Source organism: Acomys minous (assembly GCF_964271855.1).
Source record: "Acomys minous genome assembly, chromosome: 2".
NCBI lineage: Eukaryota > Metazoa > Chordata > Mammalia > Rodentia > Muridae > Acomys > Acomys minous.
The window spans coordinates 17,321,380-17,382,327 of NC_140484.1; the positions used below are offsets into that span (position 1 = coordinate 17,321,380).

At 46.3% G+C, this 60,948-nt stretch overlaps 1 protein-coding gene across 1 annotated transcript; it reads left to right on the forward strand.

The window, feature by feature from the left end:
- The first annotated feature begins 36,702 nt into the window (after positions 1-36,702).
- On the forward strand, positions 36,703-60,420 carry GOT1 (glutamic-oxaloacetic transaminase 1). Its single transcript, XM_084754728.1, has 9 exons — positions 36,703-36,917; positions 44,962-45,143; positions 53,611-53,734; positions 54,187-54,299; positions 54,569-54,673; positions 56,429-56,579; positions 56,669-56,834; positions 57,889-58,031; positions 59,636-60,420. Exons 1-9 carry the CDS (start codon positions 36,800-36,802, stop codon positions 59,773-59,775), a joined length of 1,242 nt encoding a protein of 413 aa, XP_084610854.1. The 5' UTR covers positions 36,703-36,799; the 3' UTR covers positions 59,776-60,420.
- The last annotated feature ends 528 nt before the right edge of the window (positions 60,421-60,948 follow it).

The following is a 60,948-nucleotide window of genomic DNA, read 5'->3' on the forward strand; positions in this document are numbered from 1 at the left end:
TTTCAAATGTGTTTCTGCGGTCAGTCACTTATCTTGGGTTGCCATTCCGTGTTCCTGTCTACAGTTCTCAATTCAATGGGCATGCTGGAACTGTCAGGCTGATCAATTACATTCCAGACATTTCTGTGATGTCAGCAAATGTAAATCATAGTGACTGGTCTGATACACCCAGGGTCGGTGAATGGGGCTGATACTATTCTATTCAAAAGGAAAGAGACTTGGCATTCAGTTAACCCAGCCAACCCAGCCACAGATAGGCAGTTTGGGCCTTCGTCCATGCTATCAAAAGTAAGACACAAGCCATTATTTTAACTGACTTGGAGCTTCGGCATTTGAGATTTTTCTGAATACTTTCCAGGTCTTGATAACCATTGGAACTTTCAGAATCAATCAATCTTGGATCTTTACACTGCACAGTGAATGGTAGCATGCAAGCTTCTGCTCTCCCTCTGTGTGCCTGTGGCAGACATCTCTAATCCATCACTGCATTCTTTTCCATGAGCAGTGTTTACGTCTTAAGACAGCACTCCAAGCAACCAATGAATCAGATGCTAAAAACAAAATCAGCTTCCCTTTCCTTCTTGGCTCTATTTTGTTGGTGATGTGTCCACAAGGCCGAGGGACAGAATCAGAGTCCCCTGAGACAACAGATGTAAGCAGCTCTTGCCTATAATTTTTAAAAATAAGAAGGCCAAATCTTTAAAAAAAAAAATGACTTCTCTCCCATCCTCCATGACATGACACAGCTGATTGCCAATACAAATCTTCATTTTTGGGTGACCTTTTCTGAAGCACAGGGACAGAAGGGCTCAGAATGATGAGAAAAGTGCAGAACAAGAACAGGGCAAATAGTCAAAGTGATCTTGGGATATTATGACATCATCCCTACATGGCCACGGGGTTGGAAGATTCTGCTCTCATATATATTCCTTGGAGCTTAACTGCTTAGTGGAAAAGGCAGTGGAGGCATCCTTCTGTATTCAAGACCATAGAGAGTTAACGAAGGTAATTGAGCAGGAGGTGGCAAAAAGCTTGTAAGCCTGGTACTCAGGTTGCTGAGGCAGGAGGATAGCAAGATCAAGGTCAGCCATGGTGAGATCTGTCTCAGAAAAGAAAGAAAAGTTTGTGTGTCCAGGAAACAACAGACCAGGAAGATGAAAGCTGGGTTGAGACACACCCACTCCTACCTCCGGTCCGGAGTTCTTTCTGATGTGTGCTTCTTGTGTAGAGATGCAAACATTGTCAGGCAGTCAGTGTGAGGCCAGAACATTCTTTCAAATATTTGGGAGAAAATGGACCTTCTTGATGATCTTTAAGGAAACATTTTTTTAACTAAAAAACAATTTATTTGAAAAAAAAAAGAGATAAATGACATCTTAGGTATGAATAGAAGTTCATAATAACACAAGCATTTGGCATACATCTGGAATCAGTACTCAGGATGAAGGATGATTGTCATTGGAACCTGAGGGTAAGGAAACATTTTTATTTACTGAAAAAAAAAGTGTTACATTATGAAGGAGAATGCCTAATTTACATGACTTTTCACAAAAGCATTCCAGATTTCAAAGACACCGATGCCAGTGGCTGGCCCTCCTGGCCAACTGACTCTGATGCGATACTTCACGTTCTGATACTTCACGTTCCGGGTTGTTCCTACGGGTGTGGAGAGGAGGTTTCCTCACTAGATTCACCCTCTTTTCTTTTCCTACCCCTCTTCCTTCTCCTTGTTCTTTTATTATTGTCCCTTCTTTGGGTGGTGGTGCCACCGGTGTCCCAGCACCCAAAGGCCACTTGCTTCTGAGATTATTTCAGAAGCGTGAGGTCGCAGTCGGGACTGCAGTTATGGGAGGAGCCAGCTTTGCCAGGGTGAAGTGGAGAGAATCCTAGTCCCAGCCAATGAAATGCGTTCACCTCCCAAAACCCCTTCCCACTGCCCAAAGTCTGTAAAGTCCCTGCTCACGTGGAATAAAACACTGTTTCACTGAAGATCATTTAAGACTGGCTGTTTCTGCTGAGCTGTAACGCGTGGGAAAGAAGGGCTCCTCTTCTCCCTGAAGAATTCGTTGCTGGACCTCTGGACTCACCTTTCCATCAGGCTCTGGTCCTGACCACTGTAGATTAGCTGCCTCGCAATGAACTTCTGCCATTTCTTGGAACGAGCTGCCACCACCTTCTGTGCCACTCACCTCAGTGCTCATCTGCGGACTGCCAGCCCTTCTGGAAGTCGCTACCCTACTCACCTGAGTCAGGTTCGGCTCCCGCTGTTGCCCGGCTCAGTTTGTGAGCCCCTAGCTCCCAGTGTCACCTGGTCTGGTGCCAGCAGCCCAGCTGTAACAGCAGCCCAGCTGTAAAAGAGCTGTGACACTATGTTGTATTGCAGAAAGAGTCTCTCCCTGGTTCAGAGAGTTATCAGAGAGCTGTAACACTTTGCTGTGGAGAGGATCTTCTCCCTCAGCCCCAGCACTGACCGCCTCTGCGTTCCTTCATTACCCAGATGTTCCAGGGAGAAGTGCGCCCTTCCTCCCTCCGCCCTGGTGCCTGTGGCTCCAGGTACCCCCATGCAGAAGCAGGACCACAATAGTCAGGTTCCGGTGAGAGATCTCTTCCCAGGGTATAGACTGCTCCCTTCTTGCTGTGTCCTTATAGGAAAGAGGAAGGTTCTACCGTCTCTTCCTACAAGGATACTAAGCATCTCATGATAGTCCCACCCTCATGATCTCATGTGAACCCAAATATTTCCTGAAGGCTCAGCCTTCAAATGTCCTCACTCTGGGACATGGGGCTTCAGCATAAGATCTTGGAGTGGGGGGTGGGGAGCTACAATTTAGAGCACAGCAAAAAGTCAGGACAATTAGAGTTTTGAGTAACAGAAGAGCCAACTCAATGAGGCTTAAGCAACAAACGGAGTCTGTTGACCCTGATAGCTGCAGGCAAACTAGGGTGGGCCTTACAAATAGCTGAGTCTATAGCATGCCACTGAAGACTCTGACATTCCTAGCATGGGTTTCATTTGAAGACTGACCATTCTGTTATTATTTTTAAAAAATTAGTTGTAGAAGAATTTGGATCCAGCAACACGGCTGCTCTGGGATCACATCTGGCAAGGGATCACATCTAAAGACCTTCTAGGTCTATGTGATCCAGCTGGAATGCTGACACCCTCTGGATTACAGTACGATCTGGCTGGCATACAGACAGGTCCCACACACCTTTACACACCCAAACAATGAAGGTAAGGCTAGTTGATAGGAGGAAGCAGCCATGTTTGAAAAGGACCTCTAACTGAGGGGCAGACAAAATGACAAACTAGTGAAAGGTTTGACAGAACGAGTCAGAGGTAGGAAACATTCGACATCCATGAGAACAGCACAGAAAAGAGAGGCTGCGTAAGAGCAGCGCGGGGAGAGAGGGAGAGTCTTTCACCAAGAGCTTCTTGCTGGGACAGCCTTACAGAAACAGGTTGCAGAGAGAACAAGCAAGAACCAGTGAAGACAGAATGAGCCAGAGAATGAGAAGGAGCCAGAAGATGAAAACATATTTCCAGAATTAGTTTGAGTCCAGGGAGAGCAGTTCAGTTTAGAAGCCAATTAAGGCAGTTTAAGTCAGTCAGCTTGGAGAGGAGTTGAGGACAGAACAGCTGAGTTGAACCAGCCAGCCAGAGTTCAGAAAGAGCTAGAAGGGCTTTGGGATGGCTCATATCCCATCCCCTCAAGAGAAAATAAAAACATTTACAATATTTTTTTTCAAAATTTCATACACCAGTACACTGTGTTTATAGTCTTTGCACACTTCCCCCTCACCTCCAGCTCCTCCCATGACCCTCACAACTTTGCAGAATTAATGATCTATTTTGTTATTATTGTTACACACACACAAAGGCGCGCGCGCGCGCACACACACACACACACACACACACACACACACACACACACACACACACACCCTACTGGATCCATTTAATGTTTCTCCTATGTACAAGCATTTAAGACGACCACTGGGACCAGGTAGCTCATCAGGGGCTCATCCTCTGAGAGAATCAATCTCCTTTCTCCGCTCAGCAGCCTGGAGTTCTTCATCTCAGGCTTGGGCCTAGCCACATTGGCAAGCTGACAGTCGAGGTCCTTGTGTAGGTCTTGTTTAGACAACCACACTGTTGTGATGCCACTGCAGCAGCAGGCATGTTGTGTCTAGAAGATAGCATCTCATAGCAGGGGCTCTGATATGGTCAGTGTTTTAAGACCTTCCCACCTCCTCTCTCGGTGTGCTTCAAGGTTTGGGCGTCAGCGTTGTGTTGTAGCTGTACCAGCGGGGGCTCGGCACCCAAAGTCACTTATTCTCTGGGGTTTGACCCATTGTGGATTGCTGTAGTGGCCTCTGTCTGCTATCAAAAGAAACTTCTTTAATGAGGGGCGAGAGCTACATTTATCTTTGGCAAAAGGACAGGAATTTAGACTACAGCTAGAAATTACATTGGTTCAGGAAAATGTCAATGGGACTTAGCATTTAGAATATTCTAGGCTTCCTGCTTCTTGGTTCAACAAATGGACACATCTCATTTGTCAGAATTATGTCATGAGCTCATTACCAAAATAAGCCAGCGAGGAGGCTAGGATTGTGGGCTCCACCCACTTAGTTAAATCCTGAGAGCTCAAGGGCCAACCATCCAAATTATATAACTGCTTCATAATCTGGGAAAGGGAAGAACAGAGGTTATGGGAGGTAACTTTGTTGTTCACTACAATTTTCTCCTTAAAACTGCTCACTTTAACCGTTGGCTACGTCTGGAGTATAGCGAGCTCTCAGTAAATATGAGTTGTCTAACTGCGTGTCTGGCCATGTATTAAAGCGATAGCAAGCCTTCTGGGAAGGGGTAATGATGAGGCAGGCACCACAGAAAGCCTAAATGGAGGTGCTGTCAATCTTAAGGTCAAGCCTTCTCTGAACTCATGTTGTGGCAACACAGAGGAATTCAAGACAGGGCAGGAGGGCCTAGCTCCAAAGCTGCATTTGGGGCTAATGGGACCGTATCGCCTCTGCCCTGACACCCTTCCCTCAGATCTAGGCTGCCTCACCCCGTCGTCTTCTTCTTCTTCTTCTTCTTCTTCTTCTTCTTCTTCTTCTTCTTCTTCTTCTTCTTCTTCATGCAACCCGGGTACTTGTTTTAAACATCCACTGTGACATATACCCAAGTCGCTTTGCAAATGACTTTGGAATAGAGCTAGTTTTAAAAATGGGGTGTCTTTATTCCAAGCAAAATGTTGTCACAGAAAGGCAAATGCCGCGTGGTTCCACCTGTGTGACATTCCTGGAGTAGTCATTTCTGTAGAGAAAGAAACCAGCCCAATGGTTTGGGGTTGCTGGAGGGCGAGGTGAACTGGAGTTGGTGTGTTACAGATCCGGAGTTTCAGTTTCACAAGAGAAGAAGCCCCTGAGATGGGTGGTGCTGATGGTTGCACAACAAGTGAATGGGATTAATGCTGCTGCATTGTGTACTTAGAAGTAGGCAAGATGGTAATTTGTTTGATGTGTGTATTTCACCACACAAGAACTAGGAGCCATGTGCGGTTTCTTTCTTTCTTTTCTTTCTTTGTTTTGTTTTTTTGAGACAAGGTTTCTCTGTATAACCTTGGCTATCCTGAATTAACTTTTTCATAGACCAGGCTGGCCTCAAACTCACAGAGATCCGCCTGCCTCTGCCTCCTGAGCGCTGGGATTAAAGACATGTGCCACCACCGCCCGGCTCTTTCTTTCTTTTTTAAAACTTGAGGTAAAGTCACAAATAGGCATTTAGCAAAATGTTAGCTGGCATCCCAGGAATTGGAGGCCTGTGGTGAGGACACAGCTCCCCCAAAGGAGAAAAGGTGTGAGCGGAGCTGTTCATTGGCCTCCTGGGTAACTACTGTATGCCTAGCTCAGCACCAGGGAGGGCGTCCAAGAAGAAGCTCCCTGATGGAGTCTCGGCTTCCCACAGCCATTTGTGCTGCTCCCGGTGGTTCTTCCTAGGCTGAGGCCCCAAGTCTTCATAAGATTGACGGGGAAGAAGTGGGCATCAGTGGTGCCCATGTGTTCAAGCCGTGTGTCACAGCAGCCCTTCATACCTAAGTCCAGTGTGTAAAGTCCGTCTTGGTGAGTTTTCAGGGACATGACATCAGGAAGGTGTGCAGAGTGGTCCCTGAAGCCCCACCCGTTCCCCTGGAGCCCTTTACTGCTCTTTTCTGCAAAACCAAGCAAGTGGTGTTTCCTGGCCTGAGGGCACAGAAGAAGAGGCCATCTCTGGTCCTTAGCACCGTTGACTCCACACACCTGCCCTTTTCAGAAAGGTCTCAGCTAACCAAGCAGGCCGGTGGGGACAGTGTGGTGAGCTGTGCTGCTCCTGTCTTGAGGCTACAATACACAGACAAGCCCGTTACTTGAGGAGTGATGGACAGGAGACACTGGAGGCTGCCCACTTGCTTCCTCCAAATTGGTGACTTCAATGGTAACTCAAAACCATAGAAACTGGCAACAGTGAGAAGCGTAGTCCCACTGCCTCTGTGAGAGCTGACCACTGGGCTTTCCAGTCAGGTACCCTGAGTTTCTAGTAGCTCTGCTGGCCAGAGGCAGTTAATGGTAGACTAACGTTAGTTGCTGGGGCTTCTGAGGGAGCTTCCTGAGGCAATAGACACCTGTGACACGTCTCTGAGCTCTGACCCTGCTCTGCACATCACAACTTACCAGAAGTCCCAGCGAGGCAGAGGCTGGCCTCATTGGCCTGTGAGATGGCAGACTGTCATCTCTTGCATGGCTCTTTGGCGTCTCTGTTGTGTACTGACAAAATGTGGTTTCTTTCTTTCTTTCTTTCTTTTCTTTTCCGTTTTTGGTTTTGGATTTTTGAGACACGGATTCTCTGTGTAGCCTTGGCTGCCCTGGAACTCAATCTGTAGACCAGGCTGGCCTCACAGAGATCCACCTGCCTCTGCCTCCCTGAGTGCTACAACCACTGCCTAGCTTGTGTGGTTTCTTTTTAACCTCACTTCTGCCATTATTATTAGAAGCTCTCTCTTGTTCCTTTCTTTCTTTCTCTTTTTTGTTTTTGTTTTTTTTTCATCTTGTTTTTCAAGAGAGGTTTTCTTGGGGCTGGAGAGATGGGTCAGAGGTTAAGGGCACTGACTGCTCCTCCAGAGGTCCTGAGTTCAATTCCCAGAAACCACATGGTGGCTCACAACCATCTATAATATGATCTGATGCCCTCTTTTGGCCTGCAGATATATGTGCAGGCAGAACCCACTGTATACATAATAACAAATAAATCTTAAGAAAAGAAAAGAAAAAAAAGGAGTTTTTCTTTGTAACAGCCCTGGTTGTTTTGGAACTTGTTTTGTAGACCAGGCTGGCCTTGAACTCACAGAGATGTGACTGCCTATGCCTCCAGAGTACTGAGATTAAAAGATTATGCCACCACACCTAGCTTCCTGTTTCTTTTCTAAACATCTCTCTTTGACAGCCAGCAAACAAGATGACTCGGTGCCCACCCCACACCAAGATTATTTTTTAAAGATTACATTTAGACACAGCATTGAGGCTCTCCATAGCCTACTCTAGATTTACTTGTGTTTTTCTTCTAAAACCCTTCTTCCCATTTGTACCTGCCCAGCTGAGGGAAATTCTTTTTGCAACTCTATTTTTCCTCCCCAAACAGACTGATTTTAGTGCTTTTTTTTTTTTCCTACCCAGCATTGCAGTAATTTCCTTGGAAGATCAGAGCTGTCAGGGGCAACTTTGGGTCAGAGTCAGCCATTCAAATGCTAATACTTAGTGGGGCCGCAGCTGGAGTGTCGCATGCTTCACCAGGTGTTTGAGACACTTAATCTTCCGGGGCCCCTTAGGATCACCTGGCCACAGTTTCCCTTGAGCACGGTGTAGCATGACCACCAGGGTACTCAGAGATGTTCTGATCTCAGAGGAACTCGTCAAAGCTCTCGGCACACTCCCTGCCTGCACGCAGCTGGTTCTAAGTCATGGCGTGTTTCCGTCTCTGGTCTCTGGCCTCTTGGGGTTTGGGCTACTTTTGATGGGAGCCAAACAAGGGCCGCTGGGAAGAGCTGCGGGGGTGTGGTGTAGTGAGGACTCTTCTGCGTCAGGAGATGAGTCACCACAACGCCCTCATCTGCATCTTCTGCCTGCCCTCTGCACCATGCTAGCTTCCTTGCGTTGCTTCTGGGTTCTCCAGCTGGTATCACCGCGCCTAACCCAAAGTTGCTTGGGTTCTTAAGCCAGACCCCTTTCCTTTGTTCAGCAGAAACAAAGATTGCACTTTTCAAAATTAAAGGATGTTTATTACAAAGGTAAGATAAAGCCAAACTAAATTTCTACCAGAAAGCAACGCCCCCTCCCCACAGATGTCCTGTGGACGTAGGACCCTCTGCATCATTAGCCATGGTCCTCTCTCATACCCTCAAATCCACGCATGAGCAGAAGGATGCAAAATTCTTACTTTGTCTTTCCTGGCTTCTAGCAGGTCTGAGGGGTTGGACAGATTACAGATCTCAGATTTCTCCAGGACTAAAGTGGCAACAGCCCATTTCCATACCCTGGCCCTAGTGCTCTTTCCTTCTATGGAGGGGCAGAGAAGAACATGTGTTGAACCCTTAGTGAGGAACTTGACAGGAGTTTAACCTCAAGGCTGCCCCATAAACAATGCATCCTTAGAGTTGAGAATGTGTTCAAATTCCAGAATGCTCGCCACTGGCTGTGAGATCTCACAGTACACAGGGGAGACTGAGGTCAGAGGGCACAGTGGTCCATGGAACCCTAAAGCCGTGGTTCTCAACCTGTGGGTTGCAACCCCCCTTCGGGGGCAGGGTCACATATCAAATATCCTGAATCTCAGATACTTACATTACAAGTTTTTAACAGTAACAAAATTACAATTGTAAGCTAGCAACAAAATAATTTTATGGTTTGGGGGTGTCTCCACAACATGAAGAACTGTAAAGGACCAAAGCATTAGGAAGGTTGAGAACCCGCTGCCCTAAGGTGTTCGTTGTGGTTAGTGCTCCCAGAGGATTGTGGCAGTGCCTCCATTTTACCCACAGGGAGGGCTTTGAACCTATCTCTGTCAGCGTCTGTGGATCGCTGCAACCCTTGCCTGAGCATGTGTTCTCCTGTCGTTCTGCACTTAGCAGACTGTGCGTTTGCAAAGGGAGCCCTTAGAGCCATAAGCAAACTGCTGTTTGAGTTGAATGCATGGATGCCAACGTTAGGAAAAGGAAAGGAAATGATTTGCATTGCAAGACAGCAAAAGCACAATACCAGAGGCTATTGACTCATGTAGTCACTTGGTTAATATTTACCGAGCGTACAGCGTATCTGCCCCAATTAATGCTGAATCTACCGCTCTGTACACTGAGAGGGAGAGGGAGAGAGGGAGAGTGATGAGAAGAATGGGAAAATCGTTCTTTAAAAAGTCAGAATTATAATTTTTTAATATTAGTTCATTTTTTTTTGGTCAGGTAATTTTAATCCTTAAACTGGAGAAAAAGTATTGTTAAAGTGGAAGCCAGCCTGCCTATGGCAGTTGGAAGAGAGCCCAGGGATTCCTGTCTGGAAGGGCTATGTCCCTTGCCTGGGCATTCACTTGGATTAAGAGGGAACGGGAAGAACAGGTAGACATCACAAGGATCGGGAGTTGTCAAGGGTTGGTACCACCATGCCTGGGAAGGCTTGATGCAGTCGGGGCTGTGGATAGATGAGTGGGTGATGAGGGAAGAAGGGGAGGACCCTGGGGTGAGAATCCCTCAGTGTGGGCATCTGCAGGTCAAGACAGGTAAGAGAACAGACAGGTTAAAGCAGGTTGGCTCTCGGATGACAGTGCGGGGAGAGAGGACACATAGGAGCAGCCCCTGCAATGAATCCTCAGAATCACTGTTAGAGTCGGGGAGAAGTGGATCTGGGGACCTCAAGCCTCTTAAGAGTCAAGCTTGAGTCATTTGATGGATTCTGGTTGATACAGAGGGGACCCATGAAAGGAGTTAGTCAAGTGCCTTCCTACATATTTGAGTCCCAGGCTGTCACAAGCTGAGTGATTTTGGTAAAGGGACTTCCAGTGCCTCATGCGTAAATCAAGGATGGCAGTGACAGTGCTCCTCTCTCTGGAATCTTCTGAGGATGACTTCACATGCCTCATGTGATGTACAGCACCTAGGCGGTGCTGAGCACCATCCAGGAGTGGAGATTATTTCTCCACACTTAGGGTCTAGAGCTGCCTCCGTTGGTTTGTGAGCTGAAGGCAGCTTCTGCTGCTTTGACTTTAAGGACGCAATAAGTAGCTTGCTCTTTCACCATCTGTTGTTGCTAATAAATTACTGTGCAGCTATTTGGAAATAGGACCTCTGCTTGCAGTGATGACTAACATCTGATGCCAAGCAACCTCTTTGTGGACCTGGAACCAATTTTTCCAGGCTTTTTTTCCACCAGCCTCTCACATGAGTTGCCTGAACTTCAGATCTTAATAAGTAAGGGAGGCAGCAGAGGAGGCAAGGAAAAGAATTACCTAAGAGGTGAAGAGCTTGTGACTCAGAGAGTAGGAAAGAGCCTTAAAGGTTCTTTAGACCACCCACCCCACCCCAAATGGACAAGGACAGTAATGTCAAGAAGGGCACGGAGGCAAAGGAGGAAAGGAGGGAGCTGGTGCCACTAGGAGAGGAAGGGGTTAAAGCTTCAATAGCAGCTTAGCTGGTGTTAGACAGACTGTGTGTTCTCCCAGGCTGGCCTTCAACTCCCTGTGTAGCCAAGGATGACCTGGCTTCTCTGGCCTCCCCTGCCTTTCACCACCCAAATGCTAGGATTAGCAGCACATGCTGCTACATCTAGTTAATTAATTTAATTTAATTATATTAGGATGGCCAAGGTCCCTAGGGAAGAGCTGAGAAGTTCTTCCCCAGATACCGAGGTCTCTGGCTGAAGCTCTCTCCTCCCCCACAAGATGTGGATCTTTTCATCACATGACTAGTTAATTATAATTACCATTTCCTCCCTAATTAGTCTTTTGCATACTTCTCAGAGCTCTATCCTTTCTTTCTTTGTCACTCATTCCTCTAGTTTAGTGTTCTGTCTCTACATCTTGCACTCAGAGTGTAATTTTTTTTCTTAAAATCCCCCTTTGTTTCCATATTTCCATTGTTTATCTTCTGCATTTTTGCTCTGCTTTTCAAAGGCAGAAATTTAGGGTCCCTTATTTGTGTGGACCTGCCAGTCCTCTAATATTGTCAGTTCTGTGCCTCAGAGTCAAGACATTTGCCACCAATCACCTTTCCACTGGAGGCTTAGAAGACACAGCCTCGCCATTTACGGTGCAAGGTCTGGGTTGGACAGACCCCACTGGCACGGCAGGTGGACATGATGTTCCTGTGGGCCTTCATGCTACGGCCACAGCCCATGCTCTGCTACTCCTGTAGCATAAGCCTTGGGAATGCTTTGTCATAATGGGTAGTATTTCCTTTGGAATCAGAGACTTCTGGAGCAAAATTCTTTCATGTCACATAGCCCACCTTGCCACCTGATGCTTGAACCCCCAAATCCAGGAAGGGGAAACTAACTACTTAGAGAGACAGTGTAGTCTATCCTATGGTCAGATAACAGATTAAAATTTCAAATGAAGCATTCTTGCATTTGGTCATGGCAGCTGCTTGCTTAGCAAACTCTCCTGTGTAGGGTGGTTATTCTGAATTGAAAGAGCCACAGTTTATTCCTTTTCTATCAGGGTCTAAAGAGAAAGGCTTTAAAATTGTCCACATAGATTCTTTCTTTAAAAAAATATATATCATGTGTGTCCCTGTGTGTGTATCTCAGCAGGTGTGTGTGCCCATGGCATGTACAGAGGCTAGAGGAAGATGCTGGAAGCTCCCTCAGTTTCCTTGAGACAGGATCAGAACCTGTAGCTGTGGCTGGCCCTTTTTTGTTTGTTTCTTTGGGGGGGGGGGTTGGGCTAACCATCAAGCTCCAGAGCTCCACCTGTTTTTACCTTCCCCCACCTACCACCCCCCCCCCCACCAGCCAGAGCTATGCTTTTTTTTTTTTTTTTTTGAGACAGGGTTTCTCTGTGTAGACTTGGCTGTCTCGGACTCACTTTGTAGACCAGGCTGGCCTCGAACTCACAGCGATCTGCCTGCCTCTGCCTCCCGAGTGCTGGGATTAAAGGCGTGCGCCACCACTGCCTGGCTGCTATGCTTTCTTTTTATGTGGGCACAGGTGATCCAGACTTAGGTTCTCAGGCTTATGCACCAAGCACTTTTACACACTGAGTCATCTCCCCAGTCCTGGATTGTTTTTTACGAAACTTCCAGAGGAGTGTGTCTAAAAATATTTGTGGTATCTGAGTCTCTTGACAATAGTAGTAGTTTATGTGCCAGACATTATTCTGAGTATTTTATGCATACTAAATCAAGAAAAATGTCCTATTTCTAAATTAGCTGTCCTATGTGCAGGTCTGTAAGAGCACAGAATATGATAGCACATCAGAAAAGAAGGATTTTTTTTTTCCAAGACACAGTTTCTCTATGTTATCTTGGCTGTCCTGGACTCTCTTTGTAGACCAGGCTGGACTCGAACTCACAGCAATCTGCCTGCTGCTGCCTCCCGAGTGCTGGGATTAAAGGTGTGCGCCACCACACCCGGCCGGAAAGAAGGATTTTAATTCATCTAATTCAATCCCCAGCTTTCCAGATAAGTAAAAAAGAGGGTCTCCTACACTCTGCTCCAGAAAACATTCCGGGCATCTCAGCCATCACAGCAGGAACAGCTAACCACTCATGGCCAGTATCAGCCAAGGCATTTTAGGAAACCAAAATTTATTTTGCTGTAGTGAGGACCAAAAACATGTGCTCTAAAACTCTCATGCTTTAAAAACAACAATAACAACAGCAGCAGCAGCAAAAACAAAAACAAAAACAAAAACAAAAAAACCAGAAACAAAAACCCTGGGTTGACAGGAAGATGGGCCGTCAGTGCTCTTGACATATTTGAGAACTGCAGGATTGGCTCCGCTGTGGTGTGTTGGAAGCAGGAGGATAAAGTCTAGGACAGGGGACCCAGGAAGGAGCTGTAGACGGCTGCTTGGCTGGCCAGAGAAGGAAGGAACACTTTCCAGCACAGAGCAGAGCAGCTCCATGGCTGTTGCCGTTCATGGACACCTACCCTCTCAAATTCTGCTCCCTAGAAAGCTCAGAAGCACCGTATAGAAACTCCCTGCTCAGGTCTGGTTCTGAACATTTCTTCTCAGGAGGCTCTCTATCCTAGCAACACAAACGTGAGACCTCAGAACACATGGCTAGTCTAAGTCGGGGTAGCTTCTCAACAGGCCTTTTGCGAATCAGAGTGAACTACATAGAACATTTGAAAAATCATATTTGCTTCCCGTGGCGACAGATTTTTAAACAGTATAGACATGGACAAATGAGTCACATTTATTTAACACTAACACTAACAACATAGCAAAAACTATTTTGTTGTATAAAATATTGCCTGGAATTTGTTTATTGCATTTGAACGCTTTCAAATTTCATGAAGAAGTCAGTATAGTTGCATTTGTTGGGGGGAACTACACAGATTGATTGATTGAATTTAGTTTTGGGCAAAAGCATATTTTTCTCTAACTGTCCAAATGTTTCTTCATGTAAGCAACTAGAGAGACAGGATTGTGTGGGTTTTAAAATCAAATACGTACACAGCAGGGCTTGGCCTTCATTCTACCACTAACAGTTGTGGGAACTTGTTTATGTCACTTCTCCCTGAGTCTCAGCTTCCATCCACGAGACGGGACTTACCTCACAAGCCATGGTGGCCTCCTAGTAAGATTTTACATGTGGAGTTAGTTTTTGCCGTTCTGTAGATGGTCAGTAAATCAGTAAACGTAGTGTGTGTGTGTGTGTGTGTGTGTGTGTGTGTGTGTGTGTGTACGTACATTTTAAGAACCAAACAAAACCAGAAAAGAATTGGTGTGCTTGTAATATTAGCATTCAGGAGGATGAAGCAGGAATATTAAGAGTTGGAAGAGGCTAGCCTGGGCTACATAATGAAACTTGTCCAAGTGTACCACCACCACTGCCGCCGCCGCCGCCGCCGCCATCACCACCACCACCACCACCACCACCCCGCCACCTCACCATCACCACCACCACCACCCCGCCACCTCACCATCACCATCACCACCACCACCACCACCACCACCACCAATGACAACAAAGTCAGAAAGAAACAAGCGGGAGTGACATCACTAAGAAGCACTTACAATGCAGACCTATCTGTGCCTTTGGCATCCTCTGCCAAGGAACCAGCGTGTAGAACTCGCCTTTCCTGAAGGAGCCTATAACACACTGGAGACAAGACTTACTCATTTGTAAATCAGGTAGTTAGGATTAAAAGGCATTCGTAGTTTTTTAAACTGGGGAGTGAGGGATCGAATCTGTCTGTTTTTAACTTTGGAGACTAGACAGAAGTTCCAGAGGTGTAAAGGCAGGTAGGAGGAAAGGTTAGGTGGCAATATATTGACATTGAGACAACCAGCCAAAACTGTCTTAACATTTTTGGAAACAACAGAAAACTCCCAAACACTACACAGGACCAGGAGTCTTGCTGTGCAACTCCATGTGTGTGTGCCAGGGGGAGAAAAGGTGAACAAGGTGGGTGAAGTCCTCAAGTGCAAGCTCCTGGTTCCTTGTCATGGAATCTCTTAACCGGCTCCCCCTGAGTCTCCTCCTTTCCTCCCTCAGCAGATCTCCAGAGAGATGACCTTTCACCCCCCCCTCCCCATCTCAGGCTGAATGCCTGTTGGATCCCAGCGGAAGCGCCATCCGAACTGTTGAATTTATTTAGCCTATGAGATGGCCAGAAAGAATTCCAGGCAAACGTTTCAGGTTGGTGGAGACGACAGCTCCTCTCAGAGGTATCCCTAAGACAAAGCAGAGCCCTCCATCCCGCTCCGGGTTAATATCCTCCCTACTTTGCGCACCCCCCACCCCCAACTTGCTGCCAGAGATCAGCTAATCTGATAATTACGACAACAAACACAGTTTAGACAAACAAGACCTGACCCTGAGGGTTTGGAATGAAAACATTTACTCTCTCTCTCCCCAGAGAGACGGGTGCCTGGAGCTCTCACACAGAGAGGCGCTGGGGAAATTACCCTTGTGCTGGAGCAGCGGGGCGAAAACATCTGTGTGCCCATGCTGTGTAGAAAGACAGTTCGCAGAAGAGGGGAGAGGCGGGAGGGGGCCCGCGGTGGTGAGGTCCAAGGGTGTGCACCTTTGGAGCAGATGGAAAAATCGCTGGAGATGTAAGCAGAGTATAGTTTATTTTTGCAAAAGACAGAGCAAAAGGAAAGGTACGAAGGATGCAAGTTTCAAGGGAAGGACTTGGGGGGTACCTGATGGAAGAACATTGCTTTGAGTGTTTGGAAAAGGCTATTTATATTTCTAGAGAAGTTAACGCCTGCCCTTCAGGGGAGCTCTACGCTCTAATAGAAATTACTAGGTCGTCTTTTCTGATTCCATTTTTGCTAAGAACAATAATGTGCCCTTTCCCCGCCTCACTTGCTTCAAATTGCATCCTCCACCACTTTTTTTTTTTTTTAACTTCTGAAACGTGGCTTCCTTGGTAAATCCTTCTTTATACAGGAAGTCCCAACTTTGGTTTCCTCCAACCTAGAATTGGACAGGTTTTCCATTCCCATTCAGACCTTCACATTTTGCCCCACGTATCGAAGCTGAGTTCCACGCACAGCTGATGCTGCGTCAGTTGGTGAGCACTCCTCCATTAGGACTTCTCAGTTTTCTTTAGCCGTTCAAATCCTCGGGGGATGTTGGGGGGGGGGCATTTGCAGATCATCTGTCTGTATGGAGCGCACCAGTAGAAAAGGAGTCACTGCTGTGATTGATGGTAGGATCAAGGCTCCGAGTGAACTGGGTAAACTGAAAGTGGTCTCAAATCAATAAGAACACACACTGGGAATTAACGTGCAACACTGCACTTTGCTTCAATAACCAATTACACAGGTATAGAATGGAAAAACCTATGAGTTCATGGGGGGGGGGGAAGACTAGGGCTGTCTGTTAATGACACAACAATGACTCTGTGAGCTTAAATAGTGAGTGCAATTACAGTAGGCATCAATAAACATGACAGTCATGGTAATGCTGTTAACAAGGGACAGTAGAGTGGGGCAGAACAAATCTAATTATTTCTCTTTCCTTCTTTTCTCTTCCTTCCTTCCTCGCCTTCTTTCTGCCCACCCCCCCCCCTTTCTCTTTCACTGTTGCCCCCTAACCAGGCAGGTAGCACAGAAGACTGTGTGGAATATTTTTGTCTTGTGTGTGTTCTGGCTGATTTCAGGCAAAGTCCCCTACTGTAATTTCTACAGACCACCTTCCCCTTACCCTGTTTGCCTGGTTCCACTTCTCCTAAGTTTTGAACTTTCTTGGTTCACTTGGCTGTGCCTCAGATGGTCTGTTGGAGGCAGCCCACCAACAGAGAGGGACACAAAGCCAATCTTCTCACTGTCACTCTTTTAAAGATTTGTTTTTGTTTCACGGGCATTGGTGTTTCGCTTGCATATATGTCTGTGTGAAGGTGTCAGATCCCCTGGAGCAAGAGTTACAGACAGTTACAGTCGTGTGGTGGCTGGGAATTGAACCAGAGGTCCTCTGGAAGTCTAGCCGGTGCTCTTAACCACTGAGACATCTATCTCTCCAGCCCCCTCACTGTCACTCACTTTAACACGGTCATTTGTTTATTCATTTATGTACTATCCATCCATCCATCCATCCACCTAACCTTCCTTCCTTCCCTCCTCCCTTCTATCCTCCTAACTACCCACACACCCACCCATGCATCCATTGGACATCAAATATATATGAGACATTGTTCCAGAAACTGAACATTCATTAGTGAACAAACACAACAGGGTTTCTGCACTCAACAAGTTCACCATAGCCAGTCCCTAAACAAAAACTTAAAATACCAGATAATATGAAGATGCAAATGGTCTCCTGGTTACCAGGGACTTGAAAAGCCTCCTTCCTTCTGTCTAAACTTTTCAGATCCTCATCAAAACTAGCTGTAGCTCCACTTCTGCCCTGGAGGTCAAGCTACTCTGAGTCTGGGCTTCCTCTCTCTGTAGCCCAGGGGCTTGTGGCTTCGAATAGGGCAGCTGACAGCTCTCTAATTGCTTCCCTAGTGCTAATTTCGCCTCCTTAACAGACCTGTGTAGAGCATCCGCCCTTTGAGGCTATAGGATATAGGATATAGCTTCAGTTTTTAAATAAGGTCAGCCGATCTCTAGCTAGACTTCTCTTTAAAGGGATTGAAAAGCACACCTCAAACATGACTTAACTTTTTAAGCCGATTCCTGGATAACAGGAGCTCCCTTCTTCAGTGCTTCCTAAATCCTCTAGAATAAGAATGTAACGTCAGGACAATAGTTTGTTTGTTGAACCTACATCCTTCAGAGTCCTAGACTCTGTAAGGGGAGCATTAAAACAACAAACACATCCCTTACACTGAGAAACAGCAAGATTAGGGAGAAGGGCAGGGAGGGAGACAGCCAACACACTCAGAGAGGGAGGGGGGAAGACTAACCTGGCAAGTCCGTAGTCTAAACCTTCAGCAAAGTAACATTCTTTTGGGCTCCTTGCCACTGTCTGAGGATCAAAAGGAGCCCCAAGACTCCCAGGAAGAACTCTAATGGACGCAACAGGACGGTTAAAGCACTAAGTGCTTTTGTACCCCACAGACTGGCGGGCAGAGAGGGGAAAACAGAAGAAGCTGTCCGCCCTGACGTGAGAAGATCATCACACAGTGTCAGGTGTGGGGTACACTCCAGGGATAAGTACCTTCATGCGATGTGCAAACTCCAGCACCCCACTCCCAAGTGAGGTGCAGAACAGGGTCCAATGACAAGTGTGCGGAAATGACATAATGAGACCCACCACCGTCCATGACAGGTTTTACAATTCATTAAAGATATTTCCAGGCTAAGATGGTTTTAGAACAACAGAGGGAATTTGTAGCTTTTCATTAGAAATGTTTAGATACGCATCCATGTGTAGGAAAATACATATAAGGAAATATGCCAGATTGTTGACAATGCAATTCTGGGTTGAGATTAATGAAGTTATAGAAATGGGTGGTATGGGGGGAGGGGAGAGGGAGAAGGATAAGCTAGAGGCTTTTAAAAATTCATACACATGGAATGTTTTATATTATCTCTATCTATCTATCTATCTATCCATCTATCTATCTATCCATCTATCTATCATCCATCTATCCATCTATCTATCTATCTATCCATCCATCTATCTATTTATCCATCTATCTATCTATCTATCTATCTATCTATCTATCTATCTATCTATCTATCCATATACAGTTAAGAATGTTTAAGAATAAGAATGGCTCATTTGAATAAAACAATAAACACCAGAAGCAAAGGCATCCATTAATCTGTCTTTTGAAGGAGACATTATCTGTTGGTTTAGGAAACAAGATCACTGCTAACATTTAGTTTGCTCCTTGGAGAATTGTGGCTACCCAGAGTGGCTCCTAGATGTGTGTAGATGTCCCGGACCATATGGGAAGACTTCTGAGGAGAAACCCTAAGTATCTGTTAATGGACGGCGTCCCCTAGGGGACACACTGAGGTAAAGCATAAAACACTCCAGTAGAAGGAATGGCTGCCGCACAGGAAGAGGCAAGGCAGCCAGAAGGCAGGAGTTAGCATACTCAATAGAACTCAGGGATGCGCTCAATGATTCACAACAGAATTTTGTTGTGTAGATGAACTCATGAAAAAATACAGATATTTTATATCTGCTATAACTTTAGAGGTTATGGGAAATTATATTTGAGATACTAAGTTCAAGATTAGAGGCAATTTGAATTCTCAACTCTGTGGTTGCCAGGACTACCTGTGTGGTCATTTGTCTTGTTTCCTACGGGTTTTGTTGGGTCTCCTCTTTCTCTCTCTCTCTTTCTTGGCTGATGGCTCTGGCTCTCATCTCTTATCTCTGGGTTTGTGATCTCCCAGGGTTTGGTCATCACTGCCTGCCTGTGACATGTGTGTCTTGTCTACAGATCAGGCCAGTGCTCTCTCCCAGCTGCATGCTTTGCCTGCTACTTTAATAGCTCAGTTGCCCATGGAATTTTTATACTTTCCAGGGTCCTTCACAATCGGGACTTGGGGTGTCTTTCCCAGTTCAAGCTTATTGCTCACCTCTTCCCTCTCTGCTTCAGTCAGACCATATAATCATGGAGTTCTCTCTCTCTCTCTCCTTCTCTCTCTCTCTCTCTCTCTCTCTCTCTCTCTCTCTCTCTCTCTCTCTCTCTCTCCCACACATGCTTTATGCTCTCTTAATTCGGGTCTTTTAAACACCACCCTTTTCCTCAGTTCTCTTAGCTAACCCACAACTATGCTCAGATCTCAGCTTAGCCCCCCATTTCTCTGAGCTGCCTGCCTTGGTCCTCCTTGTCCAGGCTGTGTCCTCTGCAGCTAGCAGTGCGCTTATGCCTTCGGAGGATTGCTCACTGCACTGTGGGAACCAAAGGCAGAGGCAATCCTGCCTAGTTTCCCACAGTATATTTGGAGCACAGTCCCTAACGCAGGCCCAGTGTCTCAGGATAGGCCTGATAGACTAACATCAGCATTCACAATGGCTCAGCCACGGGCTCTGGGTTCAGATCTTAACTCCACTGCTTTGCCACTGTGCAAACCTTGGCGAGTTAAGTTCTTTCCCTGTGCTTTGGCGTCCTCATCTGCTACCCTGTGGAAAACCCTTACATCAGCATCTGGCAAATTAAAATCCATGTACGCACTATCAACAAAAAGGCTCAGCAGATTGTTTTATGTATTTGTACATATACATACATACATACATACAAAATGTATGTCACAATAATCAAAGAAAAAGAGGATATCAGTTTGAGAATGGGGGGAGCATGGGAGGGATCAGAGAGAAGAAAGGAAAAGGGAAAATGATATAATTCTATTTAATTGTAATTACAATGAATTAACATTGTTACCAATACCCTAATAAATACTCATTACTATTATCACTATAATTTTTATAATGCTAAGAATAACCTCTAGTTAGTTTGCAACACTCAAGTGCTGAGGGTGAGACAGGAGGATTGTGGTGAGTTTGAGGCTACAGTTTAAGAATCCATCTTGAAACAATAACAATTACTAAAATTTTTTATTATAAATCTCTTCTTAAATCAGGTATTCTTGTAGCTTTTACCTCTAGGAAAGTATTTGAATGCTTTGATGGAGAATTGTTAGGCAAATTAGACAAACAAGCAATTAGATTTTGTGTTAATAATGTTAGAGTTCTGTATTTGCAATTTGCTGGTTGGACTTTGAAAATAGTGTTCTTAAGCTAGGTGTGGTGGCATTTGCCTTTAATGCAGTTGGGAGGGCAGATCGCTGTGAGTTTGAAGCCAGGCTGGTCTACATTCCAAGTTCCACCAGGGCCAGGCCTATGTAGGTGAAACCCTATCTAAAAAAAAAAAAAAGTTTTCTTCATGGCTGTGGCCTCTGAAAGGTGACCCATGTTCCTGTTAATGGTCCTATACCCATCATACATAGTGGTCTTACTCGTTGAGGGGGAGAACATGAATTTGGGAGGGAAAAGTGGCTAGGAGACCAGGGAAGGAGCTGGAGAGCAGATAATGGAGAAAAGATTTTATTAAAACACACGTGAATGTATGAAACACCCGGTTAACATAGTATTATCGCTATGATCTTGCTTTTGTTTTGGGTGGAAGTTTTTTGTTTTGTTTTGTTTTTTTGTTTTTTGTTTTTTGAGACAGAGTTTCTCTTTGTAGCCCTGGCTGTCCTGGACTTGCTTTGTAGACCAGGCTGGCCTTGAACTCACAGTGATCCGCCTGCCTCTGCCTCCCAAGTGTTGGGATTAAAGGTGTGTGCCACCATGCCCACCCGGCTTGGCCGCAGTTCTTAAGCATCTCGCCTGCTCATTAGTAAACTGCTCCTGCCCAAGGATGGCTCTGGGATGGGGCCTGGGCCTGTGAACTTTAATTACCATCTTGGGAATTCTAAGGCATACCAGGGATTGAGGACACCAGAGCTATGTTTTTAAAATTGATTAAAACTAGTGCATGGTGATAAAACCATTCAGCAGCACCAGGTTAGCAAGGAGTTGCCTCCTAGAAGGACTGCTCAGACACAGCACATGGCAATCTATGGTAGATACCTCTGCTGCTGGTACCATCTTCAAGCACTGCTGGTACGTTTAGGGTGATGGTTTCTTTAGGGTGACGGTCTCTTCTTAAATGAGGTCAGCCATTGAGAACCAGCTCCAGGCTTAGCAGGCAAGGTGAAGGAAGCCTCGCCAGCAGGTGTGGCTGGAAGTGACATTAGGAGCCTTGCCAAAGGTTCCACCCTAGGTTTCCGAAGGTGTTCAAAGTGCTTCTGGAAGGGCCTAAGATCACCTGCTTCCAGAACCAGCTAGAGCTCAGTCGGTGGCATGCTTGCCTAGCACGCACAAAGCCCTGTGTTTGCTCCTCAGCACTGCATAAGCCAGGTGTGGTGATGCATACAGCCTTGTAATCCCAGCACTCCAGAGGTGGAGGCAGGAGGATCAGGGTCCAGGGACTTGCTCAACAAGTTTGAGGCCACCCTGGCCTGCAATAAGACCCTGTTTCAAAAACAAAAACAGATAAACAGAATGAGCTAATGCTAGAATGCAGATTCCTTGGCCCCACACCCTGTTTTCTGCACCAGGCTCTCCATTAGAATTCAGAGAACAAGGGGTTTCCTGAGAGCTTGGCAGTGCTGGCCTGTCCCGCCTCTGTGCAGGTGTTTTTGCTCCCTTGCACTCCTCTTCCGTGTGAGGTAGCAAAATCATAGGCTCAGACTCCCATTGTGGAACCTCCAGATGATTCCTCAGCCCTTAAGTGGCCACCAGCCCTCAAGCTGGAGGGACTGACGAAAAGAGAGATGCAGAAATCAAAGCCTCAGTTGTTTGAGTTCTTTGGTGCCACAAGTACATATCTGAGGAAAACTAAAATGAGCACTCTGTTTTCAGGTACTGTCTGCTTAAAAATGTGTGTATAGCCAGGCATGGTGGTACAAGACTTTAATCCTAGCATTTAAGGGGCAAAGGCAGGTGGATCTCTGAGTTTGAGGCCAGTCTGGTCTACAAAGTGAGTTCTAGGACAGCCAGGGTTACACAGAGAAACCCTGTCTCGAAAAACAAAAACAAAACAAAAGTTTATCTCACAAGAAATCTGAGTGTGGTAGGTGAGTGAGTCTTGATCTGGTATCTTCTTACTGGGTCTTTTGAGGGTGACAGGGCTGTTCTGGCATACTTGTTTCAGGTGAAAGAAGTATTTTGTAGGTGACATCTACTTTCAACTGACAAAGATAAATGAGTAGGACTCTCCTCCCTCAGGGGATGTCACTACCTTAGCTTTCTTGTCAAGCTCTGTCAGGCTCTGTAATTTGAAATAAAAGGGGAGCTGGAGAGAGTGAAAGACAGGGTCTAACGAGCTGTCCACTGGGCCCCTATTGGGGTTGGAAGGCCCTCTCTCTCTCTCTGTTGGCCAGCCTCAGCTCTAACTTTGTTCACTGCTGTTAGAGTGATAGCCTCATTTCTCTCAGAGCTGAGGGGGGCGGCCTGGGGCGAGGAGGTGCCGACTCTCATGTAGCGTCTCTCATTATGCACTTTCAGGGTTCACTGTTTTACAGACTAAGAGTCATCAATGACATGGCAGCAGACGACCAAGCAGGGCTGAGATTTCCCCCACACCAGCCTAAACCATGTACTTGCTTCAGCTACCGATACGGGGGAGACTAACTCAGGCAGGCAGGTGGCCTTCTGTCTGCTGACAATTTACAAAGCATGATGTAGAGATCCTTCCAGACTTGCATAGGTGAGCTTTCTGGAAAACCCAGAGAGAGTCAGAATCTAAGCGAGCCTACTGTTTCATGGGAGGAGAGCTAGAGGAACCAGGGCGTCTCCATCCCAGCTGTCCCCTAGTCAGGAAGCAGCAGGTTTAGTGACAGAAATCAGAGGTGCCCTGGCAGCTTTACTTTGACTTGATATTATAGATCAGTTTTATTTTTATCAGCTCACTATATTAGCCACCAGACAATTCTGCATTTAATATTCTGTTTTTATTGTTGTTTTGTTTTTTGTTTTTGTTTTGAGACAGTTTCTCTATGTAGCCTTGGCTGTCCTGGACTTGCTTTGTAGACCAGGCTGGCTTCACATTCACAGAGATCTGCCTGCCTCTGCCTCCCTGAATGCTGGGATGACAGGCGTGAGCCACAAAACTTCGGTTGCATTTAATATTCTAACACTAAAATAGTAATTACTTGTACCAGAGACTACAGATGGCAGGAGAACTAAGGGTCCTGGAATGTGTTTTGAGTCATTAGACAAGTTGTATGTTCTTGTACAAATGTTCTTGTAAAATACTTAGAGGTTTGCATAGCAAAGTGACCCTTACCCTCTTACCCTCCTGTATTCCCAGAGAGAAACAGTTCAAGGATTTGGTGAGTACCCTGCAATGGTTTGATAAGCGCTTACTTACTCATGTATGCACCCACTTCTCTTTTCTAGAAAGGAAATTATGTATCACAAATTGCTATGTAACTGTGCTTTGTTTTGTTTGGATAGCACATATCTTGGAGATGCTTCCTGGGGTCCACATAGTTCAGGCCTCATTCATTTTTGTAAAAAGATTTATTTATTTATTAATTACAGAGTGTTCTACCTGCATGTATGCCTGCATACCAGAAGAGGGCACCAGATCTCATTAGAGATGGTTATGAGCTACCATGTGGTTGCTGGGAATTGAACTCAGGACCTCTGGAAGAACAGCCAGTGATGAGCCATCTCTGCAGCCCCCTGCCTCATTCATTTAAAATCCGTACAACATTGTTTTCTAGGAGGTGCCTACTGTGTAGCCATTTATCAATATTGTTTCCAAAATGTTTGCCATGATACACTATGTACCAAAGAACCTTCATACACATCTTTTTTTATAACATGTTTTGGTAGGATGGATTCCTAGGGGCAGTACTGTGGGGCTCAAACCATGCCTTAGTTCCCTATCTGTCTACATTTGTTTATTACACATTGGGCCTTAGTCTTCTCATCTTCTCTAAAATTTATTTTATTAATCAATTATTATTAATCGCATGTGCACATGCATGCACGCAGGCGCATGTGCATGCACCATGTCACACATGTGAAGGTCAGAGGAGACCTTTGTGGAGTTGGTTCTCACTTTCTACCTTTATGTAAGTTATGGGAATCAAATTCAGGTCATGAGCCTCGAGCAGCAAATGCTTTTCTCACCAAACCATCTCACTAGACCCATATTGCTCCTCTCTGTCTTCTTCTTCTCCTTCTTCTTCTCCTTCTCCTCCTCCTTTTCTTCTTCTTCTTCTTCTTCTTCTTCTTCTTCTTCTTCTTCTTCTTCTTCTTCTTCTTCTTCTTCTTCTTCTTTTTTGAGACAGCGTTTCTATTTGCAGTTCCTGGCTGTCCTGGAATTCACTATGTAGACCAGGCTGGCCACAAACTTGCCTGCCTCTGCCTCCAGAGTGCTGAGATTAAAGGCATGTGCCACTACACCTGGCCCCACCATAGTCTTATCTTAATGGTCAATCTTGGAAGTATATTAAATGTACCTGAAGAACTTCAAAGGATGATGATGATGATTGATTGCGTGTATGTATGATGTATGTGTTTAATAAAAAAAAACCCTGAGATCTTAAAATCCACATTCTGATTTAGCGAGCCTGATTTTACTGTTCTGACAAGCACCTAGGTGGCATTATGCAATGCGCTCCGGACAATGAAAAACCATATTCCAAATTCTAGGAGTCACAGAAATGCCAAACACTTTGTATAACACAAGAGTATAAAGGAGAAAGGAACGCAGGCAGGAGAAGGATGGAGAACAAAGGAGCCTTCATCCTCACCAGCTGAGATACCATCATCCTCAGTCCCATGCCTTAAACAAGGGCATAGTCTTCTGGAATGACATTGAGAGCATTCCAAGACGCTGGCTGTTGTCCCATCAGTCTATGATGCTGGGGCTCTCTTCATTTCTTGCCTCTGATAATAACCTTCACTTCTGGGGTTCCTGGTAGAAGCCTATGGACCCTTTAGTGCTCATCACAGCCTTCCTTGCTTAGTCGCAGCCATCCCCTCCCCTGGGAAACCAGAGGTGCCAGCTGTGAACTTGACTTGTCTCTGTTATCACTGTCTGATGCAACAACCAGACAATATTCTGCAGCTCCACTGGGCTCCCATGCCTTTCTCACCTCCCTGGGCAGTGCCACTCATTCATGGTCTCTTGAACTACTTCAAGGATTCTATGTGGTAGAATAAAAATATTTAACACAAATAAGTATTTTCTTTTCTTTTTAAAAAAGATTTATTTATTTATTATGTATACAGTGCTCTGCCTGAATGTACCTGCAGCCCAGAAGAGGGCATCAGGTCACATTATAGATGGTTGTGAGCCACCATGTGGTTTCTGGAAATTGAACTCAGGACCTCTGGAAGAGCAGTCAGTGCTCTTAACCTCTGAGCCATCTCTCCAGCCCCACAAATAAGTATTTTCATTACAAAAAAAATTTTTTTTTTAAATTTTTGGTTTTTCAAGGCAGGGTTTCTCTGTGTAGCCTTGGTTGCCTTGGACTCCCTTTGTAGACCAGGCTAGCCTTACAGCGATCCACCTGCCTCTGCCTCCCAAATGCTGGGATTAAAGGCGTGTGCCACCACTGCCCAGCTCAAATAATTATTTTCAATCCTCTTTTCCTTTTGTGTGTGTATGTGTTTGTGTGTGGGTACATGCACCTGTGGAGGGGCCAAACCACAGATATTTGGTGTCTTCCTCAATTTTTCTCTACCTTATTTTTGGGCAGGGCTTCGTTGTGATCCTGGAGCTCAGCACTTCAGCTAGGCTGACTGGTCATGGAGCCTCAAAGACCCGCCTAGTTCCATCTCCTGCGCTGAGATGACAAATGCGCACCACTGTGCCCAGCTCTTTACCTGCGAGTTGTGGATTCGAATTCACGTTCTCAGCCTGAGCAGCAACACTGTTACTGAGTGAGCGGTCTCCCAGACTCCTCCTCTCTCCCTTTACCCTCCCCTTTCTCTTCTCCCTCCCCTTGTTTTGCTTTTTTTTTTTTTTTTTGAGAGGGTTTGGGGCACCCAGAATGGTCTTGAACTCATTTTGTAGCTAACAGTGATTTTTAACTCCTGACCATCCTCCGCCTTCCGTCTTCTAAGAGCTAGGATTACAGGTGTCACCACCACACCTGCCTATGATATCTCTCTATAACTTAGAAAGATGTATGCTACGCTTACATTTTGAATTTTCTTCACCCTCCTTAATCAGATAAAATATTGGCGTTTTGTTAATACAAGTTATAAAATGTCCTGTGAGATCTTTGTGGTTTTGTCTTTTGGAACAAGAGCTAATAACAATAGTAAAACAAAATAAGTCAAAATCATACTTTGACTTATCATCATATTAGGTTAATATTTAGTTAATAAATATGAGCACTTTCGATGTTTTCTCTTAGAAACATGTGACTGCCCAAACAGAGTGCAGAACGTTAGGATTAGCGTACACGGGAGATAGGGGCTCTCCTTGGCCTGAGTCAGAACTAATGTGCTGCCCTGGCTGGAGGAAGCATGGCCTGGAAGAAGAACTGACTTTAGCTGGGTTAATTCCCCTTTTGTGAGCCGTCTCCTACCTGTTCCATGAAGAAAGGCAGCACATGTCACAGACATACTTTAATGCCTGCTATGTGTCCCATGGTCTGTTATAGACTACCTGAGGATAGGTGCTTTGTTTTTTTGCTGGTTATGTCATTTTTAGCACCTAATGCAATGCTGGCAGGTTGTAGATGTTGAGTAAATACCTACAGACAGAATGAGTAAGTCACGAAGATAAAGAAACACTGGTATTAGGTTAGGGGATGAAATTACACTTAGAGTAAAAATTAAATTGGAACTATAGTCATAGAAAATTAAATGGAACTTGAAGAGAAATGCAAACTCTCAAGAAATCTCCCAAATTTAGGACTAAAGGATTACTGGAGACCCCTTTGTTTTAGTTACATGGAAATTCACAAGCACAAGCACACACACACACACACACACACACACACACACACACACACACTCTTGTGCAAATGTCTTACTACTCTAAGTAGTTCCGACACTCAATAAATTCTTCTCACACTTCTTCCGGTTCTGGAGCAGGGTTTTTTTTTTTCCCAGAAAGTGGAATGATTGTCACAGAAATTAATGTGATGTCAGAAAGCAAATACAGTGACCTCATACAAGACAGGGCCTCCCTCTTTCTTTGTAAACATAGTATCAGGGTGTGGTAGCATTTGCTCTAATTTTGGCATTTGAGAGACTGAGGCAAAGGAGCCTGAGCTCCAGGTCAGCCTGGGCTACAAAGAGAGAACCTGTTTCAAAACAAAAACAAAAACAAAGACAAACAAACCAAAAAAACCCCAAGACACCAGCACCCACCTTTACCCACATCCAGAAATGAGGCAATCATATGCCATAGCTTGTTTTAAAAAATCTTTTCTCCCTTGAAGGGAGGTTCCAGGAATGATTTCCAGGTATGACAAAATACAGTGTTCTGAGAGCCTCTGACAGAAGCATGGTGTGATTTTACAATCCAGCGATGCATTCAGTCTGCAAATGCTATCATGTGGGCAGCAGCCTGGCAAAGCAGAAGGGGGACTCTAGAACCAGACCACTTGTGTTCATATCCTTATTTTTTTGACTACATGAGCCAAGTTGGAGGAGCTGCTTGACTGCTCTTTGCCTTAATTACCTCGTCTGTTAGATGGGACAAGACCACCTACTTCAGTTGTTATGCAATTAGGATGAGTTAGTGTTTGTGAAGCACTTAGGCAGCACCTGGAAGACAGCAAGCACTATATAAATGTCGCTAAATAAATAAAGCCTTACAGTGAGTGAGGCAGTTAGAAACACCAATAGGTCCAGGAACATACAGAACTACTGCTGTCTACTGAATACTGTGTGATCGGCACTAGGCACTAGGAGAGTTGGCACCAGTGCGTGTAAAGATTCTGAGAGTACAAAAAGACTCATTTATTTTCACAGTGACTATTTCTTGACCAGGTACTAGGTATCAGGAGCTATCTAAACGTAGGATGGAGTATCTTGGGACATATATTTATTTTATTTTATATTTTTGGTTTTGCAAGACAGGCTTTCTTTGTGTAGCCTTGGCTGTCCCGGACTTGCTTTGTAGACCAGGCTGGCCTTGAACTCACAGTGATCCACCTGCCTCTGCCTCCCAAGTGCTGGGATTAATGGCATGTGTCACCACTTCCCGGCCCATATGTTTATTTTTATTTATTCATATGTATGTATGTATGTATGTATGTATGTATATATGTATGTATTTGTATATACACTTGCATCCCCATGCCACAGCATGGGCATGGAGGTCAGAGGACAGGTGGCAAGAATCAGTTTTCTCCTTTCATCCATGTAGGTCTCGAGGCTTGACCTTAGGTGGTCAGGCTTGGTAGTAGTAGATGTCTGGCCCAGGATTTATATTTTAAAAAATTACCACTTTGTTAGCAAGGGCTTTGTTTATTTGTTTTTGAGACAGGGTCTCACCATGTAACTCTGGCTGTCTTGGAACACCGTATGTAGACCAGGCTGGCCTCAAACTCACAGAGATCCACTGCTTTTGCCTCTCAAGAGTCCTGGGATTAAAGCTGCTTGCCAGCACACCTGGCTAGAAAGTGCTTTTTAATACTTTTACATTTCCAAACCAGCCTCAAACCATATCACAGCTATCCACTTTACTGAGAAATACATTGAGTGTTAACGTATTACAGGTTTAACAATACCATTGTTCACTAAGTAACATTATTCATTTATCCTGAAAATCAACTAGTTATAAGTGAATTTATATTTTTACCCTGATAGTTCTCTTCTTGTAAGTATTCAATTATGTACTAGCCATAAACATCATGAAAGTGCTTTTCAGAGGCATCTTCTTCTCTGGCGCTTCCTCCCAGGCCTACAGCCTGTGGCCAATCCACTGTCCACAAGGGAAGGAGAACTGACTGAACTAAAGTCTTTGGGTGAGCACATGCACACCTCCCACCACACAGCAAACCCCCTGCACACTCTTGTATTCTTTTCTGGTTTTGCTCAGTCAGTGAAGAAGCTTCTTGGGGCTAGGAACTAGCTATGTGGGGGGGGGGGGTTAGGAAGAGTTCACCCAGGATGGAAAGTTCTAGAGATCATCACACAACAATGCGAACATGACTCACACTACTGTATAGTGTACCTAAAATGGTCAAAATAGTAAATGCTACATGCTTTCTTTTAGCCACTGTGAAAAGGGCTAACTTTGTGTTATAGCTTGTCTCTACTCAATCAACAAATATTTATGTTACCATTATGCACCAAATACCTTTTTGTCAGAGAAAATAGAGAGAGCCAGGTCTGATGGTTTTGAGTCTTAAGGAGCCAGCAATCAAGTTAGGGAGGCAGTTAGAGGCGTATGACAACCAACGAACAATCCAGGCACTGAAAAGACACCAGGCGAGAGAGACAGAAAGTCTCGTGTGTTTAGAACAGTTGCTAACCTCTTCGGGCTACAATAATTAAAAAAAAATTTTTTTTAGATACTCAAATGCCTTTTCAAACAATTAAAAAGTTACTGTTTTTCTATTTTTATGTGTATGGCGTTTTGTCTGCATGTATGTCTGTGCACGTGTGTGCCTAGTGCCCACAGAGGCCGGAAGGCGGCACTGGATCACACGGGACTGGGGTTGGTGTTACAGACAGTTGTTAGCGGCCATGTGGTGCTGGAAATGCAACCAGGGTCCTCTGAAAGAGCAGCCAGTGCTCTTAACCATTGAGCCATCTCTCTAACCCTTCCTAAGCATTCTCATATGCGTTTTCTAAATTGGTCCTTCTAATAAGTCCCAGGGGCAACTCTACTTAAGAGTGGGGGAAACAGGCTCTGAGGTTATAATTCACTCAGTTCTCAAGGCAGAGCCAGGACTAGACACAGCGTCTGCTGCTTTCTCCTCAGGAGTTAGAACTGAAGACTTGCTGCCAAAAATCTTTTCAGGGTCAGGATGGAACCCAGAGACCCTAAGAGTACTTCAGTTTTATATTTGCTTAAATTAGGATTCTTCCTTTCCCTATGTCCTCCTGACAGAGAGATTGAGCAACATTCAGTACAAAAGTTATAGATTCCCCTGCCCCCCCCCCCTTTATTGGTTAGGGAAATTAAAACCATAGTGTGCTAGAATGGGGCTGCTATGCAAGGCTAATTCAGCAACAGTTTATGCACAGCTTTTGGTCAATGTGTCAACCCCCACTTACCTCCCCCCTCCCCCACTGCCGTTCCTAACAGTCACAGTGCCTGGGCCATGTCTGCGATTGCCCTGATCCGACCCAAGCATGCTAGGAAGGAGCCCTGACACAGCGGGATGAAGTCAGGGAGTAAGAACTTAGAAGCCATCATCAGGGGCATGACCATATGATTTACACACATTATAAAACCCACATCCTGCTTCGGAAGGAGTAGCTAGAAAGTTCAGAAGCTTTCTTCATCCAGTACTGCTCTCTGGTTTCCTAAGGTGGAGCACTGTTTACCTTTGCCAGCAGGCACCTGAAACCCGCTTCTTTCACCAATTACTCCGTCCTCCGGTGTTAAGCAATAGAAAGTATGGCATTCTTTCTATAAAATCACATAAGCAGTAAGAAAAATAAAATTTAAAAGAACTTGTACGGATAAAGTAAAATTAAAGGCAGTAATTGCAACCCTTGGGAGCTTTCCCCCACTTTCTCTTGATGCTCAACATTTAAAAACAACAAAAAAAGGGTAGTGCTGCCCCCTACTGCCGAACCTTGAAACATTAGAAGTAAGTCTGCGGGCTTTGGGCTGGAGTAACGCCATCCGTTATAGTGTCTTAAGATATTGACTGTAGGAGTTAAGACAATTGTGTTCCTGCAAAGACATTGAGTGTGCTTTTTGTTTATCCTTTCAGTTGCACCCACTTTGTACCAAAGCTCAGGACCTGAGGGCATGTCCAATTAAACAGAGGAGGAAGGACACCACAGTTTGGAGATAAAATGTATGGCACTAGGGTGTCAGACCGCTCCCTGACCTTCCAGAGGACTGGAGTGCAGGCCTGCATGTAACCCCAGCTCCGTGGAATCTGATGCCCTCTTCTGGCTTTTTTGAGCACATGCACACATGTAGCATGCATTCAGGAAAACACAATTAAAAAACAAAAAACAAAAACAAAAAACAAACCTCCAAAAAAGTAGGCATTGCACTAGCAGTAAGACATTGCGTTCATAACAAGCACATCTAGGTAAAAACAGGGCAAATGAGCAGAATCTACTCTGATTTTAAGGCCATGGCCTTCACATTCTCCTCTCATTCTCAGGGACTTTTTTTGTTGTTGTTGTTTTGCAAAGGAAATATTATTCTTTTTGTGATTTTTTTGGGGGGTCAGTGCTTCTCAACCTGTGGGGTTTGATCCCCTGAGGGTCGCATATCAGACTTTTACATTACTACTCATTACAGTAGCAAAATTAACCTTATGAAGTAGCAACAAAATAATCTTATGGTTGGGGGGGTCACCACAGCATAAGGAACAGTATTAAAGTGTTGCAGTGTTAGGAAGGTTGAGAGCCACTGTTTTAAATGGAAATGGAGGTTTCTCCCAGATGTTAAGAGAATTATGGGATGGGTCTCTGAAACGTTTTTTCCCCCTCTTGCAGAGAAAGATATAAAGGCTATTATTAACATGTTTTTATTTTTAATTCGCTTTAAATACATTATCTTGTTTCCTTTTAATTTTGTTAGTATTTACAGATTAAAAAAAAAACTTCTTAGAATCATTAAGTAGCTAAGTGTGGCCTTAAAGTCTAACTCAGCCTTGTAAGTGCTGGGATTTTAGGCACGCACCACCACACCTGGGCTCTTTTCCATTTAGCAAATATTTCAAAGTGTATACCTACCAAGAGGCCAGATCAAACGGACTTCAAAGAGAGCTCAACCATTACCTTCCGGCTGCCTAGGGACTAAAGTGTAATCTCTATGACAATAATAATAACTTCTATGCCTGTGCTAACTGTGTGCGTGTCTATCTGCTACAATTTAACAGATAAGAACAGTAAAACTCAGACACATTAAGTAGCTCAACGTCTTGAAACTAGTAAGAGGCAAAACTGAATTTTTGTTAGTTTGTTTTTTGTTTTTCGAGACAGAGTTTCTCTGTGTAGGCCTGGGTGTCCTGGAACTGGCAAGGTAGAGCAGGTTGGCCTCAAGCTCAGAAGTCCACCTGCCTCTGCCTCCGAGTGCTGGCGTTAAAGGTGTGTGCTACGGCCGACTGGCTCACAGCTAGAATTTTATTCTGAAAATCCACGCTTAGATAGAAGTCACCTGTGCTGCTCATCACTCAGTAAAATGCCTAAGTAACTCTCAAAGCAGAGTCTGTGATATCAGAGATGATGACGAATCTTATTAACACTTGACGAACGAACGCTGTTAGCATTTGCTGAGTTTCTGTGAGACACAATTCAAAGGGTTTCCACATGAACAGCTCAATTGCATTAAACAAGTTAATCTTCCCGGCAACTCCCCGAGGTGGAACTATTATTATCTTCATATTGCAGGTGAGGAAACTGAGATATGCCAAGGAAATCCACTTCCAGAGGTCAGGCTTTTAGCCGTTGTACTAGGATACTTCTTAAGTACAGAAATTATACAGCGCAACAGTTCCTAAATGGTGCTGTGGGAGTTAATTACAGCCAACAGCAGGGGCTAGCATTCAAGGCACTCAGGCCTGTTGGTATCTTAGGAACACAAAGGTTTTTGGAGCCTTAAATAAAACCTGCACATGTGAGCAGCCAGTCCAGGAACTAAGTTTAGGCCCTGTCTGCTCCAGGCCTCCCTGGGCATGTCCTTCTGTGAGATAAGAGAAAGCAAGGCACATCCTGGTTTGGTACAAACCTTGAGATAGTCCTGGTTGGGGGTGGGGTGTGGGGGTGGTGGAGAGAGCTGTACATGAAGAACACAATGAAGGGATAAGCGCAGAGTTAAGCTTCTGCCAAGGCCCACTCAGGACGCAACCCCCTTAGTGGCCTGTGCACTTTTTGAATCCACCATTTGGCCACGCAGTGACCCTTGAGCACATCTTCTCTTACAGCGTAGGTTTCTAAGGAAACAGTGGTTCAGCACGGGACCCAGCTTCTAAATGCCCTTAGCGACAGCGTATACACATCCAGATATAACCAGGCCAACGCATTCTGTGCGTGAGTGCAAAGCGTGATAAACTCTTCCCTCCCCAACTTGTTTCTAAGTTTAGACATCCTGGGCACTCAGCATGAAGAAGACGGAGTGAAATAAGCAGATGGGGCTTAGCCTAGAGGTCCGGACAGTTGCCACCAACGCTCTGCCTCTTGTGTTCTGGGACAGAAATGCCGCTTGGTGGCTTCAGATGTCCCAAAGAATATACTCTAGAGGTCTTCGCTCCAAATACTGCCGTGCAGCTTCCCAGGTCCTCTTTTACAGTTTTGCTTTTTGAAGAAAAGAGATGAGGAATGGGGGGGGGGGGAGGGGGGAGATGGGGGGGGCAGGGCTAGACGGGAGACAGTAGGAGTTGCCTCGGATGGTTTTAGGAACTTGCCAGAAGGCAGTGAGACTTCTTCCCCGGGCTCCTTCCCTTCTGACCTCAGCTGCCCCCTCCCTGGCCACACTCTGCTGGCTGCCTGGCTCTGCTCTTCACAGGCCTTTTGCTTGAATCATTTCCTCAGCAAGGAGGCAGTGTTGAGTCAATTCTAAGTCAAAGTGTTAAAATTAGCAACCCGACCTGAAAGGCATTTTGTTTATTTCAAGTTTGGTATTTTACTCAAGGGGTAGCCTCCAAGGCTCAAAGCAGAAGACTTCTGAATGCAAAATCCAAGAATCTCACATAACTGGGGATGGGGGTGGGGGAAGGACATTTAAATCCTATATAAGTTGGGTGTCCTTCCTCATCTTTCCAATTCCCTAAAATTTAGGTGGTATGTGTCGGGCAGGAAGAACAACTGCGTATGACACTTTCTTTGTCCCTGTCTGTCTCAGTTAGGGTCACTATTGCTGTGATGAAACATCATGACCAAAAGCAAGTTGGGGAGGAAAGGGTTTATTTTGCTTACATCTCCACATCGTAGTCCATCACTGAAGGAAGTCAGGACAGGAGCTCACACAGGGCAGGAACCTGGAGGCAGGCGCTGATGCAGAGGCAATGGAAGGGTGCTGCTTACTGGCTTGCTCCCCGTGGCTTGCTCAGCCTGCTTTCTTATAGAACTCAGGACCACCAGCCCAGGGATGGCACCACCCACAATGGGCTGGGCCATCCCCCACCCATTACTAATTAAGAAAATGTCTTACAGGTCTACCAACAGCTTAATCTTACCAAGGCATTTTCTCAACGGGGGTTCCTCATCTTGGATGACTCTAGCTAGTGTCAAGTTGACGTAAAACTACCAGCTCACCATCACCCTAGGCTTGACCATGGAGCTGTTTAGGCTGTCAAGACATAGTTATTTGGAGGCTGGGGCAGTGGCTCAGCTGGTAAAAGTGCCCGCTGTACAAGCAAGAGGACCTGGGTTTGGATCCCCAGCGTCCATGTACCAGCCAAGAGTGACAGCATGCTTGTAACTCCTTTGCTGGAGAGTGGAGACAGGCAAGTCTCTGGAGCTCATTGGCCAGACGGTCTAGTAGACTTTGTGAGCTCCAGGTTCAGTGAGAGGCCCTGTCTCAAAGAGTAAGGCAGAGAGCAGCTGAGAAAGACACCTGCCATTCACCTCTGGCCCCCACACCTAATGCGCACACATGCATATTTGCAGGCACACATATGTCCTGCTTTGCACTAACAATGAACACAGGTGCGCACGCACACACAGAGAAATATTTATTTGTTCTTAGCCAAGCTGACAGTGTTTAGGTAACCTGGGGTTGCTTTTCTCCCTGGGAATGACGCAGGGAGTGACCATGACTTTGTTGGCTAATGCTGTGAAGACCACACCTCCAAGTTCTAGGAAAGCAAGGTTACAGAACACCCCTCCCCAGCTGCCCTCAGGCTGTGATTTTTGGAAGTGCAGAAAAACACGAGATGGCTGTTGGACCTTCAGTGTTAGCTTGTGACTGTGAGAGGAAAACATTAGTGAAATGCTTGGACAGTGAACCTTAAAAAACAAGGTGATGTTTTTTGAAAAGAAAAAGACAGAAAGGGTCAGCAGGCACTGCTCCAAGTTCATTAGCTTATGTGTATCCTTTGAATGGAAGACTCAGGTGAAGAAGTATCATGTTAGGAAGCCATGATTCTGTTTTCTCACAAAATACCAAGGCTCCCTCGAGTATTTGCCCAATATTTAGTCTAAGAAACAGGGAGGTTCACCAGATCGCAGGCAAAGCAGCATACTATCTACAAGGCGGTGTGGACAATGTGCAACAACAAAGCTAGTATTTAGAAAGCACTTACTGTTCGCAACTAAACACTTTATGTGTCTTAACTCACATAATCCCCACAATAACCCGGGGGGAAAACACTATTATCTCCGTGCTACAGAGCAGGAACGGGCCTGCCCAAGTTAGCGAGTGGCAGGCAGCATCTAAACCTAACTTGCCTGGCTCCAGAGCTAGGTTCCTACTCCTCAGGATATTTTCTAAAAGTGTAATGTCGTCAACTAAGCACCCGACACACAGGAAGGAGAGATTTCTAAGCAGGCTGAGGGTGAAGGGAAGGCTCTATGGAAAGCTGACAGTTGTGAATCTTCAAGGTCAACAGGTGGAGAAAGGATGCGGGCAGAAATAGTCTCCAGGGACCGAGCAGCTTGATCTGACAAAAAGCAGCAGCAGTTTGGGTATCTGCCAATCGATGACAGCACACGTGGGAGGAACGGTGCAGAGGGAGGCCTGGCCAGATCCCTGAAGGTCCTTGAGGACTAGCCCCCTCCCCCAGGAAGTAACGGGGTGGGGGTGGGAAAATTCTCAAAATAGCAGTTGCTCTTCCCTTACTTTCTGCAGGGTCTCCCTTGCCAGCGATCAAGGTAGACTGCACTTCGAGGTTTCTTTCTAGAGAAACACTGAGTGGAGATGGCCAAGGTCACCCACGTTGGACACAGGCACAAAGCGTCCAGGCGGACCACTTGAGCCCTGCGCACAAACGCAGGGAAATTGGCTGTCAGCCCTGCCTGGCCAGCTCAGTGCCTTGGCGAGGACAACTACCTGTTCAGCGGGTACAGAAAGACCTGTCCTCTACTATACGCACGGAGGGACACCGCCCTAGGTCTCCAGGCCCCAGAAGGTCAGGAGGCTGTCCTCTGGGGACTCCAGCAACCGGCATCATCCTCATCACCCCAAGGAATAAAAGCCTCAGCGATTGGTAACAGGCTATGCCAATCATCCTAGTCTCAGCCCACACCCCCGCCGGTGTAAATTGCATTGGTTGTATCATACGAGCCTCCTATAAGATTCTCTCCTTGAATTGGCTAATAGAACCTTGTCCCGCCTACCCCTTCTTTGTCGCAAGGTTGTGATTGGTTAAGCGCGTTGCCAAGCTCCGGACGCGGCTCGGCCATTGGGAGCCGCGGGCTGCCCCGCCCGCCGGCGAAGGTGAGACTCTCCTCCGGTCGCCGCGCCCCACACCTCACCGAGTAGCTCCCGGCTCGCGCTCGAGGTCTCTGCAGATTCCGTCGAGATGGCGCCTCCGTCAGTCTTTGCCCAGGTCCCGCAGGCTCCTCCGGTTCTGGTCTTTAAGCTCATCATGGACTTCCGGGATGACCCAGATCCCCGCAAGGTTAACCTCGGCGTGGGAGGTAAGGATGCAGTGCTCTGGAATGCGTGCAGCCTGCAGGGGACCGTGGGAGGAGCTGAGGCTTGGTTTGCTGCCTCCCTTTGAAGCGATCCGGTCGAAAAGCCTGAGACCACCAGGGCATCCACCAACCTACCCATTTTGCAGATGGTGATACGGAGTCCTTGGAAAGAGGCGGTGTGTTCAAGGTCACGTAGAACAGGTGTAGCATCTGGGACCCAGACGTAGTTTTTGTTTCTCCATCCTGTGTTCTTTATGGTACATGCTCTAAAGCAACGAGGCGGACAGGGATAGTAAGGAGGGAGAAGTCTGGCAGCACTGGGGTCGTGGGCAGCCGGGAACCGGGAATGAGAGAGCTGCTGTGGTGCGTGTTGAGTGAGCTGCAGGTACCAATTAGGAAGCCTGCTAAGCCACGTGGGGTAAGATAGAGGTTTGGCTTATTCTCAGAGTAAATGCGGTGAAGCCCAGCTGAGGCCCCACACATCTGGGTCCTCATTTCCTTTTTGTTTTCCTTGAATCAGTTAGCCTTCTGCTAAGGACGTTTGCGTTGGAAAGTCTCTGAAACCCCTTTTAACTCGAGCCTCCAGCGACTTTGTTATAACCCTCACTTCGATTGTCTGAAGAGCCACACAAGCTTGCTTTGCATTTGGCCACATACAGAGGCCAGCCAAGGAGAGCGGAGTGAGTAAGGTGATGATGTCCTGTGCAGGGAACCAACTGAAAGCGCTAGAAGGGGTTTTGTAGCAGAGGGTGGCGCGAGGGGGTTCAGAATCAAGGTTCTCAGAGGAAATGAGGGTACACAGCCCTTGTTCACACGCACATACTTCATCAAGGAATAGGAGAGGGTTGAGAGAAAATCCCAAAGTGATGTTTTATTGATGGTGGGTGGTGCATAGGCATACACGATACAGACTTTTTTTTTTAACTTTTATGTGTGTTTGAAACTTTTCAAAATAAAGCATAAAAAAGCCAGTGTTACTTGTTTTGCCAATGGAGAGAAATATGTTTTTAGCAGCCAGTAGAACAGGAGAAATACTGAAGATTGTGGTGAATAAAAGTCAGAATGGTCACCATATAAGCTCCTTAGTTAAATCCAGCCCAGAACCTCCAAGTGTTTATTATGGGAGAACTAATGAGGTCGATTGCCTTGACCCATTTTATGGGGGTTTTTGTGGAGATTAAATGCACACACTGTGCTTTGGATGAGGTCTGGTGTGTGAGCAGGGGTGTTATATAACTATCAGCTATTTCCATTGCTGTTTTGGCATTTCTTTGAGTGGGTCTCTTAAAATAAGTTGAATAAAAAAAATTTCAGCCCAAGAACTGAAGAATGAGATGGATGACATTGGTTCAGAAATAAAATATTCATGCCCTTACTACCTCCCTGCTATAGTGTCCAGCCCAGATGGCCCAAATCAGTCTTTATTTGAGATACCCATCTCAGCAGCGATGTGCTTTTTTTTTTTTTTGTCAGGTTTTCCAGGATCCTAAGAACATGGGCAAATGAGCTGGGCATGTAAGTGTACTTCCTGCCTGCAGCAGTTCTGCGAGGCTGTTTGCAGGGAAGGAGCCTGAAGCCCAGGGAGAAAGTATAGCTTGACCCCTAGATGGGAGAGCTGGGATTCCAGCCCAGCTTTAGGCCTCAGGGTCTCTGGCCTCTTCTTCTGCTTGGAATACTTTGAGCTGGCTGGGGGTAACCGGAAGAGGCAGGGGACCTGGGTGCCCGGCAGCTGTGGGTCTAATGAGGGTTATTTAATGTCTTTGAAGCCGAGGTAGAATGGGCTACCGGGCCGGAGTGATGGTTAGAATCTATCAAAAGTCTACTCCAAGATTACCCAGCATGCTCCATGATTCTATTAGTAGGGTAATTCTACAGTGTGGGGGTAATTGTATTGACTCCGTCAATTAAACAAGCGTCAATACACCGAGGAGTTAGAGAGCAGTTATGTGTGAACTGTGGTATATGAATGAAAGGTGTTGTGTATAAACCTGTTTGATCGTGACCATCACCTGTTCTGTGTGAGTGACAGACGCTCTGACAGCAGTCTGATGCAGACAGTGGAATAAAAGGTCTCTTTCTAAAGCCCGGCGTGGTGGCGCACGCCTTTAATCCCAGCACTCGGGAGGCAGAGGCAGGCGGATCGCTGTGAGTTCGAGGCCAGCCTGGTCTACAAAGCGAGTCCAGGACAGCCAAGGCTACACAGAGAAACCCTGTCTCAAAAAAAAAAAAAACAAAAAAAAACAAAACAAAAAAAACAAAAAAGGTCTCTTTCTTCATTTGTGTGTCCTGTTTTGCTTATGCACATGCCTCAGCACACTCTCTGTAAAGGAGATTAATTACTCACCAAGAAGGGTGCTCGTCCCAAGGCCAGAAGTAATGAGTGTGCTCCCTCTCAGGTCTAGCAGTGCTGGACAGTTTTAGAACAGACAGCTGCTATAGCCTCATTAGCTGGTTCCCACTTGCAGATGGTGTCCCCAGAGGGTTTTCTTCTGCTGCTTTTTCTCCTTCTCCTTCTCCTTCTCCTTCTCCTCCTCCTCCTCCTCCTCCTCCTCCTCCTTCTTCTTCTTCTTCTGTCTTCTTGTGTCACATTGTGCACCGCTAAGCACAATGCTGATGGAGTTAAGGGGCTTAGTGTTTCTCAAGGCCTCTGACTTTTAGGACAGAGAGACACAAGGCCAGCCTGATGCAGAGTGTCTTGTTTGTATGATGGCATGCCTAGCTGGCCAGTGATCTCAGGGATTTGTCTGTCCCCACTGCTCCAAGCTCTAGGGTGACATGACCATGCCCAGCTCTTTATGTGGGGCCTGGAATCTGAAGTCAGGTCTTACATGTGTGTGGTAGGCACACATGTGTGGGTAGGCACACATATAGACTGAGCCATCTCTCCAGCCCCAATCCTTTAAAAATTTTTTTATTTTATTAATTTATTCAGATTACATCTCAATTGTTATCCCCTCACTTTTATCTTCCCATTCCTCCCTCCCTCCCCCATGTCCTTTTTTAAAATGTGAACTTATCCTTTCTTTTGGTCTATTTAGTTTAGTGGTTTCTCACCTCTTCAGATGGAATTGCTGATTAGGTGAGCTGTGTCAGGTGCTTCTCAGAGCAAAAGGCTGTGCATGGCTCTAGGGTGTGGAGAAGTGAGGGAGGTGGAACCCTCAGGAAGAGAATGAAGATGCTAGCATTTCCTTCTCTGTTCTTCCTTTCTTCAAAGCAAGACTGCTAGGCCTGTAACCAGTGTGACTGCCCCGGAAGCTAACTCAGGAGGAAAGGCCCTGGGTCACAGAGTTCAGCAGCTTGCTGATAAGAAGGCTCCTGATACAGTGCTCTGGGCTGAGTGCTTCAGGATAGATATCACCTATTAAAATGAGAGAGAGAGAGAGAGAGAGAGAGAGAGAGAGAGAGAGAGAGAGAGGGAGGGAGAAAAGAAGAAGAAGAGAGAGAGAAGAGAAGAGGAGAGAGAGAGAGAGAGAGAGAGAGAGAGAGAGCGAGCTTTTTTGAACTCAGTAGTATCATCTTACTATCTTTGTGATCTTTGGCAAATAATTTCTGGCCTCAGTTTCCAGACTCCTAATACCTATATACTTTGTGGTTTGTTAAAATAATTAAATGAGAATAAAGAAATGTACAAAGTAGTTAGTAAATCCTTGTTATTACCATGGCTTCCCTTTCCAGTAGTGTCTATAATTATGAGAGCTTTCTGTCCTGGCTCTCCTCTCCCGGTGCCCTTCATATTGCCGCCATACGTCCCCGCCACCCATACCCAGCCCGGGTGGATACTGGAGTCCCCGGCAGCCTCTCCCAGGTCCCACCTGTGTGAGTTCTACATCCTCAGAAGTTCGTCCCTTCTCTTTATTCGCCCCCCAGCGCGCCCCCCCCATCATTGCCTTATGTCAGGTCTTCATCGTTTCCTCTTCTGGATCACTTGGGGAGTCTTCTGACTTCTCTGCTTCTCATGTCCTCTGGGCTTTGTTTTCTGTGGCGTGGCTCAGATGAGTCTGCAAGTGTACTGCTGCTGGTGTCACAGCTTTTGCGTGTTCCCATTAAAACAGAAGGTTCTTGAGAGAAACCCCCGATACCATGGACTCCCTGTGGTCCCTCCACAGAGCCTGCTCCTGAGGCATTAAAATGCTGAACCTCAAATGGCTTATGCTGCCCTACTGAGGACACAGGTATCCCTCAGCCTGGAATGTCTCTCTTCCCTGGTCTACCTTTTAACCCCTTCCTTACTCACCATTCACACTTCATCCTCTGTAAGATCTTCCCTGACCCACCATGGAGAAGTAAAGGCTCAGTGTTCGCTGGAGGACAGACACTTCCCTGCAGCTTTTTTCCTACCAGTGCCTGGGACAGCCAGTGAGTGCTTGTTGATTGATGAGTGAAAGGCAGTCGGCATGAGCAACAGGAGGAAAACAGGACAGGCAGAAGGACTCCCAGGAGAGGGGGAACTGGGTATCCATAATGCCCGCCTTTGTCACTCCAGTTACCCGGAGTAGTCTGCAATCCTCCTCACCGCTGGGCAACACGGTAGGGTATGTCCAGAACTGAACCTGGGAGAAATTAGGCAATGAGAAGAGAGCAGCTGAATTGAGCAAGTCACATTTTCCCACAGCACAGTTAACCGCCCTCTCAAGTAGTGCAAATGTTTTTGGCACGTGTGTGTGGGGAGTTCAGAGTATACAGCAATGGTACATGGCCTTTTCTTCTTTTTTGGGTTTCTCGAGACAGGGTTTCTCAGTGTAGCTTTCCTTGGCTATCCTGGACTCACTTTGTAGACCAGCGTGGCCTCGAACTCACAGCGATCCACTTGCCTCTGCCTCCCCACACGTCTAGCTCCAGTGGCTTTTTCTTTCTTCTACATGTTTTACAATAATTTAGGAATGATATTACCATAAATATTAACATACAGCATAGCTGTTATATCATGTTTGCAATACCCAGTCACAGATCTGAAGTTAATAGGGCCGACTTTTCTAAAAGATGCTCACATTTGGTGAGTCTAGATGGTGTCCTTTCTGTGTGGTCTGGACACACATCCATTCCGTGACTCCTGGAGTCCTCTTCTGAAATGGCCTTGAGAGGCAGGGCTACCACAGGAGAGCATCTCTTTATAAATTACCTCATACATACCATCCTTTCTAAGGATGAAGACTTGGTAGAATTGAGGATACATTCACAGTAATGACATCCCTCTGAAGTCAAGTCCCCAGAGATTTCAGGAGCATGTTGACAACCGTAACCCCGGGAGCTGACTGGGTGGTCTGTTCCAAGAACAGCGCTTCCTCAGAAGGAGGCATTCTGCTGTGTCTTTAAAGAAACCCAGTCAGGTTCCAACTGGTTAAGTAAACTTTGTGTATGTGCCGAAGGGAGTTAGTTTGATTATGCACACGATAGCTATGAGTCACATTCTGAGATTGATTCACCAACCCAGAGGCTGGACTGGAGGTGGGTGAGCGGCTGTTCTAGTTTGGAGCCCAGTCCACATTTCTGTTTTGCATTGATACATTTCTCGGGTTTATAGATGTCATGTTCCTGGAAAATATAGTTAGCTGACAGAATAGAAAATAGACACATGACGTAAAATGGGCTTATAAAGTATTTTGTTTGTTATATGCATTTTGAATTGGTAGTTTTACACTTAGAAGTATTTTCTGTGAATATAGTCATGCTTAGTGATATAGGAATAGTCGCCCCAATGTTTCTAGTAGCAGACAATTGAAAGCATGGTTAATAATTACTATTTATTAGAATATCCACTTATTAAAAATTATAAAGGGAAGAGTGTAATCTCACCCCATGGCGATGTTGTAAGTGGCTCGACATATGAAAAATTTCCAGTTGCATTCATAATAAGAGAAATGCAAATGAAAACTGCCTTGACACAAAGCGCACATTCATTCATACTAGGAGTGTACTCAGCGAGGCTGTGGGGAAGCGGACACTTCACGTTGCTGGTTTGAATGTGACTTGATGGTTGTCATGAAGAGCAACTAGGAAGTATCTGTCCAAATACACATACATCAGCACGTCCGTTTCAAGCCTGCATCTTACATGTCTTTGTCGACACGCGAGATGATGTATGTGCTAGGTGGGCTCACTGAAGCATTGTTTTAATATCCTATGGTTGGGAACAGCTTGGAAGTCCAATGTGAGAATGGGAAAATAAAATCGGGGTTGTTTATTAGTTAAGCAGCTGTGAAAAAGAACAAAGGCTTTCTGTGCACACGCATGATGAGAGAGATCATCAAGTGGGAAAAGCAAGGACCAGGGCAGTGTACAGCACTCTGTATATTACCAAATGCAGGGAGCTGGAGTTGCTTGTGTGTTGTGGGAAAGTTCTGGAAGGATGCGTATGAAACTTAACAACGGTTGTGTGCAGAGAGTGGGATCTGGGAATTAGGCAGTTGAAAAGGGCGGAATGGGGACACGAAGACCCAGCAGCTCTCAGAATAGACTGATAGTAAAGGACACTCATAAAATATGTTCAAGTGGAAAAAAAAGCCCCGCATGTTGGAAACCCTATGATGCTATGATCCATATTTTATAAAAGAATATGCACTGGCCATCAAGATGACCTTGAACATTCCTGCTCTGTAGCAGAATGCTGGGATCGTGCCCTTCACTGTAAATGTATTAGTGTTTACTTTTTGGGCAAACCTAAAATTTTTTACAGTTAATGTGTTGTTCAGCAAGACACCCTAAGATATGAGTTTCTACTTTTTAAAGATGGAGTGATGTTGGACAGAAATCAACAGGATAACATTTAGTCAGTATCACTCTTAAGAATTTGGCCTCACCTGCTTAGGCATATGATTGTCAGCCGACCTACACAGTGGAGTAGGAGGGAAGGGACCCTGTTGGTAGTCAGCTCAGAATGATTTCTGACACGAGTCAAGGCCAAAGCAGCTGCCTGCTGAAGCTGCGGTCCGGCCTAACTTCAGAGTAGTGTATGGGAGACCGGAAGTAGGGAAGGTCAAAGCGGCCTAAGAGTGTGCTAAATGCACTAAAATGTTGAAATTTACGATAACCTGATTAAATGTCCTGAAATAGATAAAATTAGATCAGTCAAGGGGATGTGAGGCGGTTGGTGTGTATGCACAGTGAAAATGGTAAACACTGGCTGGTTTCAAAATACACAGAGAGGACAAAAATGTGTTTAAATGGGTCCTTGGTCATTGTGTAACCTGCTGCTGGACACCTGGCGCAGGACATTGGTTTGCTGTGTGACACGCTTCTGCACTTTTACAACTGGAGGAGGCAGACATCCTTCGCCTCTCTCCTTTCTCCGTGTTTGTGTTTGGAGGTGCAAAGATTTTGTTAGGTAGCCCCAAGCCAGACGTGTCCAACCCTTTGGCATTGCCTCATGAAATTGTCATTGTCTCTAAACCTGCCGGGTCATGTTTAAAGCTACTCTGGGACACATGTAGGCTGTGGGCTGCAGTTTGGACATGCTTTTCGAGAACTCTCTTGGAGGCATGGGGATGGGATTGCTGGATCACTGGTAATAGAGACTCGATGGCATTCTTGGTGTCAGCAGCTGTCAGCAGCGTGCAGAGATGGCTTCCGTTCATAGCCATTTCTCTGACTTGACTAGCATCTACGACTTTCCAATTTTATTTTATTTTATTATTTATTTTATTTATTATTATTATTATTATTATTATTATTATTATTATTGGTTTTTCGAGACAGGGTTTCTCTGTGTAGCCTTGGCTGTCCTGGACTCACTATATAGACCAGGCTGGCCTTGAACTCACAGCAATCCGCCTGCCTCTGCCTCCCGAGTGCTGTGATTAAAGGCGTGCGCCACCACGCCCAGCTCCCAATTTTATTTTAGCATTCTAATTTTGCAGGTCATACTAAAAGCCGTATGATCTGCAAGGGGGGTGAAAACAGGGCTGTCCTGTGTGCCTAGCACTAACTCAGGACTTGGCCCAGCAAGTGGATGCACTTTGTGTTTCTTTCTCTGTCCTGTTTTGGCTAGAAGGTGGTGGAATTTTCTCGGATGGCGCCTGAAATTCACGAACGTTTCTTCCTCCTAACCCAGCATACCGCACAGATGACTCTCAGCCCTGGGTTTTGCCGGTAGTGAGGAAGGTGGAACAGAAGATCGCTAAGGACAGCAACCTCAACCACGAATACCTGTCCATCCTGGGCCTGGCCGAGTTCCGGAGCTGTGCTTCTCAACTCGTACTTGGGGACAACAGCCCAGCTCTCAAGGAGAATCGGGTGAGTTTGGGGGTGCCGATAGTTTCTTATAAGGAACTGTAAATGTTAAAAAAAAAAAAAAAAAGAAAAAGAAAGAAAGAAAGAAAGAAAGAAAGAAAGAAAGAAAAGAAAAAAGCAAGCCAGGGCATGGTGGCACACACCTTTAATCTCAGCACTCGGAGGTAGAGACAGGCAGATTGCTGTGAGTTTGAGGACAGCCTGGTCTGTAAAGTGAGTCCAGGACAACCAGAGGCTAACACAGAGAGACCCTGTCTTGAAGAACAAAAAACAAAAACAAACAAACAACAACAACAAAAAGCAAGTTCTATGTGCTTGAAGGTATTGAAAGTTATGTCTTGAGAATTGTCAGAAAAATGCATTTCTTTGAAGGCAAGTTGACCTCTTTTAAGTTTTATTTGCTTATTTGTTTGTCCTATGTATGTGCGCATTATGCTTACATGCATGTCTGTGTTTCTTGTGAATGCCTCGTGCCCAAAGAGGCCACAAGAGGGTATTGGATCCCCTGGGGCTAGAGTTACAGATGGTTGTGAGCTGCCATGTGGGTGCTGGGAATCAAACCAGGGTCCTGGAAGAGGAAGAGCAGCCAGTGCTCTTAACCACTGGGCCATCTCTCCAGCCCAGCCAATACGTTCGTGATTAGGGTGAACAGATAATGTGGCCGTATCCAGAGCTTAGCGTCTTGTGTTCAGGTTGGTCCAGTACATTATCAGCTTTCAGCTTTTAAGAAGTTACTGGAACTGAGGGAAGTTAATGAGGCCTGAAGCTGCCTGGACTCTTCCCTACCAGTGCTTTTGGCCGTAGGCAAGTCATTTACCTATGTATCTTCCTTTTAGAAAGAAAATAATTTGTAGCTCATAATCCCATTAGGAGTTCTTGCATAAGGGCTTGCCTCTAAAATTATATCCAGAATTTAAGAAGTTTTCTCAATTTAACCCATAATATTAGGTATCTGTGATCCCTCAACATTTAAAGACCAGAATTTCCCCCCATTCTTATGTTTGGTGAGTCTTCTAGCCTTTCTCTCAGTCACTTTCATTTAACTGCCTGTGTTATAAATATGGATGTGTGCCAAAATAGTGTGTTGGAAGCAGACCCCGTGAGATAGGGTGTTTATGGTAGGAAGTGGTGATGGAGAGATTCAGGCAGAGGGAGACCCTTGGGACTGCAAATGGGACTTGAGCTATAGCGGGTACCCAGCCAGGGGTCTCGTCCCTTGCTGAGGATGAGTATTACCTGCAGTTTGTAAACCGGACCCTGTGAACCCCCTGCAGAGCCAATTTAATCAGAGTCTTGAAGAGACACTGGCTTCTTTTCTCCCCACAACCCCAATGGGAGGTCTTTGTTGTTTTTGAGACAGGGTTTCTCTGTGTAGCCTTGGCTATCCTGGAACTCACTCTGTAGACCAGGCTGGTCTCAAACCCAGAACTCTGCCTACTCTGCCCCCTAAGTGCTGGGATTAAAGGCGTGCGCTAACTCCTGGCTTGGGAGTATTTTTAAAAAGGGCCCCGAGTGACTCCGAAGTATATCTAGGTTTGAAAAAAACCACTAAGTAGAGAAGATAAGAAAACAGCACTACTGTCTGCTGTAGAGCGACTTGCCTGAGGACTGACGTTTGCACAGGGGTTACCTAATGAAAGTGTTGTTTGACCCAGGTAAACCTGGGTGGGAAAGGAGGAACAATAGTCCAGTTAGCTGTTATGCAATTGAAATCAGCTGCCCTCCTTACTGTCCAGGCCACGTTGTAACCAGGCCACGGTTCACACACAAAAAGGGCCACGCTGTGGAGTCATTTGAGGTGGTGCTTACCTGTTGTTTGTAGCCAGCTTTCCCTGTCTAGATGCCCTGATAAGCTGAATGGCGAGGTGAAGTAAAGGTTGCACGCATGCTTTCTTACAGGTGCCTTGAGGCAGGAGGCTCTGCTGACGGACTTGGAACCCAGGTCACTCATTAGACAGGCTAATCAACGTCCTTGCTAGATTTCTGTGTGAGGCTTTGACTTGCCTCAGGGAACTGAGGGTGTGAAATATGTGTGTTAGGGGGCAGGGGTGGCGTGGAAAAGCTGCCCTGTGGAAACCCAGTGTTTCTCCAGACACAAGTGGATGGTCTTTAAAAAAAAAAAAAAGGTAATTCGTCTTAATCCTTTGAGAATTTCATGCGTTGAATTTTTCTCATACTCATGGCCTCTTCTCAGACCCCGCCCCCCAAGCTTTTCGTCTTCGCTTTTTAGAAAAATAAAACACTGGGTTCAGTTTGTGCTGCCTGGATATTCATGGATGTAAGGCCATCAACTGGAGCGTGAGGCCAGCCATGCTATCTACCAGGAGCTACGGCCCTAGGAAAAGCTGACCTGCTCTTCCCCAGCAGCCATCAGCTCTCAATAGCTCCTCAGTTAGGGGTGGGGGCTTGTGAACTCCTTCCTGCTCCATGCTAGGATGGTGACTGACTTGGTCTTACATAGGTGAACACAGCTACTGTGAGGCTGAGAGTGCAGGGGTCCTGTCACGTCCAGAACACAGTTTTGTTCCATTCCTCCCTACCCACTGGCTCTTAAAATCTTTCTGCCTCCCTCTTCAGTGGTCCTTGAGCCGTGTGTGTGTGTGTGTGTGTGTGTGTGTGTGTGTGTGTGTGTGTGTTTATAGATGTCCCGTTTGTGCCTGAGCTCTCCACTGACATTTACTCGCTGCAGTTTGACCAGTTGTAAGTTTCTGCGTTAACTGCCATTGAAGAGGAGATTTTTTGTTTTGTTTTGTTTTGTTTTGTTTTGAGACAGGGTTTCTCTGTGTAGCCTTGGCTGTCCTGGACTCATTTTGTAGACCAGGCTGGCCTCGAACTCACAGCGATCCACCTGCCTCTGCCTTCCGAGTGCTGGGATTAAAGGCATGCGCCACCAAAAAGAAGAGAATCTTAATGAAATTTCCAAGTGGGGAAATTGAGCAACTGGGAGTGGCGTGTCTGTCTCTGCCAACGCTATAGGTTAATTAGTTGGGGGTGTTGTTGGCCAGTGAGGGTTCATATTGGGGAGCTGCTTCCTCTCAGAAAACTGCTTCTCACATGGCTACTTTGGTGACAGTGTTCCTCTGTCCCTGCATCTGAGTTTTGACTTCTTGAGACCGTCAGAACCTGGCCTGGGGCTCCTGGTTTTCACCTGGGAGCATACTCTTCCCTCTTGGTCTAGTCCATCGGCACTGTGGTACAGCTCTCTTCATGGCATCAATTATGTAAAAGTTCCTGTTTTGGGAGACTTCCTGGCATCTGCGTTACCTTGGCACTAGCTGCTCTTGAGCTCTGAGCCCTTCTCTGTTCCCCAGAAATTTTCTCCGTCCCTGGGCTGGGCTGAGAGCCCATAGATTCTTGTACTTTGCCTCGTTGACCCTCTGGCCTCCTTTTCATTTTCACACTCCAGCTGGAGACCTTCCTTTAGAAAGCGCTCCCTCCCTCCATGTGATGCACCTCCACTGCTGCCTCCCTCCATGTGATGCACCTCCACTGCTGCCTCCAGAGTGTGGTCCAGCTTCTAGCTTAGCATCTCTCTTCCTTTTCTCCCTTGGGGTTGCTTTTCCTCAGTCTCATAGGCCCAGAACCTCCACCTGGCTTTTCCTCCTCCTTCATAGAATGCCCTTCCTTGCTTTAGTCTGTGGAGGAATGTCTTGAGTGGATGTAACACCTGTCAATAAAGCACTGTTTAGCCAATCAGCTGGGCAGAAGGACAGGAAGTGGAAAGTGGGACTTCTTGGAGAGGGTGAGGAGCCAAGAACTGACAGTTGATGGAGAGGAATTGATGATTGACAGTTGACAGGGAAGGAGGAAGAAGCCTCCAAGGACCAGATTGGCAAGTGCTTGGGATATATGTATGTTATGAGGTTTAGAGTAGTTTATTTTAGTTGTGATTAGAATCAGTTTAGATTCTGCTGGCTTAGTGCTTGCAGCTTTAAAGTACATTTCAGACTCTGTGTTATTGGCTAGCTAGGCCAAACCAATACAATTTAATGGAACACTAGTCCCCACCTCTGAGACCTTCACGACCTGATCAAGGGTCACTTCTGTGCTGAATTATCTGTTTCTCAGGTGTGGCCAGTCACTTGTGTTCTCTGAATTATGCTGTGAATGCTTGAAGTCTGGGAATAGCAGAACACACTGTGGTTTAACTATAGTGTCTAATAAAAAGCATTCTCGTTTTATTGTATATATGCTAGTGTTTTGACTGCATGAATATGTGACCACGTGCATGCCTGGTGCCTGTGGGGGTCAGGAGAGTTTCAGATCCTCTGGAACTGGAGGCTCAAATGGCTGGGAGCCACCATGTGGACCCAGGGAGCCAAAACCAGGTCCTCCGCAAGAGCAGCAAGTGCTCTTAACTGCTGAGGCAGGTCTCCAGCCTCCTAGAATGCCTGATTATATAAGGCTTTTTTCCCCTCATAACTTGTGATCCTGGCTAGGGATCAAGGCTTGCCCATTCATTTCACACATGCTCCACAGCTCTCGGGACTTCTGAGTGTCTCAGACGTTTGAGTCATTCACTCCCCTGTCGGAAGGGCCAGGCACATTGCTAGATGCTAGGACCCAGCAGTGACCAGACATACAGGTGAACGCAGAGACGGCCCGTGCTTCAGTTGGCTGTGTTAGCGTTGCCAAATGCTGCCCTAAGTTGTTCTAAAACTCCAAGCTAACACTAATGCTAAAAGAAAGCAAAGGAAAACAGAAGAGAGAGAAGGTGGAGGAGGAGGAGGAAGAGGAAGTGGAGGAGGAGAAGAAGAGGAGGCATGCTAGCTATGGGGGAGGGAAGGAGGCTGGATTCGGTTTTAACTGATGTGGCCGGAATCCGAGGGGACTGGCAGTCATGTTTTCCTTATGCAGCATTCCTGTCCAGGGTTAACGTTACCACCTGTTTTGAAGGACCCCAATTTCTGAGACCCTCACTGCCTCTTACTATTTTTCCACTTTCAGACTTTAGGACACAGACAAAATGTCCATTTGCTTCTTCAGTTGTAGGCTCAATTTTCTTAACAATTTTACTTTAGTATGGACTTATTAAATGAGCATACTTCCCTTACAGCCCAACTAGCCTAAATAAGAGGAAAAGGAGATTAAAGAAAACAAGAAGAAAACCTGAGTATCAGTTCCTAGGAACAATTCTCCTGGCATAGTCAGCAGGATTTAAGTGGACCAGCGAGTCCACTAAAGTTGCTGCCGGAACCTGGAGCAACTGGTCTTTAGGAGCTTCTCGAAGTGCAGTGATGAACAGCCAAAAACCAAGCCCCAACAAAAAGCCCAAAGCCTCCTGTTTTGGGTCAGTATATATGTCCTCTTAGTCTGTTCAAGGATGTTTTTCAGCTGGCAACAACCAAGCCACCCATGAAGTGGTTCAACTTCTAAGTGGAAAAACATGCTGCCCTCTCACATCTAAGTGGTAAACATCCTGTTTTCTTCCCCATCCTACACTTGGGATCAAAACAAAACCAGGTTTATCTCCCCTACATCCAGCAGAGCAGCGTTCCAGACGGTGCCATTCCCGAGCCGCAGCAGTCACGCCAGGTAGCCACGGTAGATCTGACATTACAGCCTTCCATGCGGTGAGATCTCAGGCTCCTACTTTGACCCTTGCCTCAAGGAGTCCTGGGATCTTTCTCTGCCTCGGGTCTTTTCCATACTCTGCTCTTTCTTCAGCCGGTTGGGCAGGAGCTTGTGTGGTGCTGTGCATGAGATATGGTAAGAGTTGCCATGGCACCCAGGTGAAAAGTGAGACCCTGGCCGCCAGCAGCATCCGGTGGGCTCTGCTCTCCTCACAGTGAAATAACACAAGCAAATTACGGTCTCAGCTACGATCCTGAGGTCTGGCAGTTTTATGTCCACATAGGAAGCACATGTCGAGACCTCTTGTTTAGCTTTGACTGGTTGGCTCCTCGAATTGGGTCCAAGTGACTGACACCATGAATTGTCTGAACCTTAGATATAAATGATTTTCTTTTTTTTTTTTAACAAATGTAGGACTTTCTTGGCCAAACATTAGTTCTTACCATGACCGAACCGCTATTTCATTTATTGACAAAAAACAGCTTTTGTTAATTGCGATATTCAGAGTAACTTACGTTTTGCTGACACCATCCAGTGTTTAATTTTCAGGTCACGACAGTTTGATAATTCAGGATTTCATGTGCCATACGCTATGGGTGCTGAGGTAGGTAGCTTGTGTTGATAAGGTGGATTTGTCTTTTACAGGATCATTTTCAGGCCTATGTACTCAGGCTCTGACACCATGTGTGTCTGGAATCGGAGGGTGGGTGGGTAACCTCAGGACTCCCACTCTCTCCTCTGCTTTCCTTTGCTATGGTTGAGCATTCATGTTTGCTTAGAGTTTTAGAACAACTTAGGGCAGTTTTCCTCCTTTATAGGGAGACCTTCTTTTAACCTTTGTGTTCCAAATACTATAATGATCAAATACATGCCTTTGTAACATCACTCCAAGGTCACCTGTATTTGTCAGTCTTGTATAGGATCAAACTCCTGCCAAAGCAAATTCGAGATAGCTGAGTATGCTTTTTAAATTGTGACATTTTACAGAGAACACATGATCAGATCTTTTTCTGTGTCTTTAGTGTCACCGTGAAGGGCTGGAGAGATGGCCTAGTGGTTAAGAGTTCTCACTGCTCTATTGGAGGGCTGGGGTTTGGATATCATAGCACCCACATTGGGCAGCTTACACATGCTTGTAACTCCAGCTTTAAGTGTTTCAAAACCTGTTTCTGACCTCTGTAGGCATGTGTGTACACACACACACACACACACACACACACACACACACACACACACACACACAAACACTGTAAAGAAAACCGACTTATAGATTAGAACAAAGTCCCTCTATCTCTATAATTACTACTTTAGAATCATTCATAAAGTATCCACTGTTAGGAGACTGCCATGTGTCCCTTTGTGTGAATTGCTTTTTGTTATCATGATAAAATGCTATTACCAAAACCATCATATGCAAGGAAGAGTTTATTTTGGCTTATGGTTCTGAGGGTTTGAATCCTTAATTAATGGCAAGGAGGTGTGGCAGGAAGCTGAGTGGTAACATCTGCATTTGTATGCGGGAAGCAGAGTATGAACTGGACGTGGAATGAGCAGCATAGCCTGCTAAATGTTACATCAGCTCCCGACAGCGCCATCTGCTGGGACCAATGTGCAGATACCTCAGCCTGTGGTGGGCATTTTCCATTCCAACCATACCTTTTTCTTTCCTTCCTTCCATTCTTTCTTTCTTTCTTTCTTCTTTGTTGGTTTTGAGACAGGGTTTCTCTGTGTAGCCCTGGCTGTTCTGGAAAACTTACTCTGTAGACCAGGTTGCCCTTACACTCAGAGATCTGCCTGCCTCTGCCTCCCAATTGCTGGGATTAAGGGCGTGTGTCTCTACTGCCTCTCTTCCTCTCTGTCTCTCTGTCTTTCCGTCTCTCCTCTTCCCCTCCCTCCCCGTCTCTCTCTCTCACTACATAGTGGGGATCGAACCCAGAGCCCCCCACATGTTAGGCAAGCACTTGAGCACACCTCCAGCCGCCTCCTTTTATTCACAGACTTTTTCATGTGATCCCTTTGTTCTCCTTAATCTTGTAGACATATTAGGCAACATCTAATTCATATCTTTTCTCTATTGAAAGAGTTATGCTGAAGCCTCACTGGAATTTGAGGGGTCAAACCAGAGATAGGTAGATCGAGTGACACACAGGAGACAGAGTGACCAGACCCAGGGTGGGAGGACCTCAGTCATGCCCACTCACGACCCCAGCCGGCTGTCTCTCCTTTTCTGAATCATGTATTCCTCAATTTGCCTCTTTATTAGTCAACTGGGGACGTAGAGTTTACTTTGTAGGGTATGCGATGCCCAAATGGGACTGTAGACGAAGGCATTCCGTAAGTGGTAAAACAGAGAGCTTCACTGTTGCCTGGATTAGGACTCTAGGCTGAGAGGAAACTGAGCGGAGGAAGGAAAAACCTGCCTCTCATCTTTGTTTGGGACAACACGTTTCTGGGCATTAATAAGCCTGTACTCCATAGATAGATGGAGTCAAGTACGTGTCGGGGAGCCTCCTGAAAGGAGTGATCTTGGGGTGGGTGCTGAAAAGATGGTGTTCCCTTCCGGGGCACACATTGCCATAGCCTAGGTCCTTCTGCTCATGCTCCTAATGGAAGTCCCTCCTGGGGTCAGAACAAGCCTGAAGACCTGGCTGTCCTGCTCCCTGGCTGGGGACTTGAGCAGGGGCTTCATCTCTGACCTTTCCATCTCTTGGTTCTCTCACTTGTAAGCATTAGCAGGTAGCAGGATCTTCCAGTAACTGCTGGAAGTTTTGATGAACTCATACACTTAAACTTTGTCCAGAACAGATACAAAGTCAGACTTCGTTTCTGTCGCACTGTTTCGGATGTTAGCTGATCTCATGGTCGTCAGCCTGTGACCCCACATCTTCTCTTTCAGGTTGGAGGTGTGCAGTCTTTGGGAGGAACAGGTGCACTTCGGATTGGAGCTGACTTCTTAGGGCGATGGTACAATGGCACAAACAACAAGGACACACCCATCTATGTGTCGTCGCCAACCTGGGGTGAGCCTGTTGGCTGTGGGAGAGGAGCGCCTGCAGCTGCCAGGGCTGTCCTCATGATGCTCAGTGACTGCCCAGAACATGTAACCTATCCCCGGAGGGGCTGGCTTTGGGGAGCCGTTGAGCACTGGATTATAGCAGCACCCACAGAAAGCTGCCGCTCAAATTTCAACTAGGAACACCTTTTCCCAAGATTCTCTGCAGTCTTGCATTGCAGTCCATGCTGAAGGTTCCCACAGTAAAGGTGAACGTAGGAGGCGGCCCCCTCTCGTAGGTTGCAAGTCTGGAGTTCTTAATAACTGGTTGAGCTTGCTCCTGGCACTCTAACTCGATAGCTAGCCTCCACCATGGCCAGTGGACACTGAGCCTCGGGGCTGGAGCTTACTCGTGTGCCTTCTGGTTTCTGTTTCCTCATGTTTGAAAAAGCCCTTACCGTTTGTCCCCTTGCTTTGCAGAGAACCATAATGCTGTGTTTTCTGCTGCTGGCTTTAAAGACATTCGGTCCTACCGCTACTGGGATGCAGAGAAGAGAGGACTGGACTTCCAGGGTTTCCTGAGTGATCTGGAGGTGGGTGATACAGAAGAACAGTGGAGAATTCTCTTTAGGAACAGCAGGGGAAAACTTTGGATCCGTTGATAAGTGAGAGTTGGAGACTTTTTTCTAGTCAGGTAGTGGATTCTGATCTAGCAGGTAAGAGGCTGCTTGCCCAACAGAGAGATGCGAAAGACGCTAAGTATAGTTAATGCTTGCCCTCTTACTTACTGTGTCCCGGGTTCTGCCGACTGTCTCCTGATACCCCTGCTCTGTCAGAGCTGAGGTAGCTTTCTTCTCCTCAGAATGCTCCTGAGTTCTCCATCATTGTCCTCCATGCCTGTGCACACAACCCAACTGGGACCGACCCGACCCCAGAGCAGTGGAAGCAGATCGCTGCCGTCATGAAGGTATCGGCTTTTAGGTATCAGCTTTTGCAGAGCGCCTCTGTTAAGTAGGATGCATGGTTTACTTTTATTTAGTCCGAAGAGGAAAACAAGTATTAACTGTAAATCCTACCGCTCCAGCAGAGTATTAATTTGAGTGTGTATGGTCTTTAACATGTATGTATTTTTTTTACAAAGGTGGAATAATTTTCTTTATATTATTTTGCATCACTTCCCCCTTTTATTTCTTTAAATACATAACCATTGAATGCTTTATAGCATCATTTTTCATAGCCATATGATCCTTTCATGGATATGCCATCTTCAGAATTGGGTAAATCAGTTGAGGAATGTTTTAAGTTTCAGATTTCTTGACCTGGTTTATATTTGTAGTAAACCTTTTTTTTTTTTAATTGGTTTTTTGAGACAGGGTTTCTCTGTGTGGCCCTGGCTGCAATGGAACTTGTTCTGAAGACCAGGCTGGCCTTGAACTCAGAGATCTGCCTGCCTCTGCCTCTGCCTCTGCCTCCTGAGTGCTGGGATTCAAGGCTTGCGCCACCACCTTCCTGCAGAACTATATCTCTTTAGGATTGCTTTCTAGATGAATGTTTCTAGCTCAAAGTGTATATTTACTGCCAGTGTACTTACGGGATGCTTACTAAGCAACTGTTAGGTGTTGGGTACCATTGGGGTAATAATAGCCTGTTTGAGAAAAACAGGGGTTAGTGTTCCGAGCAGCGCCGATACTTTGAGATGAGGCTTGGGTGAGTTCTGTGGCGGTATACAGCCCAGATTTTATTGCTAGTGATGGACTAAACCTTCCTGGAAGAAGTGGTCTCTATGCTGAGTCTTGGAAAGGAGGCAACGCAAAGACTGTCAGGAGGAAGCTGACGGAAAGCTGGCCAGTAGATGGGGAAGCACGCCCCAGCCCAGCCCAGGAGACAGTATGCCCATTTAAGGAACTGAAGGAAGGCTTGATACTGCCTAGAGTTAGGGGCGGGGTGGTGTCAGGGGAGGGTCAGTGGTGTATTTAGGGAGTAAGTAGGGCTGACCCTGGAGACCAGCCTGGTAACATGGTGTGGACTAGCTCAGAGGGAAGCACGATGAGACGGCTGGGCAAGAAGTTAGATGTTGCCGTTGTGGGAGTGACCAGGCACCAAATGAAGCAGGCTGGAAAGGGAGATGCAAGCGGCCCCTCAGGAGACTGGATTGGCAGGAATTGGGTGCGACTGGATGTGAGGCATGATCTGCAGGGGTTTGTGTGAAGGTACACTGAGCTTTCTGGTTAAGACAGTTCAGGAGAGGGCAGAGTTTGTCCTCTCAGTGTCAAAGGCACAGGTCCAGCAAGAGGGCTCTTTGAAGAGATGGGGGTGATGCTCCTGAGAATCTGGTGGAGTGGCACTGAGGTGAGGAGGCCCTGGGGTCCCAGACCTCACTTAATTAGCTTATCATACCAGGGATTTCCTGCGGAAGGACTCACTGACACAGAACAGTACCTCCAAGCTTGAGAAACGAGCCCCAGTGGCAAAGCTGCATCGTGGCGCTCCAGTACAGCACGCGGTTAAGCAGGAAGGTTCACTGAAATTGTTGGCTGCTTGGTAGCCAGTGAAACGGAATTAGATGCAGAGTGGCCAGTGGATAAATGAATACACAGACAAGAAATACAAGGAAGGTTCAGGATAGAAGTTCCTTCCTGGTGCCAAGTGGGAAGGAAGGGCCCATGCCTGAGGCTGGTTCCAGAGGACGTCCTGCCCTGACTTGCTTTCCCCTTCCTCGCAGCACCGTTTTCTGTTCCCTTTCTTTGACGCAGCCTATCAGGGCTTTGCGTCTGGCGACCTAGAGAAAGATGCGTGGGCTATTCGCTATTTTGTGTCTGAAGGCTTCGAGCTCTTCTGTGCCCAGTCCTTCTCCAAGAACTTCGGGCTCTACAGTGAGTTGCGTTCCAGAGCCTCAGCCCTGCCTCCCTGCCCCGTCAAGCCCACATCAGCAAGCTAAGCCCCGTCCTCATCTTCTCCTTAGATGAGAGAGTGGGCAATCTGACCGTGGTTGGAAAGGAATCTGACAGCATCCTGCGGGTCCTTTCCCAGATGGAGAAGATTGTGCGAATCACTTGGTCCAATCCCCCAGCCCAGGGAGCACGGATCGTGGCCTGCACCCTCTCTGACCCTGAGCTCTTTAAGGAGTGGTAAGGGGTTTGAATCCTGATGGGTGAGGGTGGGGATGCAGAACTCAGTTGTCCCGTTGCATTTGCCTAGGTTTTGTCTTTTGATCTTGAGTGAGGCAGGATGCAATTATTGTAACCTCTCTGAAATTCAGGTATTTCCACAAAGTGGGACTGATAACCCAGGTCACGTGTGTGTGTCAGCACAGCACCTGTTGTGGAGTAGCCCTGTGGTGGGGGTTGGTTCCTCATTCCTTCGCTGCCCAGTCTTCCTTCTGTAGAGCTGGAAGATGGGAATTCCCGGGAGAACAGGCTGTCCAACTTCAAGGCAGTGTGGCCATTTCTCCCCCTTCTCCTCCTGTGCATACGTAGGGTGGGGAAATCTAGCCCATAGACTGGACATAGTAGAAAAGGCTACAGCTAAGCACTAATAAAGGGATGAGGCCTTTATAACATCATGCTTTCAACAGCAGCTACGTGAAGCTTAGGACATCTTTACTTCTGGAATTTTCCATTTCATCTTTTCTGACTGTGGTTGACCAAAGAGAATAGAAACTACAGGAAGTGAAGACCTATGTCTTATTTCATTTAAGAAGACCATGGCTTTCATGCAATGGCTAAGTGTATACTAAATAGACCCCTTAGGCCTGGTGGTATCAGCGCCCCAGTGAAGCCAGAAAGGGATGTTAGTGCAGTAGAGCGGGGGTCCCGCAGACCAGCACTGGACTCTTACCTGTAAGCACAGTCCTTGTTGACACCCATGTGTGACTGTGTGTCTGGCTGCTCATTTACCTGTCCAGGAACCATAGTAGACAAGTCATGATGTCAAAATTGCAGGGTGTTTTGTTTGCTTGTTTTGGCCACAGGGTCTTGTGATGCGCTGTAGTTGGGCTTGGAACCGTAGACCAGGCTGGCCTCAAACTCACAGAGATCGTCCTGCCTCTGCTTCCTGAGTGCTAGGGGTTAAAGGCACACGCACCACTGCTGCCCAGCTTAAATACAGTGTTTGAACCTGTGTATCTCTGTGACTCCTCTCGCCTGTGTGCACGGGTATTGATAACTACTTCCTGTGTCCCAGGACAGGTAATGTGAAGACAATGGCCGACCGCATCCTGACCATGAGAGCTCAACTCAGGGCCCGCTTAGAAGCTCTCAAGACTCCGGGGACCTGGTCTCACATCACTGACCAGATTGGAATGTTCAGCTTCACAGGGCTGAACAGTAAGTAGTACCCCACTCCCTTGCAAGCCTCCCAGGCACATGTGTACATACTACCCAGCCCCTCCCCCAGCACGTATGTATACATGGCATGGCAGTTCTTAGCCAGCTGTTGCCAACTGGTCAGGTGCCACTTTAGACCGGAACAAGTCAGGTTTTCTCAGTCTGCTCTCCGCCCCGCCTCCAGTTCCTCGAGTCTCAAGCTCTGTTGTGGTCTGGCCCTCCTGACCCTTGATTTTGGTATTTTTGTTTTTGTGGCTTAGAAAGTGGCTAGCTGAGAAAAAACAGGATTTGTAAGTTGGGTTTTTAATTTATAACTAGTTTCTCAGAAATTGGCAAGCACCTTTGGATTTACCGTAATCATTAGCCTAAGTACTATATATGGTTCCTTAGGGACCAACATTCCCAAAAGGCCTTTTGCAGTCTCTAGGTAGTGCTCTTGAAAAGATGTTGCAACGTTATCTTTCTTTGTCATAAATTTAAAAATTGGGTAGGGATTTAGTTGGGATTAACAGTGGCTGGAAGTCCAGTGGGAATGATTTTGGCCAGCTGTTAGTGGAGGTTCCTCATGGTAGAGGAGCCATTTACTTATTAAGTACCTTCTGAGTACCTTGCTGGGTACCTGCTACTAGCCTGGTGCAGAGTGGCCACTTGCCTGTCTGCCTGATGGCTCTAGCGAGGGCTGTGTGTTGGGTCCTGTTGTAGACGGAACACTCGGCTCTAGCCAGGTGTGTCAGTGCCAGCTTTAGATGGGCTGAAGAAAACCAACAGAGTTTGTTCTATTTTTTTCTTCTCATTTTATTAAGAAAACAGAGATGCCAGGTGTGGTAGGCAGCCTTTTATTCCATCACGTGGGAGGCAGAGGAGAGTGTTGAACTTTTCCTGTGCCCCATCTGTGAAATGGGGGTAATAAGGCTATTCTCACCAAGACCACTGAAGCGCTTCAGACACTGCCTGGCACGCCACGCTTGCCCAGTGTGACCTCATCACTCTAGTCCGTGTCTTCAAGGTGCTAATTAAGCAAAAATCTGCTAGAATTCTGTCTCAGTTTTGCAGTAAAACAAAGTAGGATTGAGGAAGTACAGGCGTTCCCTTCCGCTTTCACATGTGGTGTTTTTCTGCAAACACGGAACCCCTGGCGCATCCAGGGAGGCCGAGGGCTGGATGAAGATCTGACGGTTCCGGGTCACAGGGTCAGGGTTCCTCAGCCTGTTGGTTCAGTCATCGTGATGGGCTCCTGTCAAACGCATGGGGAAATGTGCTGAGTGGAGGTTGCTAGGTGCTCTGGGCCACGCAGCCACAAAGCGGGCACCGTGTAACGGTTTTTCCCTATCAGTGTACCAGCCTCATGCCTCGTGGCACTTCTCAATCGAGAGGGGAGTCTACTGTGGGAGAGCTGGCAGGGAGCTGGTCCCAGACTCAAAGCTACATCCTGAGAACGGAGAAGTCTTCGCAGGGTCTAGTGGGTAGTTTTCTGTTTGTTGATTGGATGGAGAGTCGTTAGCCTGTGCATGTTAAGGCGGAAGAAAGGGAGATCGCAGCTGTCCTGTAGATCCCTGGATGTCCGCTGCTGAAGTCAGCGCGCTGCCCTCCTGTCTTCTTTACAGCCAAGCAGGTGGAATATCTGGTCAACGAGAAGCACATTTACCTGCTGCCGAGCGGTCGGATCAACATGTGTGGCCTGACCACCAAAAACCTAGATTACGTCGCTACCTCCATCCACGAAGCCGTCACCAAAATCCAGTGAAGAAACACCGCGTAGTCCATGCCACCAAAGCAGTTCTTTGTCACGTCTTCCCTGCCTGTGCAAACTTAGCTGTACTTACCCCTGGATTAGCGATGACCGTGGCGAGGCAACTGTTGCTTAGCTGTCCCCTCCCCCAGTACGGAGAAGACATCTCTTGAAATGAACCAGGGGGCCTGGGATTAGAGTCTTTTGGAATCCAGAGCAAATTAAAGTTATTTAGGAGTAAGAAGTACTTTGGTATGAGATGTGGTTACCTTGCCTTCCTGTCTAGTATTCTGTAGGAGCCGTGGAGCCGTGGGGCCTCTGCGTGCTGCTTGACTGTGCAAAGTCCAGTCCCAAAGATCAAGTTGTGAGGAGCCGGGCTTGACTGTGGGTGTGGCTGGGGCATTAAAATTCATCATCTCCACCCCGTCTCCTGCCTCCCTGATCTGCATGGCTGTGTCCCTAATCAGGAAAATTAGATTTTTAAGGCAATTGTGGCCAGTATTTACATCCCGACACACCTAGTGGATCTATATATTTAACTGAAATGAAGTCCACTAGATCTACTTGTTCTTGTGGTGTGTGGCACATTGTGATATTTTCTTAGTCCATTCTGTTGTGCTGTTTCACTTAAAAAAAAATTAAAAATGCTGATGAAGACAAGTGGAATTGTGTTTGTGATTCATTTGATGAGTTGTGACCCACAATTTAGAATTAAGGCTTTAGAGAGATTTGCTAATGGCTGAAGGTAAAAAAAAAAAAAAAATAAAATAAAGCAAACAAAACGTGTTCCTTGAAATCGAAAGCTGTAGTAGGATCATGACTGTAAATCCATGTTGCTTTTATTAGGTTTAACATCCAGACCCCGCCCATTTTCTTCTTTTTCTTTTTCTTTTTTTTTTTTTCTTTTTTGGTTTGGTTTTTCCAGACACAGTTTCTGTGTGTAACAGCTCTGGTTGTCCTGGACTCTCTTTGTAGACCAGGCTGGCCTCGAACTCCCATCGATCCGCCTGTCTCTACCTCTCGAGTGCTGGGATTAAAGGCGTGCGCCACCACACCCAGCCTCTTATTTTTCTTAAGAAACTGGGATGACGTCATTTAGAGTGATTCTAGAACACCAGCCCTTCCCGTAACAGCTGGAGCACCTCCTAGCATAGTGGGGAAATTGCAGCTGCTTAAACACGTCACAAT

What these genes read in the sequence shown, in the direction of transcription:
- GOT1 (XM_084754728.1), top strand. Translation starts at nt 36,800, where the DNA reads ATGGCGCCTCCGTCAGTCTTTGCCCAGGTCCCGCAGGCTCCTCCGGTT. An exon ending in AGATCGCTGCCGTCATGAAG is followed by an intron (nt 54,674 to 56,428) that starts GTATCGGCTTTT and finishes CCTTCCTCGCAG; the next exon opens with CACCGTTTTCTGTTCCCTTT. An exon ending in CAAGAACTTCGGGCTCTACA is followed by an intron (nt 56,580 to 56,668) that starts GTGAGTTGCGTT and finishes TCTTCTCCTTAG; the next exon opens with ATGAGAGAGTGGGCAATCTG.